General features: G+C 47.1%; 2 protein-coding genes across 2 annotated transcripts; both read right to left on the bottom strand.

Moving 5' to 3' along the window:
• Nucleotides 1-13,468: 13,468 nt before the first annotated feature.
• Nucleotides 13,469-40,968, bottom strand: TIMM50 (translocase of inner mitochondrial membrane 50). Its single transcript, XM_083159972.1, has 11 exons — nucleotides 40,747-40,968; nucleotides 39,717-39,852; nucleotides 39,597-39,628; nucleotides 27,361-27,382; nucleotides 25,442-25,500; nucleotides 25,239-25,358; nucleotides 24,565-24,669; nucleotides 19,794-19,892; nucleotides 18,437-18,593; nucleotides 18,089-18,195; nucleotides 13,469-13,623 (listed from the first exon to the last, which is right to left on the bottom strand). Exons 1-11 carry the CDS (start codon nucleotides 40,900-40,902, stop codon nucleotides 13,519-13,521), a joined length of 1,098 nt encoding a protein of 365 aa, XP_083016098.1. The 5' UTR covers nucleotides 40,903-40,968; the 3' UTR covers nucleotides 13,469-13,518.
• A 5,040-nt stretch (nucleotides 40,969-46,008) lies between these two features.
• Nucleotides 46,009-51,039, bottom strand: LOC146036935 (interferon lambda-3-like). The gene is made up of 5 exons (XM_083160770.1): nucleotides 50,899-51,039; nucleotides 48,641-48,718; nucleotides 48,360-48,503; nucleotides 47,566-47,646; nucleotides 46,009-46,171 (listed from the first exon to the last, which is right to left on the bottom strand). The coding sequence occupies exons 1-5, from the start codon at nucleotides 51,037-51,039 to the stop codon at nucleotides 46,067-46,069; spliced, it is 549 nt and encodes a 182-aa protein (XP_083016896.1). The 3' UTR covers nucleotides 46,009-46,066.
• Between the last annotated feature and the right edge of the window lie 1,105 nt (nucleotides 51,040-52,144).

The following is a 52,144-nucleotide window of genomic DNA, read 5'->3' as shown; positions in this document are numbered from 1 at the left end:
CCCTGCGCCCTTCCTGCTGCACCCCCTTGGCTGACCAGCATCTACAGTAAGCATGTTCCCCCTCTTTATGATTGGGCTATACACTGCTCCCCTGCGCCCTTCCTGCTGCACCCCCTTGGCTGACCAGCATCTACAGTAAGCATGTTCCCCCTCTTTATGATTGGGCTATACACTGCTCCCCTGCACTCTTCCTGCTGCACCCCCTTGGCTGAACAGCACCTACAGTAAGCATGTTCCCCCTCTTTATGATTGGGCTATACACTGCTCCCCTGCAATCTTCCTGCTGCACCCCCTTGGCTGACCAGCACCTACAGTATGAATGTTCCCCCTCTTTATGATTGGGCTATACACTGCAAACACTGCTCCCCTGCACTCTTCCTGCTGCACCCCCTTGGCTGACCAGCACCTACAGTAAGGGGTGTAACTATATATTCCTAGGCAGGGCAGGTGCAAGGCACCGGAGAGCCCCTGGCAAGTCGGGGTCGGGGCGCCCCGGTGCCGGGGGGGGGGGGGGGGCGGGCGGCATCCCTGCCAGGGGTGTCCCTGCAGTGGTACCTGCGGTCAGGGGTGTCCGTGCGGCAGTGGTACCTGCGGTCAGGGGTGTCCGTGCGGCAGTTGTACCTGCGGTCAGGGGTGTCCGTGCGGCAGTGGTACCTGCGGCGCCGTCATGTGTATAAAGCTGGCTGCAGCCGGCGGGGTCCCTGCAGTGAATAGAAAATAACTAGCGCTATGCACGCGGCGGCGCAGGAAGCGCTAGTTATTTTCTATTCACTACAGGGACCCCGCCGGCCGCAGCCAGCTTTATACACATGACGGCGCCGCAGGTACCACTGCCGCACGGACACCCCTGACCGCAGGTACCACTGCCGCACGGACACCCCTGACCGCAGGTACCACTGCCGCACAGACACCCCTGACCGCTCCAGCAAGTTTTTTTCACAGCTGGCTGGGGGTGATGGGCGAACTGCCGCCCTCCAGGTGCCGGCGCCCTAGGCAAATGCCTAGAGCTGCCTAGTGGTGGCGCCGGCCCTGTTCCTAGGCCCCATAGCAAAAGTTTTTAAGGGCCCCCTAGTTAGCAAATGATGGTGATACATGTATGTAAAACATATTACTTAGACAGTAAAGATGGGCCCCCTTCAGCTCTGGGCCCCATAGCAGCTGCACCCCTTGCACCTATGGTAGTTACGCCCTTGCCTACAGTAAGCATGTTCCCCCTCTTTATGATTGGGCTATACACTGCTCCCCTGCGCTCTTCCTGCTGCACCCCCTTGGCTGACCAGTCTAAGAAAGTTTAGACTATACAATGCACAAACTGTTGACCTGTACCTACAAACCCAAATCGACATGCACTAGGACTAGGTCAACAGTTACAATGGTCGACACAAGCAAACTGTCAACATGGAAATGGTCAACACATGAAAAAAGTTCGACATAAGTTTTTTTTTTTAAATGGTGTGAATGTCGACACCTGAGCATGTCGACACCGACACAGGAGTTAGTGTTACTCATCCCCTCGCATGGCTCACTTCACCCACCATTATTCGAGATTTTTTTTAAAAATCTTGAAAAACTCATGTGAAACGTTTTACGCGTCAACATTGCAAAGTCAACCGTTTGTCAGGGTCAACATAGAAATCGGCTGTTAGCCATCCGGATACTGACCTGCATCCACAAGCCCAAATCTGCTCCCCAATACTGACCATGGGGGCGCACCTAGAATGGACCAAATGCTGCCCCTGTAGTGCTACCCTGTCCATCCCTGATCTATGAATGATGTGTGTAAGACCGGTGCACTTATATAATATAATGTAATTGCTGCTGCTGGGCTGCCCCCCTGCTAGTGGCAGGAGGTGAGGGGGGCCGGGGGAGAGTGGGGGCGGGGGAAGGGGGGGGGGGGGGGGTTGCAGAGTTAAACTCTTTGTGTGTGAGAGAGAGGAAGGTATTGATGTCCCCCGGGCCACATGTCTGCTGCTGTAGGACTGACACATGGTGGGGTGGGGGCAGATTGCCAAACTGTTGTTTTCTCAAGTCCCCATTATGATGTTAATGAGAGAGACGCGTGTCTCATCTGGACATGCTCCATCCGGCACACACCACAACAAAGACCAGCAGCAGCTCTGTAAGGGGAGATGTGTAATCTTATCTGTAAGCAGTGTGTGCAGCCCGGCCATCTGACCCGCAATCTCACACCCGGGGCAATAGGGGAGGTGTCAGGGAGGCGACACCCGGTGCAGAGAGTGTGTGGGGGGTGGGGGCAGAGCAGGGATATGACATTACCAGGTGTGTGATGCTGGCAGCCAGGGATACATTACCAGATACGTGATATTAGCAGCCTGGGGATTAAATTAGCAGCACTCATATCATATATAAGAAAAAGCTAGCACTGCTCCTCACCCCTATGGAGGGGATTCAAGTGATAGGATGGTTATGTTGGTTACTAGTATTCCTCATAATGTATGCAATATATGTATATTTATATATATATTCCATACCTCTGTCACTCTATAGAGTAGACTATCACTGTCCAATACCCCCCCCCCCCCCACACACACACACACACACACACACACCCTCATTGTCTCTTCTATCCTTGACCATCACATCTCTTCTAATATCATAGGGATAACAAATAGAATAGATGCAGGACATTACACCAAGTGATAGTAGGAGAGATAATGTAGCATATCAGGAGAGAGAAAGTCCAAAATCAGAGAAATATAAATGTGACACAGCAGGGTAGAGTAAGATAATAAATGGGTGCCGGACGGGGTCCCGACACGCATTCACCCGACGTCGGGATCCCGACTGTCAAAACACCGACAGCTGGGTTCCCGATGGCCATCAGCTATTTTCCCTCGTGGGGGTCCACAACCCCCATAGAGGGAGAATAGAATAGGTGGCGAGCGAAGCGAGCCACCGTGCCCGCAGCATGGCGAACGCAGAGAGCCCGCAAGGGGCTTAGTTGCGCTCACCATGCTGTCTGGGTCCGGCCAGTCGGGATCCTGACGTCAGGCTAATGAATGTCGGGATCCCGACTGTCGGAACCCTGTATCACACCCATAATAAATACAGGGTGAGATGTACATGTGGGTTATAGTGATGGTGAGATCAGAGGGCATGTTTATCATGCTGCAGACACAATGTTTCATGTTTCGCATCGTTGAGTAATAACATTTTTGCATGCTATAGTGAGGGATTTTTGGAGAGGAGGGATCTTCCGATCCCTCTCCAGCAAGCACCAACCAGCTCCGGTAACTGAAGGTGTGTACACACTAGACTAGACGATATAGTAAACGGTATGCACCGTAACAACCTTAGGCGTGCGCACATTGAGTGTTAAGGGTGGACAGGCACCCCCTAATGCTGCGCCCCACCCCCACACTTATTGCTGCTAGTAATACCAGCAATACCTTTTACCAAAGACTTTTGTTTTTTAGACCTGTATGCCATTAAAATAAGCGCCCATCAATCAATTATGTGTGTTTTGCATTATTAATTGTATTACACCATTGTCATATCACTACATATCTGTGTCATCCAGATATGATTTTGAGTTTATTTGCATGTACTGTTACACAGAGTAATTAGAAGATTGAAACCGAAATAGGCAGGAGATTATGGTGTGGCTGAGAGACGTTTTATATTGTAGTGAGTGCACGCCTGATTGGCGGTGTTAGACAGACCCAATGGTGGTGTTAGACATGCCCAATAGGTCGTGTAAGGCACACCACTTTGACAGTGCACCCCCTAATAAAATGTGCTGCGCACGCCTATGGTAACAACCATTAATGATATTTTCATGCACATTGTCTAGTGTGTGCGAACAATGGTGCAGATGTACTAACCTTAACTTAACTAGGGGGGGTTACGTGTTCCCCGATGCATTAACAGCCGCCCAGGCGTTAAATCTCCCCGGCCGCTTTCGCAGGGTTGCCGACTTTCAAAAAATCCTCTCCGGGAGAAGCCCGGAGAGGAATCTTGCATTACGCGTTTTGGGGGTGGGGCTTAATGGTGACGTCATTAAGCCCCGCCCCCATTACAACACATAGCCAAAATAACTGTTATCCGTGGAGGGGGCGGGGCTAAAACGTCATGATTGTGCCGTTTTAGCTCCGCCCCCTCCCCTGAGACCCGCGGATTGCGGCATATAAATGCCGCGATCGGGGGGCTCAGTGGGGGTCCCCCTGATTCCGGGAGGGTTGCCCACCCTTCCGGGGGCCGGGAGGAAGGACCCGATTTTCGGGAGACTCCCGCAAATTCTGGGAGGGTCGGCAACCCTGCGCTTTCGCCAGCTCAGGGCTAGCATTGTCCTATTCCCCACTGCGGGGACAACGCTGCTGCTGGCTCCGGGCTGCGCTGGAGATTTTGCGATAAAAGCGAGATCTCGCGAATGCCCATTACAGCCGGGCGGGGGGAAGCGCAAGTGCGCATGTGCAGGGTTGTCGGGGGCGGCTATAAGGAGAGCTGTTAACACTTGGCATAACGGCTCTCCTTATCGACTGGGGGGTTAATACATTTGCCCATAACGGGTGCCCGCTTCTCCATGTTATGCAGGAGAAGCGGTACCTGTTATTTTAAAAACGTTATGGGCACCATCATAGATCTTACAACGTGCAATCTGGCAGGTCATTAGCGATGTCCATTGTATATTCAGGACAACACAGGATAACGCTAGCGAGAGCCATGATGCAGAATATATATATGTATATATTATATATTTTAATGGATTTGAGCACCCCCCTGCTGACATGAGACAAGTGTGCAAGCTGTTCTCTCTGCCTATATATATAGTCAAGTGATACAACAAGTTTTGGAGAGTGATGTATTACAGATGGAACCGGCTCCATCATTGCAGGGGCTGGCGAAACTACCACCAGCCCCTACCAGCCGCCAGTTCCCACCAGGGGGCACGCGCACAGGAGACGCTTGCATGCCCCGTGGCGACTGAGCTCCTCGTCGCTGTCCATCACCTCCCCCGCCACCAGAGCCGGTCCCCACATATATTTCCTAGACTTAGAACCATGTTGACATGTTCCCATGTCGACCTAGACCCATGTCGACCTTTTCCCATGTCAACCTAATGGTGTCGACCTAATGAATGTCGACCATCATGCTGTAGACTAAATGATCCCAACACGCTGTACTCGGATACTGGATTCATAAGGGGAGTAGGTATATTGGGATAAATCTGGGAACCCCATATGTATTTCTTGGATTGCTGATTAGGAAAATGACTTTTATGGAGGGTTCCACATGTCGCCACCCACCAATTACGGGAAGGTTCTTTGCTAAGTAAATCTTTTCTAAGAAACAGTAAAATAAGATGATCTTGAAATAAACTTTTTTTGTTACATTTACCCCCTAAGTGATAATATGACACCCCATACTGCCGCCAGCTCCACTCATCCTAAGCAGCGAGGGGCTAAAGAAAAAAAGTTATTTTTACCTATTCCCCCACTGGTCCCACCGACCGATGTGGACCAAAGCAGATCAATTACCAGCCAATCAGCTCCTAACTGCCAATTTGCTTCTTTTAGGGGCTCCATTATGTAAAATGCGATCCTATTGCTGGGATGTATCATACCTCAGAGCGCAGGGACAGGGCTCCGAAAAGAGCCCGTCCCTGTGATGTGCTGAGCTGGGCGCCAGGGGGTGCGCAGGCATGCGTGTTTAGCACTGACCGCCCGCAAAGAACCTCAAAGTCTATCCTTAATGTGTTTAAAATATGGGGGGAAAACATAAAAAATATCATTGCTAAAACAGACATTCATACAAATTGGATATATCTTTGATTTAACCAATTTGGGTCCGATTCAGACCAATTTAGAGCGCTCGGGCCCAAATTCATCACATAACGTCAGCACCTGCCCCCAATACGCGGGGAAGCGCCCCATTTGTCTGATCGACATTGTTTTGTCCATTGTCCAGTGTTTGGGAGCCAATGATTGTCCACTGCTCTCATCCATTACCAGATTTCCATTCCAAACAGCCAGATGATCTGCCAGATAATTCTATAATGTGTGCCCAGTGTCAGGGACATATTTGGCACCTTGCTGTCTCTATGCCCAGGAGAATCCAGGCTGCTCAGTAGGCAACGGTGAATATAACCAATATTATCTATCTCCAGCACATGTCCATTTGTCCGTATTGCCGAGTGAGACAGCCCAGCCTGGGAATATTGTCACTGCTATTGGAAGGTCCTGGGTACGTGTTACAACTCACACTCTCCCTTACTGCCAACTATACACTTCACACTAGCACACACACTCAACACCCAGACACACTGTTTCACACCAGCACACACTGCAGGCTGGCAATGGAGACATCCTTATAACATTCTGTCACAGAAGGCCCAATTCAGACGTGATGGCTGATAAGCGAGTTCCCAATTATCGAATAACTGCGCACGTTAGAGGGATAATAGTGTCATTAATATCTATCTATCTATCTATCTATCTATCTATCTATCTATCTATCTATCTATCTATCTATCTGTCTGTCTGTCTGTCTATCTATCTATTATTTTTATCCCCAGTAAATAAATCTTGTAGAAATTGTGTTTAGTGATGTTCAGTTTCAATGATTAACTTGTGTTTCATAGAACATAATATTCCCCAAGGGAATATGCTGGTTTTGGGGGGACAATCGCACAAGGTTGGATTGGAATACAAGGTAAAAGGGAAACCTCTGGGGGCCCCATTGTCTGATTGGCAGGCAGAGGTGTTTGGGGCTAGGAACGGAGTGTCTGGTGTTGCTGGAACATAGTTGCCTACCCTCCTGCATTCTGCAGGAGACTCCCTGAAATAACAGCAATCTCCCTCTCTCCCTCATTAGTCTAGCAATCTCCCTCATTTCACCTAGCCTGCAATACACTCTTCAATTTTTTGGGGAAAAAGTAATGAGAGATAGATACATTTACATTGAATCATCAGCACCATTTCCCAGCACTTTACCAAGTATAGTATCTCTTACTAACTGCTTTGGGGCTCATCTACATTTGGATATTAGTCATTATACAAGATTCCTCTCAGATGTAGCAGCACACACCCACACGTCTAGGTGCCATGTGCACAATATTTTTTCACAATCTCTCCGTATATATGGAACTAGACACGCCCTTTGGGTGGAGCATGACAAGCCCCTTCAATGGGGTGCTGTGCAAAATTCTGCTACCAACTATAATCTCCCTGAAACTAGTTTTCAAAAGTAGGCAAGTATGTGCTGGAATGACTGAAATAGGCAGGAGATTATGTTGTGGCTGAGAGACTGTTGATGATGGTAGAGACGCCTGATTGGTCGTGTTGGACGCACCCAATGGGCTATTTCACACTCTGGCTCCTGCCATGCAGCGAAACCCCGCATGGCCAAAAGCTGTGCCGCACAGTTGTTAATGGACACTATTGCGTCCATTCGCAGGGGACGGCCACGGCCCGGCCGTCCAGTTGCAGCCGGATCCCACCACTTGAAGGGACGGCTGCCGGGCTGTGGCCATCCCCTCCATTCTAAACTGCTGTGTGCGGCACGGCGGGTTTTCGCCGCCCGGCAGGAGCCGGAGTGTGTGAAATAGCACAATGGGTGTGTTTACACATGCACAATAGGTGGTGCACCCGCTAATAAAATGTGCTGCGCACGCCTATGGGGGTACATGTAATAGCAGGTACGATTCGTTGACTTTCCAGCGAGTCTACACAATGGCCCTTATTCTGGTTCACTCGCAAAGGCAAATTCCTTCTCAAATGGACAGAACCATGCGCACTGCAGGTGGGGCAGATGTAACTTGTGCAGAGAGAATTAGATTTGGGTGGGGTTTTACTTCAAAGTGAGATCCATATTGCAGTGTAAATATAATGCAGCCAGTATTTTCCCTGCACAGAAACAAAATACCCCACCCAAATGTAACTCTCTGCACATGCTACATCTGCCCCCCCCCCCCCCCCCCTCCCTCCCTGCAGTGTGCACATGGCTTTGTCCATTTGAGAAGGAATTTGCCTTTGCGGGTGAACCAGAAAAAGGGCCAATGTTTTAAAAGGACACTAATACCGCGTTCAGACCTCAGATGCAGGGTCACACCAGGACTTTGAAACGGTTCAGTCCCGGTGCGACCCTGCATTTTGGTCCATTCAGATCGCTTCAGCGAACTGGTAATATTATCGGTTCGCTGACATCATGCGGAGACGGGGCAGATAAGCGGAGCGTCATCGTGGGCAGGGGAGGAGGCGGCGCTTAGAGATGGCAATGCCTCCTCCATTAGTGTGAACAGGAAACGAGTCACTCGACCCAATTCACCCGCAAAGCAACATGGCAATGAACCGGGAAGAACCCTTCTTTTTTACCGGTTGGTATTGCTGGTTTGCTGGACCCGGTAACCACTTTCACATCGCACCAATTACCGGGTCAAACCGACAAGAAACTGGCATGAACCCGGTAATTAGGTGCGATGTGAAAGGGGTATAATTTATAAGGCAAACCAAATTGGTTTTGGATTTTAACTGACTGCACCTTTAATCAGGCAGACTCGCTAGACATATGCCGAAGGCTGCATTGCCCAGGCTACTACATTCACCTGCTGACACTGTAGAACATTCAACACCCCTGGGCTGTCACTGCCCATTTCCTAATTGGGTGTATCATAGGGTTGACAGCCAATAGGTCGACTGCAAATGGTTGACATATGAAAAATGTCGACTTGCACACACAAAAAGGATTTTTTTTACTTTTTTTGTTTCAAATCTGTTGACATGGACCCCCAATTTGTGTAACACAAACCCTCACACTTTACCGTTCCCAATCATCCTCCTGGTGGACCAAAAAGCATTATACAGTAGTGTCCAAAGAAAGAAAGTAGTGAAAAACACGTCAATCTTTTCTGTTGCTTGTGTCGAACTTTTGCCCATGGCAACCTTGTGCCTGGCAATTGTGGACCTATCATCCGGATACAATTCTTATCCACTTTATCACTATGTACCCTATTGTACCAGTGGTGGCTCCAGAGGAAAGGCTGCAGCACAGTTCAAAATTCAAATAGGGGAAGCACAGCAACTGCCAGTGAGTCTGGAATGGCAGTTGGTGGCAGTGGGTGTGGCTCCCCATTTGAATTTTTGCAGCCCCACATCTGGAGCACCCCCTGCCTTGTACCATTACGGTTCCTCACGCCCATCCTCATGAAAACCTCATGTAAAACAATGTTCAAAGATTTATAGAATACAGGTTACAGCTGGGTCACTGTGGCCACTGAAGCAGGCAGAGGTCACCGGCTGCAAAGGGTACAAAGTGCACGAGAAACAAAACAAATATAAAATATTATTGTGTATAGCTCACACACACTGCCTAGGTCAACAGTCCATAGGTCGACCCATTGGAAAAAGGTTGACACAAGCAAAAGCCTGAAACCAAACAGGTCGACATGAAAAAGGTCATCAAGTTTTTCACCATTTTTATTCCATTTTTGGGACTTTTTCCTCTTTTGCCGTCCACGTGGACTCTGATTGGGAGTGGTAAAGTTAGCGTCGCAAACCATGCAAGGACATGTGGTACAGTATTTGGGGATCACATACTCAGGCGACGACATCGACAACCAAAAAATGTGAAAAACTTATGTCGACCATGTGCATGTCAACCTGGAAATGGTCTGTGAGCTGATCCACCTCCGTTACAATTCTACAGATTCATTTCTTTGCGACAAGCCCTTACTTTAAAAATAGTAATAAAGTGTCTGTTCTTGAGTAGCATATGCTGTTCCATTTATGTTACTTCTACGGTTCAGTATTTGTTCATAATTAAGATTTTAGCAAGTCCACAGTGACATGTTGACACGTCATATGTCAACATTCTGCTGTTGACATAAATGAATGTGCTAGTCACCGTCGACTCCCTGACCACACACCTTTATTCAGTGCTGTGGTCAGTGTGTACAGGATACTCAATGCCCCTCGCTACAGGAAGTCACCAAATGCCAGCACAGCATAATACAAATCGGCTACTGGCATTAAATAGAGAGGTTCGGCTTTGCCCAGATTTACCCGGAACTCAAAACAGGATCTTATTGGCCAGCTGCTGTCACATGGTATGGAGTCAAATCATGTGACAGCCAATAAGTAAATCCGAACCTGCACATCTCTAGTTTTAAAGCCATCTTAGAGGTATGGGTCATAGGTTCGAAACTATGAAGGTTGACACAAGCATTAGGTCGATAATGGGAAGCATGGCAGTCAAAAGGTCAACATGAGGTTTTTCACGTTTTTTGTGGACGTAAGTTGACATAGACACTGTATCATTGTAACGCTGCGCTCGCCATGCTTCAGCCACATGATTATATTCTCCCTCCACGCCCTATCGGATGGTAGGGTTTGAAATACTGTCTGTTTTTTTGGGGGGAAATATCATGTCGACATAATTCTTCAGAACCTGTCGACCTTCAGTGTCAACCTAGCAGCCGTCTCCCCACTTTAGCAGGCGTACCAGCAGTCTGAGCAATGCTTCCCATTGTGCAGCAGCATCACATAAAGCAGAAACACGATGCGACAATAAATGTTTCTAATGATTTCTGTGCAAGAGTAATGCTACACAGGGGGCCTGTAACAGGTAACACACCCTGCATCTGCTGCGTGACCACAGCCCCCTATATATCTCCTGCCTCCCTCTTCTCCTAAACTACCCTGTGCCCCTGGCCCTTCTCTCCATCCTCTGCCAATAGCCGGCCACATACTGACAGTCTCCTGGGACCTGGCCTCTCCCGCTCTGTCACTCCTGAAACAGAGGGAGTCAGGTCCAGCTGTCGGCACACTGACCCTCACCCCTCCATCAATAGATGGGGACAGCTGTTACCGCCGACTCCTAGATCCATTGTGGCCGGAGCCCTATAAGCTTCCTCACCATTTTCATTCAAGGGGGTTTTTTTCCCCCCCTTAACGCAGTTAAAAAAAAAAAAAGCCTCTGAGCAGCTGTATGCAGCAGGAGCCACACAATACATCTGGGCAGGGAGGGTTTATGGATTTCTACAACCTATTCTTACTCTATTAACCAACACCACATGCAGGACGGTTACCAGTTGGAATAGTACACTGCTAAATCTTACCCACCAATGAAAGGACATGTAACAATTGGGTTTTTTTTCAATGAAAAGTAGCCAGAGCGTTGCATAGGTTTTGGGATTAGAGTGACGGATCTCTTCATCTGTGCATTTCCCTATAGGGAAGTGTGTGGGTTCTATTATATACTATAAGCAGCCTGCCCACCCCCCCACTAGCAATTACATACAGCCACAAACCTCTAACGTCACTTCTCCCATCTAATAGGCTTATATAGAACATTGTGTAAAGGCATAGCTGCCTACCCTCCTGCATTCTGCAGGAGACTCCCTGATATAGCAGCAATCTCCCTCTCTCCCTGATTAGTCTAGCAATCTCCCTTATTTCACCTAGCCCACATTACATGGTTACATTTTTTGGGGTAAAAAAGGAACAAAAGATAGATACAGTTACATTGAATCATTTCCCAGCACTTTACCAAGTATAGTAGCTCTTACGATCTGCTTTGGGGATAATCTACATTTGGATATGTCATTTTAAAAGTTTGCTCTCAGATGCAACAGTAGACAGCCACGCTTCTAGGTGCCACGTTCAAAATCTCTCCATATATGGAACTAAACACGCCCTTTGGGTGGAGCATGACACGACCCCTCAATGGGGCACTGTGCAAAATTCTACTAACAAGTATAATCTCCATGAAACTGGTTTACAAAAGTAGGCAAGTATGGTATAGGCTCATTACTACTTATCAGGAGATATCAACCAATAAAAGCAACAGCAGCGTGTGAATACTAGGAGAGACTTTGGAAAGAGGCCTGGGAAGAACACAGGGTTGGGGTTTTGCAGCCCGGTGTAAAATAGAGTAGATGCGTTAACACATTAATGCTAAGCAGTTGCTAACATTCATTAACCCAATGCAGGGTGCACCTATGGCAGGATCACAGGGTTCTCTCTTCACAACTGCTCTAGGCTTCCAACTGGCAAATAATCCTATATAATAAGACCAAAGCTGCGCCTCGTCTCTATGGGGAGGATTAAAGTGTTGGGCACGCTGGCTGCCACTAGAGCAAATCAAGTGTTGCTCTGTCCCGGCACAGCTGCCTGCACTGACACTACTGCTGTGTTGTTCCGTCATTTGGACAGGCTGGTGACCTGTTTTGATATGTTATGGTAGGGGTGTGGATCAGTTGGTCACCAACAAGTTGGTAGACATGTGTCTAGGTCGGCATCAGTCTAGGTGAACATGGGTTAGGTCGACATGGGTAAGTTCGACAGTGAAAAAGTCTTTATTATTATTATTATTATTTTTTAACCTTATGTCCTAGTGGATGGTAGGGCATGAAATACCGTCTGTCGGCACATGTCGTGTCGACATGGACACCGAAACCTACCACCATGCCCTAGTGGATAGTAGGGCATAAAATACCGCCTGTCGACATGGACACCGAAACGTACCACCACGTCCACTCGCATGGCTCGCTACGTTCGGCACACTATTTTATTCTCCCACCACGCCCTAGTGGATGGTAGGTAATGAAATACCACCTGTCGGCACGTCAGCTCAAAAATCCCCACGTCGACCTAAAGACCCTGTCGACCTTAAGTCTTGTCAACCTTACTGCATTTCGACCTAGTGGTGTCGACCCACTTGGCGGTGACCCAATGACCGTATCCCTATGCAAGAACCTAATGGCCCTCATACATTATTGCATCTTTTTTATGCCTCCCCGGTCCCAATGATGCATTGCGCAGATGTGCCGGTGACCTCATCGGCACACCTGCGCAATGCATCATTGGACAGAATCAGGGGTGCTTTATGTGCCGCCGATGGCTCCAATTCAGGTTATGTTCTGTAGGTCCAATCTCCGACCTGATGCGCCACGGCACCACGCATCGAATCAGATGTCATACACATGCAATTTGGGCCGATTTCTCGGCCCACATCCAACAGGATCAGGCCCCAGTAGCATAGTGCATGGAAGCCTTTAGTAACCAACAGTCGGCTATAGTGTCACCAGATTGGCTTTCTATAGTGTTGTACCCATGAACACACTTCATTGCTCCAGAAACCATTATACATCCAGTGCAAGCAGTGAAGTAATTTCAGCCTCCCCACCTTACTGGAAGGCACTCCATTAACTGATTCCAATGCCATCCTCCCACTATAAAGGTTAGTTGCATACTGGTGCTCGGTCTATACCAGCATTCCCGTGAATGGACGGACACAAGTTGTAGTGTCAATACACATTGCTTCCCAATGGGCAGTGGAAGAGAGAGAGAGACCAGGACACAATCATTCACCCGGAATCAGAGTTAGTATTACTGGATGTATTGTAGAAATAATTCGGCGAGTATGTCTACAAAAAGGTTTTATTCATATATTCACACAATTCGTAACACAAGCCCGTCTCTATGTACACAGGGATGGGGGGGAGCGGGCGGGGCACAATTTTCAGTCTGCGTTGAGGATGTAGGGTGGACGATGCCAAGGTCATTGCTGTTTGGAACGCGGCCAGAAGCGGCTGGCAATGGAGCCCAGCGACATGGTCTGTCTGTTACTGAGCTGGGAGAGTTCAGCTAACCGCTGCTGCTCTTCCTGAAAGAGGAGAACAGAGATTACACTTATTAACACCTTTTACACATATACACACACAATAAATATATATATGTTATTTACATACGCCTCCCTCGCAATGGCGCTTGGTGATACCAGAACTGGGTGACCCAGGGGTGCCTCGGAACCTGCAGGGGTATGCTAGGTCGGTGGCTCAAGTCCAGTTACAATTTATTTATGGCCAAGGTAACCAGTTGGTGGAATCCAATCATAAAATACGTGGACAAATCATATTCCTCATTACATCACTGATCCTTAGGGTGACTTGTGGCAAAGCTGGTAATAAATTATACCCATATATAGTCCTTGGTGACTCAGTGAGCTGCCGTTTATTGAGAGGTCAGTATATAATTGGTGCCTACACAGGGCATTTTCTAAGCGATCTCACTACATCGCCTCGTGTGTAGATGCCATAGAAATAGCAATGCGCAGCCCCGCGCATCACTATACCCAGCGATTAAGATCCAGCATGCAGGACAAACTGGTCATGGTCAGAGTTCTCACCGGAGGACAATGGCCCTGACATATCGCTCAGCACACACTGCAGGCACATCGCTGTGTGATCTACATTGCTCAGATCACAAGTAACAAAAAAGAGAAAAGTATGTCCTGGTGTGGTGCACCTGCTCAGACGAATAAAATGTAACCTTTATTGGTGATCTTTAAGATAGCGAAATATAAAAACACAAACAAAACATATACGCAATGTGTTTAAAAAATGGTGGCTCTCTGACTCCACACAAATATTGACTCTTGGTAAGTATGATTTTACAGGTATTGTTAGCCGACACTCATTGTAATAATATATAGAGTTAAATATGTTAGTGTCTTACTGGCTAGATTCCCCTGTGTGTAGGTGCAGGCGGCTGACAATAGTGTGGTGGTTAGTGTAATTGACACATTATATTGGTGCAGGCCACACACACAATTCCTTTTGAACTGGGAATGTTGTCGCAATGGTTGTCTGGGTATCTGTCTGGGTATCTGTCTGAGATACTATTGATCTTTACAACATCTATGGGGTTTCTGTAAATAGAAGGTACAGATCAAAATGCATCCTACTCAGTGTTCGAGTAAAAGAGCATCACCGCTAGCCGGCGTACGCTTCGCAACAGCTTTTTCAGGGCCTTTTACTCGCACACTGACTAGGATGCATTTTGATCTGTACCTTCTATTTACAGGAACCCCATAGATGTTGTAGTGTGGTGGGCACAATCGGTGATACCTTCTGCCCATTGACTAATAAAGCCACAGGGGAGCACGCTGGAGTATATCACTCCAAACGTTGCCCCACTTTGGGAAAGTGCTGTAGTATCTGCAATATCCGGAGAAAGGCACATTAGCTGCACCGGCCACATTGATCCATATGCAGATAAATCTCATGACCCTGAAACCCTGTGGATAACTGCCTAGTATCATTTGCAGCTACCATACCTGGCGGCAATCCCAGCCCTCTTGCTAAAGGGGACACCTTTTCTGGGTGATCTTTGACCTCATTAATAGCTACAGGCACATCGTGGGTTATATACTGACACCCTGATTAACGGTTATAACTACCTTAAGGACTACCCGACGGTGCCTGTGTAAAGTGATGTCGACATGATAAGTTGACTTCATTTTATATCCACCGAGTACACCAGCCACAACTAGAAATTGTCACACTGATGCTTCTTATGCTAGGTATAATTCCAGCCAATACACAGCACATATTGGCAATTTTGTATCAGATATAGTTGTTTCTATTCTGTATGACATTATTTCTACAGATAGAAAATTGCCAGTAAAGAAGCCAGGCACTTTTCCTTGAAATACTGAATCATTGTATAGGATGACCTCCTAAAGTAAATATAAAGGAATAAAATGTGCAAACAGTGACTATTGGTCGACATTTGTGTTGACCTTTCTCAATAAACTTACATAAGTTTGTGGAATATTGGTGATCTTTAAATACTTATTGGGCCCACAAAATAAGGGCAGCCACCAATAGATTAACTTGGTGAGAGCCTACTGACACGGGTCGACATCAGTGTCAACATTACTAAAAAAAGATTTTTTGTAAAGATCAATAGTATCTCAGACAGATACCCAGACAACCATTGCGACATCATTCCCAGGTTAAAAGGAATTGTGTGTGGCCTGCACCAATATAATGTGTTAATCACACTAACCACCACACTATTGTCAGCCGCCTGCACCTACACACAGGGGAATCTAGCCAGTAAGACACTAGCATATTTAACTCTATATATTATTACAATGAGTGTCGGCTAACAATACCTGTAAAATCATACTTACCAAGAGTCAATATTTGTGTGAAGTCAGAGAGCCACCGTTTTTTAAACACATTGCGTATATGTTTTGTTTGTGTGTTTTTATATTTCGCTATCTTAAAGATCACCAATAAAGGTTACATTTTATTTGTCTGAGCAGGTGCACCACACCAGGACATACTTTTCTCTTTTTTGTTACTTGTGCATATTTTGATGTCCAGTGGTAGCACACCCCTGAAAAGATCCACTTAGGAATATTTAGTGTATACATTACTGGGGGTCCACCCACTATCCTCAAAACTAATGAGGGTCCTGTGCGAATAGCAATCCTCTCTGTTGCTCAGATCACTCAGCAACATCTCCCCGAGTGTAGGTCCGATTATGCTCAGCATAAGTCTTTGGTTCCAGCTAGGGTGGCCAATCCCGGGATCGGGATCGGCGGGATCCCGGGATTTGGCCCCCAAAACGCCGGGATTTCAATCCCGGGATTGGAATTTCCAATCCCGGGATTTCGGGATTAAACTGCGCATGCGCAGTTTAATGCCGGGCAGCGTCTGAGCACTCAGACGCTGCCCGGCTTCTCCCAATCCCCGCAGTGCGCAGCGTGACGAGGTCGCAGTGCGCAGCGTGACGAGGTCACGCTGCGAGGTCACGCTGCGCAGGGCACAGCCGCACGTCCACGGCTGCCCGCCCGCCCGTCCAGCGCTCCCGGCCACCTGCCCGCCCACCCACCCAGCGCTGACGGCCGGCAGCACTCACGGCCGGCCACCCGCCCGCTCACCCACCCAGCGCTCACGGGGACCCAGCGGCAGCGGTCCCTGCCACCCACCCGCCCACCCAGCGGTACCTGCCAAAGGTACCTGCCACCCACCCACCCAGCGGTACCTGCCAAAGGTACCTGCCACCCACCCGCCCACCTAGCGGTCCCTGCCACACACCCGCCCTCCCTCCCAGCGCTCCCTGCCACCCACCCGCCCTCCCACCCAGCGGTCCCTGCCACCCAGCGGTCCCTGCCACCCACCCGCCCAGCGCTTGGGCGGCCAGGGTGTTTTTTATTATTAGGGAAGCCAATCCCGGGATCCCGGGAATCCCGGGATTGAGCATTTTTCAATCCCGAATCCCGGGATTGAAAAAATGCCCCGGGATTGGCATCCCTAGTTCCAGCCATCAAACAAAAAGTAGGGTACTTGCGTAGTTTCACAGCGGCACTGGGACCACATCGCATGTGATTTGCGTGTGATGTGATGGTACTTGTGCAGTTTCACGGCGCCCCTGCCCGCGGATCGCATTGCAAGCAAATCACTGCGATTTAGCACCCCCCCACTATCCACGTCACCCAGAAGCGTGGCGAGCCCTGCGAGGGGACGCGGTACGCATCCTCCCGAACTGTTCATACCCCCACTATCCACGTCGGCGTGGAGATGATTTTATAAAGTGTGGCGAGCGCAGCGAGGGGACACTGATTACTTGACGTGTATTCCACGCCCCCTTGCTTCGGGCTCGGTGACTCGCCAGACTTTATAAAATTCAACTCCACGCCAATGTGGATAGTGGGGGTATGAACAGGTCAGGAGGACGCATGCGATGCGATCCCAGTGCCACCGTGAAACTACACAAGTACCAAAAGTAATACCGCCAACATGGCTATTCCCCTCTTATAACCGGTCAAATAACTCCACGCCGGTCGCCCTGCCCAAAGAACAGTTACTTATACCTATTCCTATGCACGGACCAGCCATCACACCCATGTTGTCCACCTGTGAAGCCAGACTGAGGCCTTCTCTGGGAGTTGGCATGCTTAATACAGACTCCCAGAGAAGGCCTCAGTCTCTTCGCCTTCATAGGAGAAGCGGGTATGGTCTCTGGCAAACTGATCTTCGTTCCAAACTTCGCACCTTTTTTCTGAATTTCTCAAGAAGAAACAGCTGGCCTAGGGGTGCCGTGAAAAATAAATTATTTTATAAATTTTCATAGGGTGCTGCGAACCACTGGCTTAGAACCATGTTGCAATATCAGAGGCACACACGTCAATTTAATAAGAAAATAGCGAAGGTTGCGTAAACATGGAGAGAACATACAAACCCGACACAAACCTAATTTTCCATAAATGTTGCGGCACCGACATCCTATAGTCACATGTATGTGTATATACATACTACACAATCTCAGCATCTTACCTGTTGTAGCTGTGTCTGCCTCTGCTTAAATGTTTCTAAAGGGTCTTCCTCCAGAGAGTAATTCTCCAGTACTGTACGGACGTCGCCTACGCCAGTTGTTGCAATGGCTGCACAAGTTTAAGAGAATGGATATTAGATCATATTTGTATCTGTGACATCATAGTTTTGTAGTGAAACATTAAATCCATTCAGCCTATAAAATAGCAGCTTACACAGTGTAACAGGTGCACTTACCAAATCTCTCATATTAAAATGACCGAGTCCGATAATATAGGTCTTAAGATTACTCCCATAACAAATCACATTCTTCCAAGGTTAATATTCCCCTACTAATTTAAGGAAACTCACTTTTCAGGAATGCAGTGAGGTCATAGAGCGCCCGGTCTTCAGAGTTCCCGTCCCACTTCTTTACGGCCAGGCCATTGTAAGGCTGTAGTTTAAATGCTTCTCTGTTGCAATCCACCATCACTATACGTGAGGGGTCTCTGTTCAAACACGAGATGTCCTACACACAGATGAGCGGTGTTATACAGAGACAAGAAAGTAAGATAATCAATATCACATCCCATATAGACTCATCTGCTTGGACCTTACAGGGCGCCTGATTCAGAGTTGATCGTAAATAAATATTTTTCCTCTAATGGACAAAACCATGCTGCACTGCAGGTGGGGCAGGTGTAACATGTGCAGAGAGTTAAGGCCAACAATGCAGTCCGGAATGTGCACCCTGTTTTTGGCTCCAAATACCTTAGCACTGGGTTGAGTCCTTAGTAAAGTTGTGGATACCAGTCACTGCGCCCAGGAAGAAGAGCACACAGATGCTCGAAATGCGTCGGCAGTGACTGGTATCCACAACTTTACTAAGGACCCAACCCAGTGCTAAGGTATTTGGAGCCACAAGCAGGGTGCACATTCCAGACTGCATCCTGCCCCATTCCATCCTTGCTGGCTCCAAATACCCTTAGGGGTAAGAAGACCAATACATGTGATATACATGATTTATTTATATTTTATATGATTTTATAAAAATGATGTTTATGTACCAATAAAACCTGTCAAACTTTAAACCTTTAACTCCTGGCGCCCATCTCAATTATCACACCCACTTTTCACAACACATGGAGCGTGCTAAAAAGCACCCGCAATGTGCCGCTGATGGGTCCGATCGGGCAGATTGAACCTGCAGCAGGTTCAATCTGTAGGGTCTGACCTGATGCTCACGGAACCATGTATCGGGTTGGATGAGGTGTCAAACAGATCCTTCTGGATCTGGCAAAATCGGACAAGTGTATGGGCCCATTTAGATTGGGGTGGGGAGTGTTCAAACTGAAATCTAAATTGTAGTGCAAGAATAAAGCAGCTATTATTTACCCTGCATAGAAACAAGTGCAGAGATTTGGGTGTACTGCCACTGTATTGTTGCCAACATCACAATGTAAAAAGAACAGCATCAATAGTAACCAGTGACAGGAATTATACAGTAGTATAGTCTCCCAGTAGCGATATGCCAAGTCGGTCATTTTAGTTTTCGGATTACTCCACCTGCCTAGCCTATCCTCGTGTTTGCCTGTAGCACTCACATGTCCCAGTGTTTTATACTGGGACATGCAAGTGCTACAGACAAACAAGTGACTATGGAAGTACTACTGATGAGGACGTATGTTAGATACTTGGTAAACATGTCTGTTAGTGGTACCAGTTTTACCTTAACATGATGTCCATCTGAGTAACGCGTGGCATCACGGAAAAGCCGATAGGATACAAAACCATGAGGGTCAATGCTGTCGATGAGCGGGAATGCTGTCTAAAAAATAATAAAACACATTAAAATATATAATGGGGAGAGGGACAGTAGTATAGGCGGGGTATAGGTGGGAGGAAGAGAAACAAGATAGATGGATAACTCAGTGGCTGAAGAAAGTCCAGAGAGGAGGTCAAAACACTACAAGAGAGCAAGCTTACCTAAAGCAAGGAGCTGGGACAAATTAGCACATCCCCACTCCCTCCTGGACTATAACTGGTGGGTGACCAGTGTAACCATTGCTATTTGCAAAATGCTCTGGCTACCAGACAACTATTACAGTGTGCAACCACAGGCAGCCTGCCCCTGGTAGGGGCAGTAATATGCTCTGAGGAAGGACCAAGGGCAGAGAGGGTAGTGGGTGTGTTCAAGTAAAGCTGGGTACACATATATACAATCCCTATTTCTTGCAAGCGTTCGGCCGACCGTACTCCCGTCGGACCGTCCACAAACAACAGCCGACACGCGCGTATACACCTGTACAATTTTACTTACGACGTCTGATGTACTCCCGTCCAAACAGTCGCAAGAAAAAGATTGTACCACCGTACACACTGTCTCGATTTGGGCTAGTGACATGTCACATGTGACCAAAATTATCATAATGGGCTGGGTTAGGGCATAATTATAGCAGTCACCCTCCTATTAAAAAAAAAAAACGGCGTGGGGTCCCCACAGCCGTAACCAGCACCATGCTGAAGAGCCGGGGCTGGTATTAAAAAAATCAGGAAACCCGACAAATAGGGCTTCGCTGATTTTTTAAAACCAGCCCCAGGCTACAGGTCCGGAGCTGGTTCCCAAAATACGGGGGACAAAATGACTAGGAGCCCCCATATTTTAAGAACCAGCCCCAGGCCAAACCAGCCAGCAGGGTAATGCCACAGCCGGGGGGACACTTATTTTATAAGGTCCCGCGGCCAAAGCATTCAGCCCTCTGACCGGTCAGCCTGGCCAGGGGTCCTGGGGAAGTGGGGCCCCCCCAATAAAGGGGTCCCCCCCTCCAGGACATACCCGAACCCGGCTGAAGCCTGGTGCTGTCCTCGATGCCCCTGGGCATCGAGCTGATACTGTGTAAAAAATAGATGAAAACCGATTGTCTTTTCCTGTGGAACTATGAGTCCCAGCAAGCCTCCCCCGCATGCTGGGACTTGGAGAACCACAAGTCCCAGCATGCGGGGCATTAAAGGGCCCGCTGGTACTTGTAGTTCCACAGAAAAAAAATAGTTAAATACACACTGACATATTAGAAAAATAAAAGTTTAATACTTACCTATCTTGATCCCGTAGGTAGGTCCCTGGGTCCGGTGGCTTGGTTCCGGGGCTCCAGGGTTGAAGAGTCCGGGGTCCAGGATCCGTAGTAATCCAAAGGGGTACCTGTGGAAGGAAATCCTACTCACCTGTTCCTGTGGCGACCACCCCGGCATCTGCTGTTGAAGTCCCGCTGCTCCCGGCTGCAGAGGTACCCGCTCCGCCTCCGCTGTATACTAGAGACGCAGAGATCCTTCTTCCTCTGAGTCTCTGCTCAAAATGATTTCTGGCCAATCAGGAGCCGACTTTCTCGTCTCCTGATTGGCCAGAAATCATTCTGAGCAGAGACACCGAGGAAGAAGGATCTCTGCGTCTCTAGTATACAGCAGAGGCAGAGCGGGTACCACTGCAGGCGGGAGCAGCGGGACTTCAACAGAAGATGCCGAGGTGGTCGCCACAGGAACAGGTGAGTAGGATTTCCTTCCACAGGTACCCCTTTGGATTACTACGGATCCAGGACCCCGGACTCTTCAGCCCTGGACCCTGGGACCTACCTACGGGATCAAGACAGGTAAGTATCAGTGTGTTTGTGTAATGTATGTATGAAACTTATTTTTCTAATGTGTCAGTGTGTATTTAACTATTTTTTTTTACTGTGGAACTACAAGACCCAGCGGGCCCTTTAATGCCTCACAGGCTGCGACTTGTGGTACTCCAAGCCCCAGCTTGCAGGGTAGGCTTGCTGGGACTCAGTTCCACAGTTTAAAACAATAGTTTATTCATCTATTTTTTACACTGAAATCAGCTTGATGTCCACCGCCCAGGGGCATCGAGGACAGCACCAGGCTTCAGTCTGGTCAGGTAAGTCCTGGGGGGGGACCCCTTTATTGGGGGGTCCCAACTCCCCCAGGACCCCTGGCCAGGCTGACCGGTCAGAGAGCTAAATGCTTGGCCGGGGGGACTTGTATAAAAAGTCTCCCCCCGGCTGTGGCATTACCCTACTTGCTGGTTTGGCCTGGGGCTGGTTCTTAAAATACGGGGGACCCCTAGTCATTTTGTCCCCCGTATTTTGGGAACCAGCCCCGGCTCTTCAGCCTGGTGCTGGTTGCAGCCGTGGGGGGGACCCCACGTCGTTTTTTTTTAAATGAGTAAAAGGGTGACTAAAATGTAGACGCAGTAACCCGTCTATATAGAAGTTTAGTCACCCTGCCGGCTGACTAAAATTTAGGCGCAAACCCGTCTATATAGAACTTTAGTCAGCCGGCAGGGTGACTAAACTTCTATATAGACGGGTTACTGCGTCTACATTTTAGTCACCCTTTTACTCATTAAAAAAAAAAAAAAACGACGTGGGGTCCCCCCCCACGGCTGTAACAAGCACCAGGCTGAAAGAGCCGGGGCTGGTATTAAAAAAAAAAAAAAAATCAGGAAGCCAACCAGATAAAAAAAATCAGCGAAGCCCTATCTGGTTGGTTTCCTGATTTTTTTTTTTTAATACCAGCCCCAGGCTCCAGGGCTGGTTCCCAAAATACGGGGGACAAAATGACTAGGGGTCCCCCGTATTTTAAGACCAGCCCCAGGCCAAACCAGCCAGCAGGGTAATGCCACAGCCGGGGGGAGACTTTATACAAGTCCCCCCAGCCAAATCATTCAGCCCTCTGACCTGTCAGCCTGGCCAGGGGTCCTGGGGGAGTGGGGACCTCCCCAATTAAGGGGTCCCCCCCATCCAGGACTTACCTGACCAGGCTGAAGCCTGGTGCTGTCCTCGATGCCCCTGGGCATCGAGCTGATCTTTGTGTAAAAAAATAGATGAAAAAAACTATTGTTTTTTCCTGTGGAACTATGAGTCCCAGCAAGCCTTCCCTGCAAGCTGGGACTTTGAGAACCACAAGTCCCAGCCTGCAGGGCATTAAAGGACCGCTGGGTCTTGTAGTTCCACAGTAAAAAAAATAGTTAAATACACACCGACACTTTAGAAAAATAAAAGTTTAATACATACATACATTACACAAACACACTGATACTTACCTATCTTGATCCCGTAGGTGGGTCCGGTGGCTTGGTTCCGGGGCTGGTCCGGGGCTCCAGGGCTGAAGAGGAAGAAGGATCTCTGCGTCTCTAGTATACAGCGGAGGCAGAGCGGTTACCACAGCAGCCGGGAGCAGCGCGTCTTGAAGTTAAGATGCCGGGGTCCAGAGGACAGGTGAGTAGGATTTGCTTCCCCAGGTACCCCTTTGGATGACTACGGATCCAGGCCCCCCGGACTCTTCAGCCCTGGAGCCCCGGACCCGGACCAGCCCCGGAACCAAGCCACCGGACCGGACCCTGGGACCTACCTACGGGATCAAGATAGGTAAGTATCAGTGTGTTTGTGTAATGTATGTATTAAACTTTTATTTTTCTAAAGTGTCAGTGTGTATTTAACTATTTTTTTTTCTGTGGAACTACAAGTGCCAGCGGGCCCTTTAATGCCCCGCATGCTGGGACTTGTGGTTCTCCAAGTCCCAGCATGCGGGGGAGGCTTGCTGGGACTCATAGTTCCACAGGAAAAAACAATCGTTTTTATTCTATTTTTTTTTACAAAATGATCAGCCTGGTGGCCACCGCACAGGGCCAACGGGGACAGCACCAGGCTTCAGTCTGGTCAGGTCAGTCCTGGAGGGGGGGGACCCCTTTATTGTGGGGGGTCCCCACTCCCCCAGGACCCCTGGCCAGGCTGACCGGTCAGAGGGCTGAATGCTTTGGCCGCGGGACCTTATAGAATAAGTGTCCCCCGGCTGTGGCATTACCCTGCTGGCTGGTTTGGCCTGGTTCTTAAAATACGGGGGACCCCTGGTCATTTTGTCCGCCGTATTTTGGGAACCAGCCCCGGACCTGGAGCATGGGGCTGGTAAAAAAAAAAAAAAAAAACGCCGTTTTTTTTTTTTTTAGTCAAAGCTGGAACGCCCACATGGGCGTTCCAGCTTTGGCAGTATAGTTGCAAGGACGGCAGCATATCGGTCGAACGTGCGTACACACTGCACTTTTGTACCGATATGAGGCCGTCCTGTTGGATGAAAATTAAACAGCAAAGAACCCTCGACCGACCGAGTATGGACGGACAAGACAGTTTTTTGCCGTTTATCGCTCGTACGGGACAGCATACACACATATACAATTGAACGGCTGTCCGACCCAGAACGAAAGAACGGCCCGACAATTGTATATATGTGTACCCAGCTTAAGTAAGAAAGAATTGGAAGCAATCGGTGAACGGGCCAATGTATATATAGAGTAGATCGAAGGACCATTAAGGGTAAAGTGACTCAGGAGAAGAAGCAAGGTGCAACCAGATACCAATAGAAAATGAAGTAATGTAATTAAGGAAAGGAAGCTGGACAGAGGCAGATAACACTGCATACAATATATACACAGCACCCATACTTACCATGCCTGTTTCCGAGGTAAATATAACAATCTCATACAGAGGAGCTAGTTGCTGGAACAAGTTGTCAATACCGGCTCGCTTTTTGAACCTCCATCCTGTTTCTAACTGAGAGCAGAGAACAACATTAGAACAGGAGAAAAAAGTAGTATATATGCGTGGTGCGCAATCAACAGCTGCTGGCACACGGTTGTCAGGCCCTAATAGGTAACAATAGTATAAAATAAAGAAATGTGCCAGCGCTGGCTGTACCAATGATTAGACAAGCTGGGTCTCAAAGATAATAATATACAAATGTATTCATTTAAAAATATATATATATTAATAATAGTATGATGAATCATTAGACATAAAAGACAATGTGCCCCATTTTTAAATATTATATCCCAGGGATATTTCTGCGTGAGGTTATGGAAATTTCCAATGAAACGACTGACAGTTATATTACCATCCAAATTAGTCTGGTGGGTATTTGTATCCAGAATCAGGTGACACTATATAAATTGTATATTATCTTTGAGAACCGTCTTGTCGAATCATTGGTTCAGCGAGCGCTGGCACATTTCTTTATTAAAGCAGGAGAATTGGTAAGAGGAGAAAGTGTGTAATGTTAGGTCATGTATGAATAGAGAAAGTCACAGAGGAGAGGGGGATTCAGCAACGCTCAGATCACTCACCGACCACTCTGGATGCAGTAGCACATTCTTCAGCTCAAGAACTAATGTGTAGGGAGGCTGGTAATAGGGCTCTTTCAATGGGTCTGGCAGAAGCTTGGGGCTTGTGGGCTCTATGATCATCTAGGAAACAGAGGTAGGAGACAAAAGATGTTAAAATGACACGGTGATGAGGGGGACGGTAGGGATATAAGGGGTAACCTCACCTGCCGATAATCTTTAAAGTATTTGTATGTTCTTCTAAACTGCTGTACAACGGGAGGATCTGAAACCGGAATAGTGGAAACGATAAGACAACATGGCAGGTAGGAGAAGAAAGGGTATAGTCAACGTCACGGTAATATTTTCCTAGCAGGGCACAATTCGCTGGCACACCAATGTCATATGAAGGTATAAGGAATAGTTACAAATATGTCAAGGTCTAGCCAGGTCCGCTGACTAGCCCTGGGACTGCACTCGGCTGCAGAAAGGGACATGAGGACAATACAATCAGGACGATTCTTATTGGCTGAGGCCATCATATGTAAGCCAAAACTGTGCCAGCAGCATGGGTGGGGTGGGGCTTCCCATCAACATGTTACGATCACTACATTGGTGCTCATGGTTAAATGTTAGAGCAACAGATGTATACAAGGCTAGCAAACCAGATATTGTAGTAGTAGGTCTCCCATGGGGGTCAATTTACTAAAATAGGAGTTTAATGGAAGATGGGATGATGCAAATAGCAGCCGATAATATTTTACTTACTTAGCACCTTACAGAAGATAATACAAGAATCTGATTGGTTGCTATGGGAAACATCCCATCTTAGTAAATCTACCCCTTAGTGCTTCAGAAGGGGCCGACTTCTCACTGTATACTTTGAAAATATATTGGAGCAGGGATGGGGAACCTTCGGCCCTCCAGCTGTTGGAACTACACATCCCAGCATTCCATGCTACATTTTTGTTATTTGGCCATACTAAATCTGTTGCAGGGCATGCTGGGATGTGTAGTTCAACAGCTGGAGGTCCGAAGGTTCCCCATCGCCGTATAAGAGGCTGAACGTTTTGCAGCCCTAAAAAGTATTGCATTATGTACTATGGCAGATTGATATGCAGAGTGCATATGATAACTGGAGAACAAAGCACACACACACCTGCTACTGCAAGTCACTTCATCCATCGTCTCCCAAACAGGCCACTTTAGTGTAGCCGAAAAGCTCAAAATGGACGTACGACCGACCCCCGCATTCACGAGGGATGTCGAGTGCTATGTTGTGGGCTCTTGGAAAACGATGCCAGCACAATATCAGTGTTACTTAAATCTGTAAGAGACTTCAGTCAGCCTCTTTACGGTTTATGTGCAATGGATACAGTGTCTTTGGTAAGGAGTTTGGCAACTGCACTTAGTAATGGGAGGCCTAGTTTAGTGACGTTGGATGGAATCATTGGCCAACACACGTGAGCTTTGTTCTCTAGATATCAAGACAATCCCAACACGTTCTGTTAGTGCCAGTCATTAATGTCACTACCTGCAAATGAAAATTCAGTTAAAACGCAAAAAATAAAGATACTTTCACCATTGTTTTTCTGATGGCATTCTGTTTGATATGTCACATGACTACCTTCACCAAGCTGCATCCAAGATGGCTACCATACATGTGACAAACCCTGAAAAGTTTTCCCCAACTCCCATATGATGTACAAACACAAATATTTCCTTACTGGTTTTCTTTCTTAAAAGGGTGTGTAAACACCATACCAGTATCCATATTACGTTTAATAAATTCCCCTTGGAACTACTGTACATAAATACTGCGCAATACAGTTCTCCAAACAAGCCACTAACTCGACAGTCAGAATTCAATGTTCAAAGGTCCCTGTATCGGACAAAATGGCCGCGGATTGTTGGAAAACGGCCGCGGATTTGACACTCCTCAGCTGTTTCGACAAAACTGTTTTGTCTCTAAAAAGATGAAACTGACAGTCTTCAATGCTGTCTGAAACTGCGGCATTGAATAGGCGAGTGCCGCCGTATATCTGTTAACTTATCTCTCTCAAAAATAGGCCAGAGTATCTACACTACACGGCAACACAGACGGATGGTGGAAAAGGAAGTCCTAGAATAGCCTCCTTGAACTTACCATTATCAAATTCATCCGGTATCTAAAAGAACGAGAAGAGATACATTAAGGTGTGAGGTTACAGCTTGTTGTCCATGCTCCTAGAATTGTAATCGTCACATGGCACATCTAATGCCTGGCCCAAAGGGCCAGTGTGCCAGGTACTTATCCATGTACAGTATACACAATATAGGGCGACAAGTCAGAGACCAAACACTGCATGAAATAGATTTTGCAGAAACAAAGGATTCACCAGTATAAACTAAAATGATCTTGTAGATTTGTAATATCTTATAAAGTTAGAGGCAAGAACATGCATGGATTTTCAAAGAAATTAGAGGTTTAGCTCTGTGCAAACAAAAGATCTACACATCTAATGTCTTTGATCTATCAGATTGCAGTGTTACCCATATATAATGCAACACAAGGCCCCAATTGTCCTCGCACTGAGAGGAAGGCCAGGTGACAAGTGTGCTATTAAATACATGTCAACAGCAGAGGAACAAAAGGTTGGTCCCCACCTCACACACCTCGGAGTGTGCCAGATCAGCAAGGTGAGACACTCCGCATATCAAAGGCCGGAAGAGGAAGGAGAGGAGCCAACAGGATGACGGACATTAAAGAGATCCGCTCTTTTACATCCATAGGCTCGTTACCCAGACAGACAGCAGGCAAACCTGCATAATGCTGGAATTACCCAGGCAGCATCTGCTACAAGTGAGCCAAGGGCTCAGTGCATTGCCTCCAACTATAAAACAGACAATGTCGCTCACAACTGTCCCTGTCCATCAAATGTGTGTGTGCATGCACTCTGCGTGTGACATCAGGGTGCATGCTCGTGCGACTCAGGCGCATAGGCGGGAATAATTAAAAAAAAAGACGAAATAGCGCACATCTCTGAATCAGGCCCAATATGATCATGATAATGGCTTGCCAAGATAAACATACTTACGCTCATTCCTTTATGAATCAAAGATAAAATATTTGTATGCAGGTGTGTAAATAGAACAGAAATAAAGGAAATGTCTTGAGGGAGTTATTGGATGTAAACTCAAGAGGCCTACACACGGGGAAATGTTGCTGAGCGATGAGCAATGTAGATCGCTCAGCACACAACACTGCACAGCAATGTGCCTAAAGCGGTGTACACGGTGCAGTATCACTGGCAATATGGTCGCTGAGCGACCATATTGCCAGCGATTAGTTTGTGCTGCAGCGATAAATCGCCAGGTGTACGCTCCGGTGTTCATCCTCCGAATGGTCGCTGGATCAGCGGTTTGCAGCTCCCCTGGCAGAGTCTCCTGTTCATTAGCGACCATCTCTGATTGCTGATGAAAAGGAGACACTGAGCAATATATTGCACCGTGTGTACACAGCTTTAGATGTGTGCTGAGCGATCTGTTAGGGACAGTGTTCTCCGGTGAGGCCACCGATTAACTAGATTTATCCAGAATGCTGGATCTTAAATACCGGGCGACAGAAACACCTAACATCACGGAGCGTTGTAGGGGCATTTTCTAAGCGATCTAGATTACAAAATGCCCTGAAATCCCCCCCATTGTGAACACACCATAACTCCTGGTTTCAAACACTATTCTAAAAGGTGCCCACACACTAGAACGATTTTTGGGCCGATTTCCGATAAATCGTCCGATATATCGTCCGATGTTTACCGATAATCTGTCGAAAATCGGAGGTGCGTCGAATTTTTTTTTTGGGGGGTGGCCTAATTTTGGGCGTGGCCTATGCTCGCGGCTCATTTTGCCGCTATGGGGGCATGACTCAGAGGCTCTGTGAGCCTCTAGCCATGCCCCCAGCCCCCTTGCTGCGGGAATAAACGTTTATTCCCCGCAGCTTAGCAGCTGACAGGGGGGACTCCCAACAGCCCCCCCACACCGCGGGACACTGCCGCCCGCGGGTGGGACAGCCCCGATAAAATCGGGACTGTTGGGAGGTATGGGGCACCTTAACCTCCAGAAACTGCCACTCGGAATAATCTCAATGTCTTTAGATTTTGAAAACATTACAAGCATAAAAAAAAAAAAAAAAAAAAAAAAAAAAAAAAAAAAAATCACATAAGAAATACACCAAAAGCTTAGGGGGCTACTTGGGTTAGTGAGCTCTGCCAAGTGGTCTCGCGGTTATAGAAGCTTAAGTTGGGTTTTCACAGCGCATGCTAACAAGTCACAGCCCGGTTTAAAGGTAATAAAAGTGTGCACAGCCAAATACAGAGATTAACATACCACATTATAATCTTATGTGAAATATATGTATGTTTGTAAAAATAAAACAACACTGCTCCTCATCTCTATGAAGAGAATTCAAGGTTTTGCACCCTGGTGGCTACTAAAGGGCATCACACAGAGCAATTTAAATGTTGCTCTATACACACATATACATGATCACACACCGACTACACAGACACTGTATAATGAATTGTCAGCATTTTCTACCTAGTTTAAATAACATCTGCCGTACAGTGGAAGCAGCCAAGCTGTTCTCTAGTATCAATGAGGACAATGCCCTGCTGTTTATTTAAAGGCAAGAGGTGGGTAACTGGTGGCTTCATCTGGTCTCCTGAGGCTCCAGAGAACAAGGTTTATTTCACTTGTTTGCTAATCAAGAGTTTTCCCAAACTCCACCATTACATCACAGTTTTTAGGGCTATCCATGTTTGAGCCCAGACTGTTAAATTAAATATACTTTAGGTCAGGGGTTCCCAATCTTTTTCTAATCACGGCACCCTAGAGCAGGCTTTCCCAACCACGGTCCTCAAGGCACACCAACAGTGCAGGTTTTACTGATATCCAGGCTTCAGCACAGATGGTTTAATCAGAATCCCTCAGATACTAATTAAATCACCTGTGCTCAAGTCTGGATATCTACGAAACCTGCACTGTTGGTGTGCCTTGAGGACCGTGGTTGGGAATGCCTGCCCTAGAGTATCAGAATTTTTCCAAGGCACCCCTAGGCCCCCAAAAATATATATAAAATTAAAGTAGATTGTATTTATATGTGCTTCTTAGGTTCAGTTATTTGGTGAAGGGCCGGATTTGGTGCGGATTGTACACATTTTATGATTGGCAGCCACCAGCGCTGGTTTTGTCCAGAAAAAATTGACCATAAATAATTTGAATTGGTCCTGGACGACCAACCTGAGGCACCCCTGCAAGTGTCCAGAGGCACCCCAGGGATCCTAGGCGCACAGTTTGGGAACCACTGCTTTAGGTGCTAAATAAGTCAACTGTACTCAAGCATGATTATCCTTGAAACCTGGACTGTGATAGTGGACTTTGGGAACCTCTGCACTTACGGAATCATGGGTCCCGGCCTACGTAGCAGGATAGACAGCCTGAATGACTAGGTCTTCCAGCTGGATTAGTCAGCCACTGCTCGGCCTGTGCGATTATCTCAGCGCTTGCTCTGCCAATGTACGGTACCTATGGTGCCGTCTCTCTTGAAAATAAATCCCCTACTACTACTATGACGTTCATTAGCTCAGACCGCTGCTTACCATAGACAGACGTTAGCCGCCCTGTCTGCCAGGTACGTAGAAACAAATGTAAATCCAGGTACTGAGATATATAGGGAGACCATTGGACACTACAGGCAGATAAAGTGAAAATCTGTTGTGCCAATTATGTACCAATAAAATGCTCCAACTAATCCAGCCAAGGACAAACTCCAAAAACACACAAAAAAAAAAAAAAAAAGTTGCAGATTTTCAAATGTCCTTAAAAAGGTTTTGCCCGACTTCAATGCTGGGTATAGGTTAGATGACACTGCAAGCGATGCAATGTCATCAGCCAATGTTTGGGGTTTGTGCATGCGCAAACCCGCGGAGCCACCACAGGCGTGTCGATGCACGCCCCCAATTCGCTGACTTTTCAGAGCAAAGACTAGAGAAATCATTCGATGGCGAGTGACCATCGCAGGATTTCTCCTCCTTGCGCCCGAACGGGAGTGGATGTGTGTAAGTGTACATATGCACCTGCATGTTCGTGTGGGGAGGCTTGCGCTCATCGGGGCGGCGTTCACCGTCTCATTGCGCAGCGAATATACGCTGCCTAGCCAACAGGTGTGAATCAGGCCCATAGTGTATAAACACTGAACAATTTTATAAATGATAGGATCAGTGGCCACATCCGGTAGTATGTGGTGTTCACTCAAAGCTTCTTTTGCCGGGTGCTGCACCCGGCCTGTTTTTAAAATCTCAAAATGCACCATGCCCTTTTTGTGTGTGGCACTGTGCGTCCTCCACCGCACTGAGAACTTTTGGTGTGTGCTATCATGTGTAATGGGAATTATGGTGTGTGGTACAATGTGTAAGAGGCATTATAGTGTGTGCCATAATGTGTAATCGTCATTAGGACAGAATATGTAATGGGCATAGCAGAGTATGGCAATGTTTAATGGGCGTAATCCTAGTGCAGTGTGCAATTTATATATTTTTATAGTTTTTGTTTCTAACGTAAATTTAATAAAATGTGCCCTCTCCAATTGAAAAAATTGGAACTTTCCCTAAAAAAATCCTAGAGTGAACACTAAGTATGCGATAGTTGACGATGTAAGTGAGCAGCATGTACAGACAGAAGACGTCACTAAAGATCCGCGTCCATCAGTCTTTAAATGGTTATATGGCCACAAGTATGTTGTCATAGCTCTTTAGGTGCCCATACACATTACAATTATTGTATACAATATCGCATCTCGGTTTTTCTGATGAGATTAGATGAGATCTAGTACAAAAAGTATGTGCAGCATTGTACTAGATCTCATCACAAAACAAAGATGCGATACTGTATACAATAATTGTAACGTGTATGGGCACCTTAAGAAAGTGTTATCAGCTATAATCTATTAATCTATGTACAGTATTCATATGTGTGTGTGTTATTTCATATTAGTCATACAAAGCAGCAGTTCTGCCCTATTATCTGTTCCTTGCAATACTTCAAAGCACGAGAGATGTACATCTCAGCCCCTGATATCCGGGAACTTCCTCTTCACATTCTACTCTTAATACTACAACACCGGCTATATTCCCCTCTAGCTACTGTACATCCTCCCAGCATCAAAGAGGAGCCATAGGAAGCGGTCTGTCTGGTGACTGGAGTCTCGTGAAACTTCAGTCTTTGGATTAAAGACCTTGCAGAGGGACACACTTGACACGCCACTGTGAAGAGCCCTCCGTTCAAGGGTGCGTGTGACATTCCCAGGTCCGGCAGATTAAAGCCTAGGCTGGTCTGGAAACAAATCTCACACCGGACAGCAAGAAGGTTTAGTACCACTTCTAGATGTAGGACACGCTGACTTCTACCTAACGAGCTGGGCTCTAATCATGGCCACATAAAATCCCTGACACCCAGGTGAGATGAAGATTGCTTGGCCAATAAAACCCAACGTGTACTTCCTTTCAGTCACCACTGCTCATCAAGTATTGGGGTGTTAATAGGATGCCCCATTTTCTGGGCGTGACAAAGCCATTGGCCGCGTTCTTGGAACCAGCTTTACAGGCCCTGGCAGCCTGATTTCACCAGACACCAGGCCAGATGCACTAAGCTTCAAAAGTGATAGCCAGCCAGCCAATCAGCTCCTACCTGCCATGCCACAGACTGTTTGAAAAATGTCAGGCAGGAGCTGATTGGTTGTTTATCACTTTTGAAGCTTAGTGCATCTGGCCCACCATGAGTAACCTGATAATTACTCAGGATGTCCGATGATCATGCAGTTGATAGTGTGCTGCGACCATCGGATGCCGCAGCAGCAGATCAGAGAAGCCGACGGAGGGGTCTTATTTATAGAATGGCAATATCTGGGGATAGAGGGGGAGATTCTCTAAGAATCTCTGCCCCCCTTCGCCGCCCATCGCATTTATAATTATTGCATATGCTGTAACATATGCGATAATTAAGGCAAAGGACAGCTCTTGCGTTAAGAGCTGTCCTTTGCGGTGAGAGTCGCCGGGTCCCAGCGGCTCCCCCCTCCCTCACACACCCGGCGCTGCTGCTGCTGCACCGGGCTCTCCTCCTCCCTGCACCCGGAAGAGGATCAGTGCAGGGAGGAGGTCAAAGGTCCGGGCAGCACTGCGCTGTGCTGCCCGGACACAGGTGAGGGAGGAGGGGGCGATGCGGGGCGGCGGAGGGTTGCAGTAGAAGCCCATTGGCTTCTATGGGGCATCGCCAGATTTTTCTGGCGATGCCTCCCGCCGCGTTAACCCGGCGGGGGATGCTTACATCCCAAAATGCGGTAAAAACCCAGATAACGGGGTTTTTACCGCATTTCTTGCATAGAGAATCTCCCCCAAGCAATATCGGACAACTCTGAATCAGGCCCCATGTGCACCTTTGCATGTTATTAACACTGGCTCATTCTCATACGGTATGGGTCGACATTTCAAAAAGGTCGACATGGATGGAAGGTCGACACAAGCATAAGGTCGACAGTCAAAATCTTGACATAGGTTTTTTACTTTTGTCCCGGATGGGCTGGACACCATATGAGTGCACCGCGTCCCCTCGCATGACCCACTGCGCTGGGCACACTGTTCTATTCTCCCCCCCGCGCCCTAGTGGATGGTAGGGTATGAAAAAACGCCTGTCGGCACAAACAAGTTGTGAAAATACCCATGGCTACCTTTTGACTGTCGGCCTAATACTTGTGTCGACCTTAAGCATGTAAACCTATGTGAGATGTTCACCTAAGCCAGGTCATCCCAATGCACGTTGACCTTTGGTGTGTCAACCCAACGACGTATACCCTCCTATAGGGACAGAACGCAAACACAGTAACACAGCTATTATACTAAACACCGACTACTTATAGCAGTGAAATATTATCTAAATACCAAAGTGTATCCAATGTCTGGGCTTTAACCCCCCTATAAGAGATACACACCATAAAGGAAGAAGGTATTTGTTTATTTTCACGGCGGCCGATATATCGGATGCAATATCGGCCGATGCGATTTTTTTACCTGTTCATAACCCCACTATCCACTACGCATGAAGTTGATTTTATATAGTGTGGCGAGCGCAGTAATCAGCGGGGCTCGCCACACTATATAAAATCAACTCCATGCATAGTGGGGTTATGAACAGGTAAAAAAATCGGATCGGCCGATATATCGGTCGCCGTGAAACTAAAGAAGTACCGGAAGACATCTATTTGTCTAAACTACTATAAATTCTATGAAGCAGCCAATTCTGATTAGAACATATAAATTACGATCAATGTAACCTAATAAGTGTTTAGCTCTGGTCCTACAAGCATTTTATTTATTTTTATATGACCCTCTTCTAATATTAGTAGCGTTCATTCTAGCACCCTGCATCTTTCAAAACCCATGCAGTTCCTCTTCCCTGCTGTATTGCTCCTAGCAGACTAGTCTGTATATCAGTACAGTGCCGAAAAACAGGCGGTGCTGTGCTAGAAGCTCCACAGCAGAGTGTGAAACCCCCCCCCCCCCAAGGCAGGGAAGAGGAACAGGTGCAGGGTTCTAGAATGGACACTAATTAGTATCAGTTTATTTATAGTCTTAAGAGTTATTACTAAAGTGCAAAATGAATAACACTGTTCATATCTGCTGGATTTTTATAATAATGTACACAAATGTTAGGTCTAGTTTAGGAAAGAATACATTAACCTTGTAGCTATGTTTCTTTGGTACTTGTGTATTATCTGGGCGCCCGATTTTATCATTGCATGCCACTAAGGCATGCGATGCGATTTTTCATTGTAAAGACCCGATTTTTAATTGTATAGTCACTCATGGGTGATTTCATACCCCCACTATCCAACTACGCATGGAGTTGATTGTATATAGTGTGGCGAGCGCAGCGAGCCCGAAGCGTGCCGAGCGCAGCGACGGGGATTACTTTACATGTATTCTGCTTCCCCTCGCCAGGCTTCGGGCACGGTGGCTCGCTGCGCTCGCCACACTATATAAAATCAACTCCATGCGTACTTGGATAGTGGGGGTATGAAATCACGCAGGGGTGACTATACAATTAAAAATTGGGTCTTTACAATGAAAAATTGCATCGCATGAATTGTATGCCACTATATTGCATGCGATGCAATGAAAGAAAAAAAAAAAAAAAAAAATCGGGCGCCCAGATATTACACAAGTAGCGTTTCTTTATTCATTTAAAACTAAACTAGCACCTCATCCTTGTTTTATATAACGGATGGTGTAACCTCACAGCACTGAGGTCATGAGTTCTATTCCCACCATGGCCCTAACTGTGCAGAGTTTGTATATTCTCCCTGTGCTTACGTCCGTTTTCTCCAGGCGCTCTGGTTCCCTCCCACAATCCAAAAATATACTGGTAGGTTAATTGGCTCCTAATAAATTAACCCTAGAATGTCTGTGTGCATGCATATGTGGTAGGCAATATAGATTGTAAGCTCCACTGGGGCAGGGACTGATGTGAATGTTCAACTATTCCCTGTACAGCACTGCGGAATATGTGTGCGCGACATAAGAAACTGGTAATAATATTCTCTGTACAGCGCTGCTGTATGTGTGCGCTATATAAATAACTGGTAATAAAAAACAAAGATCTTACTTTGTAAAAATAATTTAAATAAATCAGCATTGCAGTTGCGCAGAACTATGTAGCTTGCAGCCATAGATCCAATCCTGTGGAAGCACACTCCATCAGCTGCAATACTGCTCATTTTTCCACAAGGTGAGCTTCAAATAGTTAGTGTTCTCAATAAGGGCAGATAGCACAATGAATAGGGTGGCTGACTGCAATGCTACAAGCGATGAGTTTTGTTCACTGGTATGCCTGCATCTTGAAATGTAATAAACGACAGTGTGACTAAATGACAAAGAGCTCTCAGGTTAAGTTCATGAGTGTTGTATATGTATTCGCGATGGAAGGGGTAGAGGTGGAAGGAAACCGGTCAGGAGATGTTGGTGCTCAAGGAGAAGGGTTGCGGCGATGTATGCAGTGGCACACTCCGCACCACCCTAATGACGGTCTGGGGAAAGGTGACACAAATCACTGTAGTGACTGAAAATGACTTCCTAATGACATGAATAACATGGAAATGTTTTGTATTTGTTGGCAAGGAGTGTAACCAAATAGTCACCACCTAGATTGCCGCGTTATAGCACAGTGACAAAGACTCACACTGCACAGTCAGTACAGTGTATTAGGTTCTCACTTCCATAGGATTCAAGCAAACAGACGCGTATTCTTTCCTGACTGCAGAACCTGCATAGTATTAGCATGCAGAGTCCCAAAGGCACCTTGTGGAAGATTCAATCTGCCCTTAGAAGTTACCCTGTGTAGTATACATAAGAGCCCTTTGTCCCCCTATGGAAGGCTAGCTAATAAAGCAGCACTATGCCTTTATCTTACTAGCACAAACAAAGACACACAATGAGCCGAGGGTGTTCTACATGAACTGCAAGTACATCATGTGAACAACGCTTTATGGCCTCCCATTGAACACTACTGACCCCTAGTGGCACACTTAATTCCTACTGAATTACTAATCAAGGCAATTATCCTTTTTGGATAGAAATAACTGTTATAAAGGGTATGGTCAGAGTCGACAGTCAATAGGTCGACACGTGGAAAAGATTGACATGAGTTTTCCATTGTTTTTGGGTGTCTATGTCGACATGAACACCGAATAAGTGTACCGCGTGTCCTTGTTATGCTCGGCACACTATTATATTTTCCTTATATGTCCACGTGGATTGTTAAGTATGAAAATCCACCCATAAAAAATAAAAAACATCTTTTCAATGACAACCTATTGCTTGTGTCAACATTTTGTCCATGTTGACCATTTTCATGTGTCAACCTTTTGCCTGTCGACCAATAGTGGTTTGCATCGACCACATTAAATGAAATAAAAATCAGAGAGAAAAGAACGTATTTGCTCACTATTAAGCGAGCAGTAAATATGTGACGTTTTCTAGAAGTTGCATTTATTTATAAAATAATTTAAATAAGTGGGAAGCGTTTATAAACCAAGGCCACCTTATGTAATAAAAGTCTAACACTGCGTTCACAGACACTAGATGGCGCCCAACTGAGTTCCATTCAGTTGCGCGCACGCACACCTACACACCTCATTATGACGGACTGGTAACAGTTAATCTTGTCCTAAACACAGAAATACATACAGAAGCACACCAGTACACTGACACCTAGTGGTCAAAATTGTTGTACAGTGTACGGTAGTTTATAATGTGACCATGAGGCATATTACTTTAGCCAGGAAAGCTGAAAATGTTATAACAATGACCATAAGAAAGCCTCTGTAAAAGCGCTGCGGAATATGTGTGCGCTATATAAATAACTGGAACACTGGATAGAACTTCTTCACATTAATAGACCCTTATTGAAAAAGAACCTGTGCCCCATAACACTAATATTTGTGCCGTTTTATTATTTCATGGACCCCATACATTCTGTAGAGAAGCGGTACAAACTGTTCTTGGTCTGACGTATGCCGGACACTATCAGATAAAACGTCTGTCAGACCGACAGGCATTTTATCTGGCAGCCTTGGACAGTGCAAACATCAGGGACATCTGTCATAGTATTGGTCATGAGGATATCAGCACTCGGCCAGCAGCAAGGAGACATTTACCTGAACCCTACACTGCTTGATGCCACAGACTTTCCACTTTCTAAATATTGAATTGGATGGACATGTTGGATGAGCCAACCAATCAACAACATTGACTATGCAATCATCCGGCTGATCAGCAAGATAACTAACCACCACTTGAGATCCCAGATGCAAATATTTAGCAAGCGTACATTAGAAAGAGACAGCAAATGAGGGAGAAACTGCTCCCGATTGGCTACCTGCCTGTAAACTAAACTGGTTTGACAAATAGGCATTGATTTGCACCTGGATGTTTCTGCAAATGGTCTGAACCATTTCTTTTTTGTTTTGTTTTTTACCCATGGGACTAAGCGTCCGATTTATCGATATATATGCTCGGCTTAAGCACCAAGTAGGATTATAGAAAAAGTATGCTACTAGATACCTTCCGCTATACCATTCTGCTCCTAGGAGCAGAGCCGAACACTAAATAACACCTTTTAGCTCCAATTGGAAGAGAACATTTGCACCTTATACCCAGTTCTCACTGCCTCAAGAACTCAGGATTTTGCCAGGGCAAGCAGTAATTTCCCATGTCGTGGCTCAGTGTGAATGGGTGCAAATGAAAAACCCAGGTGTAATGCCCAGGGAATTTCACACAGGTTTTTTGTAAGGTTATTCCTGGGAAGTACACCAGTGTGAACAGGCGTGACCCGGGGTTTGTCACACAGGAAGTGAAAAAGCAAGCTGATCGGGGAAAGATCAGGTGACATGTGCAGATAGATGAGACATGGTGCACTGGAGGGATGAGGAGGTGCTGGAACTACTGGCTGTGAGAGGGGAGGAGGAAATACAGAAGTAACTGGCACTGTCAAGGATTCGACAGTGTACTACAACATATCAAAAATATTGTCTGCCTGCGGCATTTATAAAGCCCAGCAACAGGTTGTGAACAAACTTAAAGCACTTCGTAAGTAGTACTCCAAGGTGCATGAACTCAACCAGAGGAAAAGTGGTGGTGCCCATATGGCCAATCAAAGCTGCTCTTTGATTCCTCACACTTGTTGGCAGGGCAGACCCGGGAACCAGTGTGAACAGGGCAGACCCTGGAATTTCCCAGGTCCAAGGTGCAGTGTGAAGGATGTCTGTGAGCTGAGATGAGCTGTGCCCTGGCCAAAACCGGGTATTTTGCAAGGGCGGCAATGAGAACATGGTACTGACTTCCCTGGACACTTATTCACTAGTGTGAATAGTTACAAATGTTCTTATTCTCCTTGTACAACTGTTTTAATTCTAATGCATTGTCACCTGTTACTGCCTCTGACAGCATATTATACGTTTAATAGCTTTGTGATTTACTTACATTTGGTTTTTTACTTGCAACACAGTGCATAAGGGTCACAAAACTAATTTTTTACTTACATAAACCAAAAAGCAACAACACTGACCCCTAGTGGTGAAATAAGGGAGGCTCAATACTGGAGCAGCACAACAGTATTTAAATAATGTAGCCTTAGGTGATGGATGGCAAACATGTTATTAATCTTAATTTAAAAAAAATTATCTAAAATAATTTTAAGAAACAAAAATTTCCAGGACTATTTAATAACTAAGGTGACAATGACATCAAAACATCATTGAGGTTAATAATGTGATGGACACAAACTAAATTTTACCTTGTTTCCCTCTTCATCCAGAGAGCTGCTACCTGTAGAGATAAGAGACATAAGAGACATTAGTCTGCCAGGCATGAGGCACATGACAGACAAAAGAGCAATGCAATATTGTATTCTCACCAAAAGTGTACACCATAAACCCGCTACTCAAAACGCCGACCAGACCGGCTGCCCTCAAGATAATCTTTTTGGCCTTTGCTTTTTGTTCTTTCTGCTGCTCTTCAGATTCAGGAGTACCCTGGGTGACTTCGGGGACCTGTGAGTGGAAGACGGAGCACCTGGCATTAACATGACAGGAACAGAACATGTAGTATATGGTCAGAGTGAATAGCCAAGCTGTGCACTGGCGAGATTTATTTATTAACAGTTATTTATATAGCGCACACATAGGGGAGGGGAGGGTATGGAATAGGGCACCATATAGGGAACAACTAGTTGCAGAAGGACAGACACAGGACATACTGGTGTGTATGGGGCAGGCAGTGGATGATTAAGGGTGATATGCGTCGGGAAGAAGTCATTTAAACTTGGGAACAGGCAAGTGCTGACAAGGTGGTATGACAAACATGCATGTACCAGATGGAAACATGGGCACACCAGGTATGGGACAACCAAGGGGGTGGGGCACTAGCACAGAGCTAACCAAAGGCAGGGGGTGCACCAGCCAGAGGTCATAGGTCCACCAGGGGGACACCAGGCAGATGACATAGGGCAACAAGCAGGTATACACCGACCAGATGGGGCAGCCAGGCAGAGGGTAACCCATACTTGCCTACCTGACCCTCTCCATGAGGGAGAAAATGCTCTGTTCCTGGACCTCCCTGTTAATGTAGGATTGCCATCACCTGAGGGGAGCTAGGTAATTTATAAGAAAGGTGTCACCACACACAGATGATGGCAATCCTACATTACCAGGGAAGTCCAGGAACAGAGCATTTTCTCCCTCATGGAGAGGGTCAGGTAGGCAACCGTGGGGTAACTGCAGGATGGCATCAGGCAGAGCGGCAGCAGGAGTGCGGGCAGCAGGCAGGGGGCAATGAGCCAAAGTAGCAGGGTGGCCTCCGGCGAAACGGGGCTGAGTGGGAGGCAGAGGTCACCGGATGACAGGTGACAGCAGGGGCAGTGAAAGCCGCAGCTCTCGTTGTCTCACCTCCTTCTGCTGGGCCCGCATCTTGTCCTGCAGCACAGCGCCGGTGAGGCTGCCCCCGGAGTCGGAGGCGAGATGCCGGCATCCTGTCAACGCCTGGGGTGAAGGCAGCAGCTGCCGCAGCGACCACCTGCACGCAGGCACCAGAGCAGCCGCCATCTTACACACGCTGCGCAGGGGAGCCAATCCCACGCAAGCCGGGATGACCCTCCACCAATCAACACCGAGGAAACAGGCAGCAAATCAGGGCTCTAGGAGCACGCAGCCAATAGAAGGGGGGCCAGCTGTTTTTTTTTTACCCTGCAGAGAATTGGGAGACCATTTGACCTCAGTGTTACCGTGTAGCGGCCATGATACCTGTGGCAGGGAACATAGCCATGTTACGTGTGGCAGCAAAGGCAGAGAACACACAGCCATTTTACGTGTGGCATCGGACATAGCCGCCTCGGCTCAGAGTGACTCATAGCCATGTTGTTATGTGTGCGGTAGCGCATACGCATACACAGAAAGATATCTTGCCATGGCATTAATTCATGGTTGCCCACCTGACCCTCTCCTTCAGGGTAGAAAATGCTCTGTACCTGGACTTCCCTGGTAATATATGATTGCCAACACCTATTGATAATTGGTAATTGATAAGAAAGGTGTCACAGGTGCTGGCAATCCTACATTACCAGGGAAGTCCAGGAACAGAGCATTTTCTCCCTGATGGAGAGGGTCAGGTAGGCAACTATGGATTAATTAAAATAAGTAATCATATAAAATATACTATTAGAGTGAATCTTATACCCCTTTTACACCAAAAACGCCTGGTTTTTGATCCCTGCTTCAAGCCGGGTGCGACCCAGCGTTTGCTCCATTTACACCGCCCAAAGCCCCCGGCCGCCGCTTGGAGATGACATCATCTCCAAGTGCCGATCGCCGCCGCCGGGACCCGGACCGCTGTGCTGGGGGCAAGCCCAGCACTTAGGTAATCTGCTGGGCTGCCCCCAGCCCCCATGCACCCCCCAGCCCTTGTCCGGGAGGTGAATGGATGCCGCACACAGGCATCCATTCACCTCCTCTGCTGCTGCTGTCTGCAGGGTATAGCAGACAACAGCACAGCCTGTGTGTGCCCCCCGTCCAACCTGCGGATGCTGCAGTCCGCAGGTTGCACGTCCTTCATTGATGTAAATGGGAGCCGGGTCGGATGACCCGGCATACCCATTTACTCCTCCCTCTACCCAGGTCCTGGCCGTGTTCTACCCAGGTCAGGACCTGGGTAGAAGTCCCGTGTAAAGGGACACGGCATGTCCCATTTACACCGCCGCTGACCCGCCGAAGACCCGGAGTTTTGCGGCGGTGTAAAAGGGGTATTAGAGATGACTATTGATCATTGATGGTTAACAACGATCAATGGTTTGCCACTGGTGGTTGATGATCTGATGGCTCTTCATTCTCCGCCAGCTCTGGTTGCCTCTGAGCGATTGTTTTATTTTGTTTATTTTTTTTTACAGGAGGTAGGATTCACAAAATGTATCCCCCCTCCCACACTGCTAAGACACGCCCTTTAGAAAATCTGTAAGCCCCACCCACAAATGAGCTCCCCAGCAAGGACGGCCATTGATGGGGTTGGGGGCAAGTGATCGATATGTCACAAATAGAACTACCAACCAATTATTTTTCAAACACAGCCTGTAACATGGTAGTTAGGAGCTGATTGGTGCTTTATCTCTCTCCACTTTATAAGTTCCAAGGTTTAGTAAATCTGCCCCTTAATCTCAGTTTACAATGCAACGGCTTGGGTTCCGATCTGCTGCAAACTGATGCAAATGATCTGGAATTACTTCTATCTCCTTCAAATGCATGGAAGGGCTGAGAAAGCCTAACAAATAAATTGGGGTAGGGTGTAGGTCACTTAGACTAGAAGGGTTTGTAGGTGGTAGAGGTGCAGACAGCCTTGTCCATGCAATGGGTGTGGGTGGGATCTGACTGGTTCTGATATTCTGCAGGCAGTTGTTATAAATTTCACTTCCAGTGGGGAGCACTCTTGTATGTTCCTCTTGCAGGGTGGTGTATCGTATGTTTGTGCCGTGAAGGCCATGAACGCCAAGTGCCCTAAAAACTTTCATGATGGTAGTAGGCTTATAGATTGTCATGCACTGTACCCGACTTTATAAATAGTCAAAGCTATTGAAGTCTGGTATAGACTGTGCATACTCGATCGATCTGGACTGAGTGCTTATTGCTTATTGTTATATGTATTTGTGTTTGGGTCGAGCTTTTAGCCATGCGGCTCCGACTCTATGGAACTCACTTCCCTGCACAGTTCCAGATACCCCCACTCTAGAATCCTTCATAAACAGACTCAAGACTTTCCTGTTTACTCAAGAATTTCCATAATGCCTTCAAGTATATTTTATGAAAAGCTTTTCTGTACTTCATTGTTCCTGTACTGTATTACATTCATTCTATCTGTTAAGCGCCTTGTGTCCTATTGCAGAAAGAGTGCTATACAGGGTCGCCAATAGGGGGGTGCTATGGGGACAACTGTCCCGGGCCCAGCCACTCTGACAGAGAGTAGGGCCCGGGCAGCTCTAGTCCCACACCGCCGCCAGCACCCCCCTTCACAAACAGCTGTGCCGGCCGCCAGCCCCTGTCAACAGCAGTGGGCCGTGGATCACCGCAGCCTGCCGCTGATCTTCAATAGAGACAGTTGCCTGCTACACTGCCTGCTTGATTGGTAGTGGGCAGCTGGAAGCCCCTGCCACGTGACACTCAGACACCGTGATATGACATCGCGCCGGGCGTACGAGGAGCCGAGCCGGCCCGGATTGTCAGAAGAATGCAGCAGCCAGCAATGACATTGTGTCACCGCCCGCCCGCCTCTGCTGGTAACGGAGGAGAGGGGAGCCGGGAGATCTGGCTTCTATGTGTGCTGGTAAATAGTCACACACAGAAGCTGGGGGAGAGGGCAGCAGCTGGCTTGTGTGTGCGCAGGCTGAAGAAGCAAGCCTGCCTATAACTAATAGTATTTCACCCTCACACAATAAATACTTGGCATCAGAGCCAGAATGAAACACCGCTAGTTATAGGCAGGCTTGCTGCTTCAGCCTGCGCACACTTCTAACACTAGGGGGGCCCTGCTTATTTTGTAAGTCCCAGGCCCCACAATTTCTTATGGCGGCCCTGGTGCTATATACTGTAAATAAAATAATAATAATTATTATTATAATGTTTGTCTGTGAACAAACAGTATTACATATAGATATCCCTCTAATACCCCTTTCACACCAGCCTAATTTCCTGGGTTGGGTCCGGGAACAACCTGCGACTATCATTGGTTTGTAATATTGTAAGGGCCAAAATCCTGGGAAAATTTGTCGGGCTTTCAACCCTGCTATGGAGCAGGGTTGTTCCCGGGTTCAACCCAGGGTCCTGGCAGGTGTGAAAGGGATAGGGGGTACTAACCCGGGTTGACGGTCCACGTGCGGGTGGTCAGGCCGGGGATCCACACAGGCGGTGGGCGGAGATGACAGGACAGGTGGCGGATGAAGATGGCGCAGCTCTCCGGCACCCTCACTGCCACTGGAGAGCTGCATCATCTGCACCTGCCGTCTGACCTGTCATCTGCATCCTCCGCCTGTGTGGATCACTGGCCTACACCGAGGACCAGCAACCCAGGGTGAGTACTGTTCACCTGCCTCCGCCGCCATCCCAGCTCCTGCCCACCTCCTCCCTACTGCCCGCCTCCTCCCTGCCTCCTTCCCACACCAGAAAATGCAGGGACTTTTCTGATGTGAAAGGAGCCAACCCTGGAATGCCCCGTCATAATCTCTGGGGCCGAATTCCCGGGTGGGTCCCTGCCTTTTCTGGTGTGAAAGGGGTATTATTAGTCACAAGTTATATAATACCTATATGTTTTATAAAGGAGAGGAATCTACCGATTTTGTCACATCAAATATTTACACATGAAAACATTACAAATATAAACGCTGGTTTAGGATCCACATTGTTACAATTTTATTTGTAGAAAATTTTTACATTTGCTTAAAAAAAATAAAAAAATCTTAACCCCACCAGGGAGCCAGGGTATCATTAAATAACAGTGAATATATACAGTATATATGGGCAGCACGGACGGTGTAATGGTTAGCATTACTGCCGCACAGCGCTGAGGTCATGGGTTCTATCCCCACCATGTGTTATATATATAGGGCAGTACGGACGGGGTAATGGTTAGCATTACTGCCTCACACCATTGAGGTTATGGGTTCTATCCCCACCATGTGTTATATATACGGGGCAGTACGGACGGTGTAATGGTTAGCATTACTGCCTCACAGCACTGAGGTCATGGGTTCTATCCCCACCATGTGTTATATATACGGGGCAGTACGGATGGTGCAATGGTTAGCATTACTGCCTCACAGCACTGAGGTCAAGTGTTCGATTCCCACTATGGCCCTAACTGTGCAGAGTTTGTATATTCTCCCCGTACTTGCGTGGGTTTCCTCCGGGTACTCCGGTTTCCTCCCACAATCCAAATATATACTGGTAGGTTAATTGGCTCCTAACCAGTGGCGTAACTAATAATTCTGCACCCCCCTGCCGAAAAATGCAGGGGGGGCGCCCCCCCTAGGGTTAACAAATCCCCCCGTCCGCCACCCCCGTTACCTCAGCTGTTAGTGTAGGGGAGCCGGGGTGCGGGGGGTGTGCGGCTGCTGCTGCTACTGAGAAGTGACACTGGGAAAATGGCTGCCCCCATACAGCAGACGAAAAACTGTCTTCAGTATGGGAGCAGCCATTTTCCGAGTGTCTCTTTTTGTATTAGCAGCGCTGCAGCAGTAGCCGGGAGAGCTGGGACCCGGCACAGGCAGAAGGCAGTGAGTAACTAATAATAGTCCCGCAGCCCCCACAGCAGTGGCGTAACTAATGCCCCGCAGCCCCCCGCGGTGGCGGGGAGGCGCCCACAAACCCTCAGCGCCTCCCCGCCACCGCGGGGGGCTGCGGGGCATTAGTTACGCCACTGCTCCTAACAAATTAACCCTAGAATGCCTGCGTGTGCGTGTATATGTGTGGTAGGGAATATAGATTGTAAGCTCCACTGGGGCAGGGACTGATGTGAATGTTCAACTATACTGTACAGCGCTGCGGAATCTGTGTGCGCTATATAAGAAACTGTTAATAAATAAATAATAAATACTATATATATATATATATAATTTAGTTTAACAATGGCATTATAAATTAAGCTATAAATAAAGGCTGTATTGATGAGTCCTGGTTAGCAGCAGCCAGGCCTGTGTATATGGAGAGAGACACAGTATAAAGTCCTTATGTTCTAGTCCTCGCCGGAGAGATTTCTTACAGCCCAGCAGCTCACATCTTCTACCCGTAGTGAGATAAGGCCGAGTAACACAGCATCCCGGATGCATTCTGGAGATGTCTATATTGAAGGATAAAGTTATTAGTCAATACCACTATTACCTATTGTATACATGTACATAATATCGTGTCCATGTCTTCTTGACTTATGTAAAATGTCCGACCCTTCTAGTTCTGTACCCATGCCTGTCCATTGCTAAGTACATTCCTCCTTATTGTACTTTGGGCCAAGTGGCATACTGTAGCTACATATGTGGCAGACCCTGCGGAGGCATGGGGGAGCAGCACCGATGTGGTCTGTGTTGGGCGCCGCTGGCTGAACTGACAGGTGACCCAGGCATCAGTGAGCGCTGAGCTGGTCCCTCCCTTTACATATCTAATGAGTACAGTGCATATTAAATGTGGGTCCCCGCTCATTAGATATGCACGGAGCGGGACAAATTCAGCGATCACTGCTGCTTCAGTTGCCTGTTAGATCAGCCAGCAGCGCCTGTAGTCCATCGCCTTGCCCCTTCTTGGGGGTGGGGGCACCGGATTTTTTTTGGCAGAGGGGAGAAAAATTTCTAGCTACGCCACTGTTTGGGCCTGATTCATACCTGTTGCTAGGTTGTTGGACCCAAATGGGTGTAATTCAGCCCCTTTATATGTCAGTCATTCAATGTTTCTTCTTCCAGATTGTCACCACAGTGGAATTATTCTCCTACATTTTCCTCTACCTCTGTTCTAAAGATGCCATCCAATTCACATGCATACTTCATGGAGAGAGCACCATACTACAGAGCTTCCTGTGCTCTTATGCGGCCTTGTCCATCCCTAGTGTAACCCCTCCAACCTTTCTACGCTTCCTTTTGTCCTTAGTCATTCTCCCGCACTCTTTCACTCCTTGGGCGTAAATTTACCAAGATATGAGATCTATTGAAGATGGGATGTAGCCCATGGCAACCAATCAAATCTATTATCTTCCAGAAGGTGCTAAAAACATAATGGCCCTTATTCAGATATAATCGCAGTACAAATTTGTTCTCAAAATGGGCAAAACCATGTGCACGGCAGGTGGGGCAGAAGTAACAGATGCATAGAGAGTTAGATTTGGGTGGGGTGTGTTGAAACTGAAATCTAAATTGCAGTGTAAAAATAATGCAGCCAGGATTTACCCTGCACAGAAACAAAATAACTCACACAAATCTAACTCTCTCTATACATGTTACATCTGCCCCACCTGCAGCGCACATGGTTTTGCCTATTTTGAGAACAAATTTGTACTGCGGTCAGTTCTAAATAAGGACCAAGATGTAGAATATGATTGGTTGCTATGGGCAACATCCCATCTTCAAAAGAACTCCCATATTAGTAAAATTACTCCTTAGTGTCCATGACACCCTGACTTTTTCTCACCTCGTGCTTGATCTCCTTTACCATAGACAATCATAAGTACAGTATGTGCAGGATTCTTACCGTTTCCTTCAAATGTTGGAGATGGTGCAGCCATGGAGTCAGCCGCTGGGAGGCAGGTTCTCTGTATTCTGGTGATTCTCTCTGTATAGGAGAACAAAGCGGTAAGGAAGCTGTGTCATATCTATGGGGGTGATTCAGGTTGGTTTGCAAAAACAAACTCCTTCTTTAATGCACCAAACCATGTGGGTTATTCTGGTTCACTCGCAAAGGCACAATCACTCTCTAATGGACAAAAGCCTATGCACAGCAGGTGGGGCTGATGTAACATGTGCAGAGAGAGTTAGATTTGGTTGGGGTTTGTACTTGAAACTGATATCTATATTGCAGCTTAAAAATAAAGCAGCCAGTATTTACCCTGCACAGAATCAATAAAACACCCAAATCTAACTCTCTCTGCACACGTTACATCAGTCCCACCTGCAGTGCATATGGTTTTGTCCATTAGAGAGTGATTGTGCCTTTGCGATTGAACCAGAATAATCCCCCATGTTCATTGCAGGTGGGGCAGATGTAACATGTGCAGAGAGAGTTAGATTTGGGGGAGTTATTTGGTTTCTGTGCAGCGTAAATACTGGCTGCTTTATTCTTACACTGCAAATTAGATTTCAGTTTGAACACACCCCACCGAAATGTAACTCTCTCTGCGCATGTTACATCTGCCACACCTGCAGTGCAGCATGGTTTTGCCCATTAGAGAGAGATTTTGCTTTTGCGAGCCAACCTGAATTATCTCTGCACCATACACTCACCAGCCCACACCATGATAGATACACACAACCAACATGACAACTTACACAGTCCATCAGGTCATCTCTGAGCGCGAGGAACGCCATAAGCGACTGAGACGCAGCGTCAGACAGAGCAGGCGAGGACATATTGCTCAGTACGTCAGCAGCTAGTGACACTCGCTCCAAGGTCAGGATCAGGCGGTCGCTGGGCTGTAGGATACAATGAACAAGGTGTGAGGCCCACGTGCATGTGTGGTTATAGAGGGAAGGTGACGGGACTTGTGTATTACATGTGTACATGACGTGGGTTTGGGGGAGATATGTGATGTCACACACAGTGTCCTCACCTCTAGGTCACATACAGACGGCTTGCGTCTCATCATTTTCCTGTAGCATCTCATTGCATTGCTGCTCATGTTCTTCTCCTGTGTGGGGTCAGACGTTTCATCAGTATAATGTAGCTATATACTATAACTAATAAACTTTCCTATGTAGGGTTTTCTGTCCATAGCTGTTCCCAGGTCTAGATTTGAACAAAAGCCACACAGACACAGGCCTCGGCCACTGAAAGGCACGGTCTGCGCATGGTCTAGGTGGCAATCTGCTCACTTTACACATCCTTTTCTTTCTTTTTTTTACCATTTTTAACCTATTATATCCATGGAAATATAGTGTAATATTAGAGTTATTTCCATATGTGTACACAGACTGAGGGGATGGTTCCAACAGCAGAGATCCCGGGATAGATAGAGTTATAGGATACAACCATTGGTGCAGCAGGTGCATTGCACCGGGACCCCCTAAGGACATAGGGGCCCATTACTGCCAGCCATTGCTGTGTGGGGATACGGTCATTAGGTAGATAGCATGTTGGTCCACAGTCATTAGGTCGACACCACTAGGTCAACATGCTGAAAGGTCAACATGGGTCTAGGTCGACAGGTCATTAGGTCGACACAAGCATTAGGTTGACATGGTCTAGGTCGACAGTCAAAAGGTCGACATGGGGTTTTTCACTGTTTTTTGAGCCAACATATGCCGACAGGCGGTATTTCATGCCCTACCATCCACTAGGGCATGTGGGAGAATAAAATAGTGTGCTGAGCGTAGCGAGGCACCGTGCCTGAAGCATGGCGAGTGCAGCGAGCCATACGAGGGGACGTGGTGCACTCTATCCTGTGTCCATGTCGACTGAGTCAACATTCGGTTCAAAAACAGTGACAAAAACCCCATGTCGACCTTTTGACTGTCGACCAAGACCATGTCAACCTTATGCTTGTGTTGACTTAATGACCTGTCGGCCTTGTCCCATGTCGACTTAGACCCATGCCGACCTTTCAGCTTGTCGACCTAGTGCTGTCGACTTAATCACTGTCGACCAACTTATGGTGGACCATATGATCTTCACCTGCTGTGAACTTGGGTTGGATTATAGGAGGCAGGGCCCAAATTATATTTTTGCACCTGGGCCAACCACTCACAAGTTCCGCCACTGGATACAACAAGTGTAACTGGACCCATCACATCGGAGAGTCTGTTATATGGTGCTGACAGACGTCAGTGAAATGTGGAGTAGCGGTTTGGAAGACAGACAGATAACAGAGTTCTGGAGATAACTCTGCTGCAGTTATATGTAAAGCTGTGTACACACGGTGCAATATCGCTGGCAATATGGTCACTGAGCAACCCTATCGCCAGCGATTTGTTTGTGCTGCAGCGATGAATCACAGAGTGCACGCTCCCGTGTTCAGCCTCCTAATGGCAAGCTCCTGCGATCAGCTGTTCCCTCTGCAGCTCCTCCGGCAGAGTCTGCTGTTCATCAGCGACCATCTCTGGTCGCTGATGAACAGGAGACACTGGCCCTTATTCTGGTTGGTGCGGCCGGAGCCGCACACGGTGCTCCGGCCGCACAAACCAATCCCCGCCCACGAGACGGATCGCCACGGCCGTCCGTACACGGACGGCTGGCGATCCGCATAAAAATGGTGGGGCGTACGCCTCCACCATGGTGGGAGCTGCCCCCTGCATTCGATGGTCGTCGACCATCGAAGGCAGGGCCGCACGCCACAGCAGCTCCCGCAAGCTGAGACCACACGGACAATCGTCCGTGTGAAAGCTTGTATGGGGGCTGAGAGCTGACATCCGGCGACGTCAGCTTTCCGCCCCCATCAGTGGCGTCATACCCTGATTAGCATGCATACGCCCCGCGTTTGCATGGGAACGCCCATGAAACGCGGGGCGTATACATAGGGAAATGAGGGTATGAAGCCCCTCACGCCCCTATACGCCCCCTTTGCGGCGGACGAAATACGTCTGCGGCGAATGGGGCTGCACATGCGCAGATTGACCTCTGCGCATGTGCAGACTAAAAACATCGGCGGTACGGCCGCACGCGGGCCGTACCGTCCGATTCAGAATAAGGGCCACTGAGCAATATATTACACTGTGTGTACACAGCTTTAGTGTTTTCATCGAATAGTACATTTGAACACGTGGAGTTAGTAGTGACATTCAGGTGAGAGTGTACAGTATATCCCCTGCAATATCTGTATATGGATAATACATTATTTTTCATTGATAAGGATTTACTCTGTGTCACACTTACAGCATCACTTTGTAGATGTCTCAGTGCTGTGATATCAGTGGGAGACACGGATAAATATCGGGACATGTGGCAGCGTCTTCCAAGCGGGGATCCACTCACTGCCACAGTTAGTATGGTGACGACCACCAGTCTGATGTCCATGGCTTATGTGCTGGGCTGGGTACAGTGACTTTCTGTTGCTTCTGGAAACCTGTATATATGATCTGAGTTAGTGTCTGCAGCAGTAGCTATACACAGGTAATATGCATTAGAGTATACTGCTTCATAGTATTCCCTGTACATGTATACACTGCACTGCCAGTATACTATATATACACAGACACACTGCACTGCCAGTATACTATATATACACACAGTAACTATACATAGGTAATATACATTACTGTATACTGCTACATAGTATTCCCTGTACATGTATACACAGACACACTGCACTGCCAGTATACTATATATACACAGTCACACTGCACTGCCAGTATACTATATATACACAGACACACTGCACTGCCTTTATACTATATATATATACAGTAACTATACATAGGTAATATACATTACAGTATACTGCTTCATAGTATTCCCTGTACATGTATACAGAGACACACTGCACTGCCAGTATACTATATATACACAGACACACTGCACTGCCAGTATACTATATATACACAGTAACTATACATAGGTAATATACATTACTGTATACTGCTACATAGTATTCCCTGTACATGTATACACAGACACACTGCACTGCCAGTATACTATATATACACAGACACACTGCACTCCCAGTGTACTATATATACATAGTAACTATACACAGGTAATATGCATTACTGCATACTGCTACATAGTATTCCCTGTACATGTATACACAGACACACTGCACTGCCAGTATACTATAGATACACAGACACACTACACTGCCAGTATACTATATATATACACAGACATTCTGCACTGCCAGTATACTATATATATATATATTTATATATATATATATACAGACACACTGCACTGCCAGTATACTATATATATATATATATATATACACAGACACACCTCACTCCCTGTATACTATATATACACAGACACACTGCACTCCCAGTATACTATATATACACAGACACACTGCACTGCCGGTATACTATATATACACAGACATACTGCACTCCCAGTATACTATATATACAGAGGCACACTGCACTCCCAGTATACTATATATAAACAGACACACCGCACTCCCGGA

This window comes from Crinia signifera, chromosome 9 (genome assembly GCF_055691185.1).
Source record: "Crinia signifera chromosome 9, ASM5569118v1, whole genome shotgun sequence".
Taxonomy (NCBI): domain Eukaryota; kingdom Metazoa; phylum Chordata; class Amphibia; order Anura; family Myobatrachidae; genus Crinia; species Crinia signifera.
This window is presented reverse-complemented; position numbering and strand designations above follow the sequence as displayed.

Coding starts and splice junctions, on each gene's coding strand:
- LOC146036935 (XM_083160770.1), bottom strand. CDS start 51,039: ATGGACATCAGACTGGTGGTCGTCACCATACTAACTGTGGCAGTGAGT. Junction 48,504..48,640: donor CGTCTGTATGTGACCTAGAG/GTGAGGACACTG, acceptor TGTATCCTACAG/CCCAGCGACCGCCTGATCCT. Junction 47,647..48,359: donor GAGATGACCTGATGGACTGT/GTAAGTTGTCAT, acceptor TCTCCTATACAG/AGAGAATCACCAGAATACAG.
- TIMM50 (XM_083159972.1), bottom strand. CDS start 40,902: ATGGCGGCTGCTCTGGTGCCTGCGTGCAGGTGGTCGCTGCGGCAGCTG. Junction 25,501..27,360: donor ACCGGATGAATTTGATAATG/GTAAGTTCAAGG, acceptor TTCCGGTTTCAG/ATCCTCCCGTTGTACAGCAG. Junction 24,670..25,238: donor TACTGCATCCAGAGTGGTCG/GTGAGTGATCTG, acceptor CTCTGCTCTCAG/TTAGAAACAGGATGGAGGTT.